Source organism: Annulohypoxylon truncatum, assembly GCF_022578515.1.
Source record: "Annulohypoxylon truncatum strain CBS 140777 unplaced genomic scaffold F4807scaffold_50, whole genome shotgun sequence".
Lineage (NCBI taxonomy): Eukaryota > Fungi > Ascomycota > Sordariomycetes > Xylariales > Hypoxylaceae > Annulohypoxylon > Annulohypoxylon truncatum.
In genome coordinates, this window is record NW_025953836.1 from 107,366 (window position 1) to 163,683 (window position 56,318).

The window sequence follows — 56,318 nt, forward strand, 5'->3', positions numbered from 1 at the left end:
TGGTAAAGGATCTCCCGTGTCTTAGCATGAGACCTTCAGCCGACATCCTAAGACTATGGCGTGGGGGTTTATCCTCCAATGATAGAGCTCGGTATCCGTTCAGGAGCTGAGAATATCAGAGCATTCTACGCTGTACATAGAAGATTTACCCATGACTGATATGCATACACTGGAGGATTCAACAACCCGAACTCTCTTCGATTGAGTTTAGCTGACCCCGCGGAGACCACATTCGCTACCACGGGTTGTACAAGAAACTAGTCCCGATTAGTTCCAATTTCACCTGATCGGGACGACGCGAATCTTCGAGGCGTTCTTGGCATCAGCCTCGCGAAATTCAAGGGGTCCAGCTAGGGTTTCAATCGCAGTGCTAGGATTATACCTCCGCCGACGTAAGGGTTGAGACGGTCCCTGTGTCAAGGAGCTCCCTCAGCCTTGTGTGCTATGGCGCCAGGGACATTTCCTTCTGTTTTATGTTTCCTTTTCTCCCCTCTATTATCTAGACGATCCTCGTTTATGATCGTCTGTCCGTTTCTTTCCCATTGTTCATTAGATTAGTACGGTGTTGCTGGTGTGGCCTAATTTCAGCGATTTTTATTTTTTTTTATTTTTCGTTCATTGACGCTGCTATTTGGCTGTTCATATTATTTCTCAAAAAGAGCGATAGTTCAAGATGTTTTCAAGCTTAACTACGAAACTGGCGATGAAGAAGGTCGGGTTGTCTAGCGATGCTCTCGATTTCTCTTCATCAAAACCTAGCAAACCCAGCGATGGTTCCTTGCCTGGTCTCGACGATCTGGAAGAGCCAAGTTCTGGGTGGCCAGCGTGGATGAGTACTAAGAAACTCCCGCTCACAGCACAGGCCTGGTTATCGCCCGTGCCTCCACCAGTTCCCATCGCCGAATGCCCTAAGCCCGGAGACCTGGCCCCTCTAGACCGAGATCGCCAGCTCACCTTTGGCGGCGGAAAGCCCGTTATAGTGCTCTTCCTGCGTTGCGTCGGATGTGCTTGTATGACTTGCCCCCACCGCCACAATACCACTGCATATCTTTTGTCGCTAACCACACTGAGTTCACAGTCGCACAAAAATCCTTCTTGGCCTTCCGAGACCTTGCAATCAAGAACCAAGGCAGACTCACCTGCATCGCGGTGTCACATTCCTCGCGCGAAGCGACGTGGAAATGGGTTGACATGCTGGGCGGCGCGTGGAACGTGGAAGTCGTCATCGACGAAGACCGCGCCATCTACGCCGCATGGGGGCTCGGCCTGTCGAACTTCTGGTACATGTTCAACCCCACGACGCAGGTACAGGGCTGGAAGGAGAAGGGTTGGCTCGGTATAAAAGTGGCGAACTCCCTCCAGCGGACGGGGACTCTGAAGCAGGACGGGACAACCAAGGATGCTACTAGTGCCGCTGCCGCGGGCGTGGGAGGCGCGCCAGGGGCAAGCGAGGGGCCGTCAACGGCGCTAGGGAATAAGTGGCAGCAGGCTGGCCTGTTTGCTGTAGATGGGAGAGGAACCGTAATATGGGCCGCGAAGGCTCTGCGCGCGGACGATTTGATGGATTTAAATGCCGCTGCCGCGTCGCTTGGTTTTTAATCACAAGCCTGGGTTAGACGCGACGTAATGAGTGTATATGTCACGATATATGTTGGTTATGGACGAGATGGAAGGTGGAAGGCATGTTGAAGAAAGGGAGGCTTTCGGATTCTAGTCTACATGGAATGGATACCCCTGGCCAAACTTGGCCAATGACACGAAGAGACTTCTTTCTCATGAGCGATTGTTTTATGGTGTGTGTCCTTGACAAGAACTGATAGTATCTCAAGTTAGCCGTCTGAATTGATCGTCATTTTCACATAAACGAAACCAGTGAATTTACGAAGCTACGATGCTTCTGATGGGTTGGTATGAACTCTGAAGTATTTACCTCCGGTGTGACTTTTTCACTGGATCATATCTTGAAAGTCTGGAGTAACTTGAGCGTAGAACATTACGAGAAAAAGCCTCGATTTGCAACAATCCGAAATTAAATCGACAGCACGCTCTTCTCGACATGACACATGTATATATGTATTATATATCGACCAGTGAGCCAACAACACAGGAAGTGGTGCTTCATGCAATATGGAAATAAAAGCTAAGAGAGGCTTGATCAAAGCCCTTTATTCGTGTAAGTCAAAGTCAGTTACCGCTTAGCCACCTCCCAGACCCATATGGTTCGTATAATGATGACAACACATCCAGTCAATATGTTGTGATCTATTTATAGGTAAACTAGGTACCGTGTCATCCCGTAGGTCTGACTTCAGACTCGAATACCCTCCAATGCATAAGGACGTTTGGAGAATCCCTAATTGTATAAGTACCGAGATGTGTATGAGGTTCATTCGATTATTAGGCCATCTACCAGTTACACGAGCCAGGCATATAAGACATCTAATACTGTTAGGTAAAAACCAAATAAAAAGAGTCTCACCCATTTTAGTGACTTCCACAGGAAGTCCTTTATTGATTACATGCATCCAATATAACAGCCAATCATACTTGGAGGACGTAAGAGCCCCTTTCAAATGGAAGCTCTTCGCTCTTTCTCCTCTACGTTGGTATCCGTATGTACCTCCCTAGTCTTGAGGGAACATTCCTTACTACTCAGACCCTCTGATGACATTAGACTTATAGGCAAATCTGAACACAGTGATATTCCATCCATTCAAATCAGTGAGACTTTGGAGCTTCAGCGACTATGAAAGGATCCCGTAGCTCAAGTGATTAGAGCATCACACGAGAGTGTGCAGGTCGAGAGTTCGAGTCTCTTCGGAATCATCTTCACCCTCCTTTTTTTACCCCTTGCAGGTACCTATTTCACTTTTTTGATAACACCCCTTTCACTTGCAACCCCCGTATTACCTACGTCTCTTTCTCTAGCTACCTAGTAGATAGAAGATTTGAACAGAGATCGTGGTAATCGGTATTTTACATGATGCCATATATGACCTACGGGCGCTCTTCATCAATGATATCAGTCACCCCCTATTATAACCATCTCCCCTTCCCATAAACTACCTATCAAATATTACACTTTGCTTTGACTACGTCCCCCTTTTTTGCTCACCTGAATCCTATTCAAGACCAAACCAATCTCAGCCACATCTCCAATTGTTGCCTGTTAAAAGCAATTTACGCACCGAATGTTCAATGCGCACTGAACGCTGCCACATAACCCAAGGAATAACAGAGATAGCTATATTCTCAATAATAGTTAGCCAAGCTCGTTGGAACCCGTAGGAAAATTCAAATAAGGCGTTATCTCCAAGTTGGATGAGGCTCCCGGACTGAAGCTTTCAACTTGGTAGTCATGGTATGCAAATCACATCAGACTATTCTTAAGGACTTCCTCAACAAGCTTCATGGATAGCTACCTCTACTTACAGTTACGGCATATACTTGTCAGTATCGAGAAACAGACAACAATATCGAGTACAAGCGCCATTTCATCTTATACCATCTGTTCATCACATCTTCACCCGATGGTTTACTTCCTAAACATTCACCACACATACACACACTCACTCACTCACAAGATCACACTTGGGAGAACCCATCAGCATAAGCTCAGGGAGAAAACGAAGAAGTACAATGCCAAGATATTTGCCAGTTTCCTTTTGCTGCTGCCTTTGCTGATGCCGAATCGATGTGCCAAACTCCCTGATGCGGACGTGCGTGACTCAAACACAAACATTTCCCCCTCCCCTTCCAGCCTGATGCTTTACACCCCGTGTAATGAGAAGAAGAAGAAAAAGTAAAACCTGGGATAAAAAACGAGAAGCCCCCCTCCCTCCCCTCTACGCGCGCGAAACACAGCCTTCTTCCATTAACCGGGTCCTTTTTAATTTCAGAGAATGAAAAACACCGCCATGCCACCCTTCCCCAGAAAAACACCCCTTCAGTAATTGTGGATATCCCTTCTTTCGCAATAGGATGAGATCTGAGCTATACTTCCCCTCTAGCAGCAACGTCACCTCGACCACACCTTAGATGTAAGCAACCTCGCAAAGACGGTAAAAAGTTGAGGACAGGCTACCAGTCTTGGTCCGATAAACTTCACGCCAATATCAGCGGAGATGACCTGCAACTCTCCCCATTGGCTGAATTGGTCACGGATATTGTCGTACAAGAACCGTGAAGACCTCCTGATGCAGCATCGATCCAGTAAGAAGTTCGACTAGTGGTGAGCTGAAGTATCGAGTGAAGTATCGTATTTGCGGAATAGGTCGTAGAGGTCATCGAATGTGCCGATCCAGATTGTTGATAGGAGACCGATCTTTAAATGCTAGTTTTCGTAACGGAGTTGAAGGGAAAAGAAATCCGTGATGAGTGGGTCAAGGTACGCAACCTAGGATTAGAATAGGTGTAATGGGGAAGAGATTGCAACCGCAACCAAAAACGCAGATCACCCTATGCCCTTGTATCCCTGCCGTACCGTTCCGTTACCAGAAAATGGCCTATCCTCTTTTCGTATTTCTTTCCGCCCAAACCTTTGCAGGTATCAATAAGAGAATAAGACCTCTTATATATCATTCTTGCATAGGTGTCATGTGTATGGTCTCAAGTAGAAAGTGACGATGATGTGCCAGGGAATAGAGAAAGGGTCGAAAAAAGGTATCGTAGGTCGAGAAAGAAAAAACAGAAACGCAACGAACTCCGAACAGAAAAATGTTTTCCACCCCTATTTTGCCAAATCTTTGTTTCCATGTCGTCAAAGGCCTGAACACCCATTGCTCATGCTGGATATACGCATCCCTCGCCTAACCCAACCAACCTGAACACCGATTTTTGTGCTGATTTAATCATCATAAGATTTCTCTGCGCCTTTCCAGCATCGGCCTTCCCTTTCAAAGCATGCCCCTAATAGCTCAATCATCAAAGGGTAGGCTTCAATTCGGGCGTGATGAGCGTAGTCTTGGTTCCTAACCCCAAACGCTCGCCTGAACTCCCAAGTTTGACTTATTTCCCCAGACACCTGAACGGCTGCCCCATCCGTTGTATCCGTCCGCCGCGGCACTGGGCGGGTTAGAAGGAGCTCCGGTGGTCGAAACGCCCTGGCTCGCATCCTCGCCATTACCCGAAGCGGAAAAGCCGTGACTTAAAGGAGACGGGAGGGGGGTTGTCGAGCGCTTGTTGAGCGCTGGGTTGGGTGCCTGCGAGCTTGCCGATGGACGCGTGCCGATAGGGGCTACTGCACTTCCGCCTTGAATTGACTTGGAGGCACCTCCCACTCGAGGAGGAGAGCCACCAGTCGGAGACGAGTTGCTGGTGCGGCTAGCCTGCTGGCCAACAGCGCTGTCAAAAATACCAATGTTAGTCGGGGGGTTCGACTGGGGGCTGGCGTTGCTGTTAGCACGGGATAGGCCCTGAGTCTCGGCAGACTGCGAAGCGCCTTCAGGAACATTAGGCGCGTTTGGCCGCCCGAAATCGTAGGCCATGGGAGAAGGACCGCGGTGACCGGAAGTACTGGTTGGCAAACCAGAGACCCCGACTCCAGGTCGGCCGACGCTGGACTCGTCCGAATAATTACCGTCGCCGCCGAAAAGTGCGCTACGCTGGCGTGCAATCAAGTCGCGGCGTTCGTCTTCGGACATACTGCCGGGGCTCAGAGCGCGATCAGGCTTGCTGTTGTAAGACAGATCACCAAGTACATCTGTTGATATGGGAAGTTAGCGCCAATTTGCGAAATATGACGATGTAGTAATTCGGCGCATCGTAACAAATTGAAATAGTGTTTTACGGGAGGTCAAAGAGGCATAATAGAAATATCGCGTGCGAAGCCGGGGGAGAAACATAGAACATGTTGACTCCGCCGAGTGAAACTTTTTTTTCTTTTTTTGAATTGCGACACAAGTCTCGTGCTATACAGAAGAGGGAGGCCTACTTCGGTTATATTGCTGCTCTTGATGATAGTTGCGAAGATCACGCTCCCGTTGAGCCGCCATCCTCCGCTTGGCCTGCATCATCTGCTCCGCCTCGTTGGAGCCGCGCGAAGGCTGGTGTCGTTGCGCAGCATAGAAGTTCTGCAGGTTGGGACCAGGATGGCCGGCGCGCGGGTCGCCAAACTCCAAGGAATGCGGTCGCGGACCATGCCCAGATGCAACTCGACCATCTACATACCAATTAGCACCTGTCTTCGCAAAAACTCCTCCAAGTTTTTTTATTATTTGTTTTCCAAGCACCCTAATACGCCTTGCCCCTCTTCCTACCCATGGTTGGAGTGAACTCACGTCGACCCTGCTGACCGTACATCTTCCCGCTCTTGATCAAATTATCGATGGCTCGTTCGACCTCTATTAATCAACAATGTCAGCATTAGAACCTAGTAGCGTGCCCGATCGTTATGCGCAATAATCGTCTCGGCCAGTGCTGGTGATGTGGATGCTTTCAAAAGATTTGGCTGCGCAATTCATCTTGCAACTTCCATTTCTCAAAATGCTTCCCTGTCGCGGAATTACGTACCCTCAATTTGGTAGGAGAAGGCGATCGATTCGACCTGGGGCGGGTTCGTGGAGTTGGTGCCTGAGATATCAAGGTTAATTTATAACGTTCTTCGGAACTTTAGTCGTTGGATATTGCCTGTCTGTTCTTACCAGATCGCGCCGGGGGTGGCGGAGGGGTCTGATGATCCCAAGTTGACTGCGATGGACCCGTGCCGGGCCATTGCGAATCTCCGTAGTACTGCTGCGACATACTGTCTCGGCGAATATTACTCAGTCCAATGCCTAGATGTTTTCCGTTCCCTAGCTAATTTCTTCACGCCCGGATGAAAGTGTGAAGGCAACCGTGGATTCTATAGGAGATTTAGGGTCAGCTTCGTCATGACTAAGTCCGACAATGAATAGAACAAAAGGTGCGTGTAGCGACGGCGACTGCAACTGCGACAGTATCGAATAAGGCGATAATTGGCGTCTTGTTTAGGAAGCGTGGTCTCGGAAACTTGAAGGCATGTCTTCTATTCGGGTCTGGTACGTTTTCTAATATTGATATATCCAGGCATCTAAATAGGTAATTATTTGATACAGGCCGGATTGGATATAAGGTTGTTGTTGTCCCCAATACCTAGGTACCCGACTAGAAGAATATTAAGTTTCGACCGTAGTTGCTTTGTAGTCGTGTAGTCGCTGCCATTTCATGTTCCGAGCGCGTCGACGTTAAAGCTTCGCCCTAAAAGTTGCCCGCGCGAGAGGGGGCGGGAAATAAAAAGGGCGAGAACAAATAATGGTAAAATCAAGTGGATTTAAAAAAAAATGTCTCTGGTTTCGCGACTTACCGAAAATCTTCAGCCCAAGTATTTTAAGGCGACACCTGTTTTGTTCGATTTGGCGACGGAATGCTCGCCAAAGTTCTATGAAGGAGAAAATAGGAAAATTAGAAAAAGTGAAAAAAGAAAAGACTGCACCACACAATTGCGCAGTACACACGCGACGGGGGGGGAGACAAGACGTGGGTTAGAAAAGGGAGGCGGCAACGGTAACGGGAGATGGCTACCTTCAAGTAGGTAGTAGGTAATTAATAGGAGTAATAAGAGAAATTATCGGAGGGACAGGTTGTAAGTTGATCTACCAGACCGGGTCAGAATGGGGGAATGGGAATGGGGGGGTTTAGGTGTACGCAGTACATACCTGTTTTATGTACGGTATGTATTGTACACTTTGTAGTGTACAAATTACCTACCTCCCACCTACACACAATACTTAAATACAACTAGAAATACAACTGATACTAGGGGTACTCCGTCTATAAGAGGTAGTACTTGCCTAGTACGGCTATGCTACTTCCACGCCCCCTTATTTTTCGCTTGCCAAAAAGGTACCTTTTGAGTACGACAAGTAGGAAGTCTCAGTAGGGACAAGTAGTGTATCGCGCGACGGGAGGAGAAAAAATTTAATGGGAGAAGGTCTCTTTCTTAGTCCCGTTGGTGTGGTCCTTTTTGAGCTCCCTGCTCCTGGCAGACCTGGGTTGGTTGGACTGACGACGATGGTGAATTTTTTAATGGGGCACAGATTAGGTAGTATCTAACTGGCCGAATCGTGGTTGGCCTACAATTTTTTTTTCCTTCGAGACCTCTTTTTTTCTGATCTTGTAAGGTAATTGTCTGTTCCCTGTAGGGAAATTCTCTAACAAGGGCCTATCCTGATGAGGTAAGGTGGTAGGACAACATGAAGATACGTGTGGAGTACATAAGTAAAGGGACCTAGAGTTTCAAGGTATTGTACATGTGCTTACTTCCTAAGCTTAAGCTTTACCTGAATCAACGGGTACGGTTTGTCTATTAAGCTTCTATTTAACATTATGATCTAAGTTTGAACGGTTAAGTAATCGATTCAAATACCAAATAGAAGTAACAGCAATGCCGTTGCTTAGGTGGGCAGTCATTGACCAGAATATTTCATTTTAAAATATAAAGTTGATTCCAACGTTTCAATATAACACGATGTAATCATTATGTAAGTAGATAGAATGAAGCATCTATAAGTAATCACGACGTTATACGTATAATACTTACCTATTTACAGCTGTTCTAATCATTGTTATATTGTTATATCAAAGTAGCATTGTTTTGAACGTTGGAAGATATAATCTTACATTTGAGTTGCAAATTGTGATTGTCATAGGACTTCGAAAAGCTTCGGTGTATTTGCAGTTTCCTCAACCCCTGGATTGGTTGAGATCTGTTCAAATATAAGTGGTTTATGCGACTGGAACTATGGGTTAGTAGTTGATATGCGTTGGCAGATATGAAGCATTCAATGTTCTTGTCTATTACTAATTTGCCTAGATAAGTCATCAGAACCTTTCTAGTACGACGATGAGAAGATTGAACGAATACATATATTATTGCGTAGTACCTTGTGCTTAAAGACACCTACCTAGTCTTTTGCACTATTCAAACAAATGCTGGAACGGTCAAAGCTGAGAAGTAGCACCGTTACCGGCTTCCTTAGAATATGATTGCAATATACGTGGTGGAGGTACAGAGAGTTACAAGGTCATGCCTGTTAGTAATCAACGGGAACCAGGATCTATTATGGGTCCATAAGCACACAAGTTGGAAACATGGGTGGATAGGATAGATGGATGTCTTTAGCGACTTCCACCTTTTCCATTACAGCACGCTAGGTATGTAGGCAGTACTTACATATAGTGTATGTATGTACCTAGATACATGTATTGTCCCTTGCCAACGATTTTACACTCGTCACCTTGCAGATATTTTACATCAACCGAATCCACCATCATCCAATGTCCTCTCATGTGGCCATCGTACTAATAAGTAAGTAAGCTACCGATTTAGTATAACGCTCCGCATGTTGGATGTTGTCCTCCCGTCGCCACTTACTTCAGATATAATAAATCGCAGACCATCAGGAAGTGGCTCAAGGAGACAGAGATCGATAATCAACCCTACTAATTAACCCCAGCTGCCCAGGTATCTAGTAATAAACCCCCCAAGGCTCAAAAGGCTGAGAGCACAGATCACAAAGTCAAGGCCGGAGTTTATTGCCGTCTGAACCGTTGTCCACCTTCACCTGGCACACCATGTCGCTTCGTTTGATTACCACGACCCCCACCGGCGCCCACCAGTTCTCTCTAGTCCTCTCCACATAGGCAAAGGACGAGGCAGGGGTTTTGAATCTTGTCATCTTCTTATGGAAGCCTCCCGTCTTGTCTCGGGTCGCATCTTGGACCCTGCGACCCGTTGAAACTTGCGGCTCCAGGTGCGTTTCAAGCTTCAAATCACCGTCAGAGTCCTTACTACGCTCTATTAAACAGCACGAACCTCGTCTCGACTTGACCGCTTTACACACCATGCATGTCTTGTCTATTTCTTTTAGCCCATGGATAGCCGGGTATAACTAATACGTACTCGTATTATCAACACTATTAGTCGAAGATTCGTTCTCACAAGTCTCTTATCGCTAAATACCTCGCAACATCTGTGCATACCTACCTACGATTATTGAGGCTTTGGATTTCTATCACTTCAATTTTGATGCTCCTTCATCGTATCTCGCATACAATTGCTTGAGAAAGGCCCGGGGACAGCTCCGGCGTAAAAAGAATATTCGATTTCGCCCCCTACGCAATACGCTGTTGTTACACGTGGTAGAGGTCGTCACGTAACATTGTCCCGCCTTGGATGATGAGTCTCCGTATGGTGCAAGGGTGTCCACAAATACCCTCCTCGCGGAGCGGATTACCGCCAGTTTATACCGGCGTAGAAACGTCGCACAACCGTCAAAGCCCGCGAGCCTGCACATACACGTAAGAACCAATAGTCACAAGGACCGGCTTTGTTGGGATTGATACGTACAGAAGGTATCAACATACCTCGGATTCCTTGTTTGGCATCTCGGACTCGATAGTCTTTAAGTAAGTAACAGAACCCTCTTTATACGGCGAGCCGAGCTGGGCGAACCATGCTCCAATTTCCGTTCGGTTCAGCATTTCCGAGGCAAGGTAAATTTTCCCGAGTTCGAATCTTGCCCTACGGCGCCTCAAATCTCGCGCATGCGTATACCCCTTGCTCGAAACCCAGGTAGCCTCACGGATGAGATCAACATCCTGGCAAAAACAGTAAGCGACAATTTGCTTGAACTACGTACATACACTAGAAATGTACAATATATATCTGTACATATGATTCCATTTCACCAGTCCAGTTTCAAATTAGAAGGATGAGGCCTTTAAAGGACGGCTAGTTAGTCTTCTAGACAGATGTTGATGATATACCATCTTTGTCTCTCACCGTCGTCTAGTTATGAGACAAGACACGACAACACACCATCAACGCTTTTTCTGCGGTAGATATGGGGGGAGTAAGAGTGCTGATCCTAAAGGAGCCAACGGTCTACGTGGGCTTGGCATCTCGCAGGTTTCAAGCAGGGGTTCCTATGCACAATTGACAGTCCAGGTCAATTAATAGCAAGGGAATTGTCAAAATAACGTGAGATTTGATAATTCAATTAATTGTGTAAAGAAAATTCTATCTTCTTCATCCAAGAGATTATGGCCAAGACTAACTGCAAAATCTTCAATGGTCTCCATATCGTGTCTCAGAGGAGATCACGTGAAAGCCAGAGATTTGAAGGCATCAAGGCATCAAAACACACGGACCACCTGATAACACTAAAATTATGAAATTGTATCTGACAGGAATCCATCCACCATCTAACCTCACGTGGAGGAACAACGCCAAAATTTCCACCCAGAGATGTGGTTCATCAGTGTAACAGCTACCAGAGAAAACGCACAATGCATTCATTCAATACAGGAGAACCAAGCAGAGGATAGTTGTATTAGCTCGCCACGGCCGAATTCCGAGGGTATGGGTAGCCTAGGTTTTAGACTAAGCAGGCTTGCCATCAATATATCTACAGATATTCTAGAGTTTCCGTTCCCCCAACCTGTCTACGTACCTGTCTAGGTGCATTATCGAGACACCGTGGTCGCGGAGTCGTGCGGACTTGAATTGGAGCACCAGACTATCAAAGTCCCGCAGACAAATAGTACATCTTTCAACAATTCTGAAGGGCTCTGGTTTGTCCGCCTCCATCCCAGGTATCTTTATTTTCCCCGCTAAGCGCTCTTAGCGACGATTAAATTCAACGTTCGGGGGCTTTCCAGAAACTAGCTTGTTCAGTGGCTCCAAATACCCGAGGCTACCAAATTGTGGGATGGCCCGTCGATTTGGCCACTTGAATAGCATTCTCACTGTCATCGATTAATGAATGGCCTGATCGATTACAAGGTTCTTACACAGTACATTTCGAAAGTCAAGGTGACCAGCAAAGAGGGTCTCTTCGGCGAGCCGATCGAAAAGGCCTGACCGTCCTTTTTCTCCATGAGCTTCCTGAATTGGCAATCTGCTCCTTTCGGTTCAATGGCGCTCGCAATTCCTTGGACCTCCACAACCCCATACCGCTCATCCTAGTACCCCTGAGGATAGTCGACTTGGATCGCGATTCCAAATACCACTCTCCAAAACTGAAAATCCGATGTCCATGGCATCGCTGACACCGATGCCTATCACTTCCTAACTCTTCTTGAATTCAAAGACCCAGTAAATCGCTTCCCATGGACTCGGTCTACTATTAGATCTGCGGCGTGAGAGTTTATGTTGATAATTAAGGAGGATGAGTTAATCTAGTAGATTTGTAGTTTAATGTAAAGATCTTCTACTCACACGTCAGCAATTCGGACATTTCTTTTCTCCCTTGCAAGCCATTCCTAGGTATCCAGTCAGCTAGGTTCGGATTCGGCCGAGTAATATAAAATCTTCACGATATTTTTAACGCAGAATTTATAAATTCAAAGGATCCAATCCGTATCAGCTTCAGTGAGAAAACAGTATGCATATTGTTAAGGTTTTCTTCAGGATACCACGGCTATCTCTATTGCATTTCCACGGACTCGGTATTCTCTCATGCACTTCATCAAATGCATATGATCTGAGAATGGCCTAGGATGTCCCAAACGTTGCCTCATTCAATCTATAGCTCACACTTGCTTCCACCTACAATCATGATGACGCTATTATTGATTTATTTCCATGGTCAGAGACTTGCTCTCTAAATCCGAACAACACCATAGTTTAACATTACGCTGTGTGTAAGATTGTTATTACATGTACGTAGATCAGGTCGGCAGGCAGGTGATATAAAGGCCATCTAGCATTTTACCATGATCTCTGTTAACTTAAAGCTCTTGCATGCAGCTGCAAGCGCTTCTTACGTACGTTCATGTACAAAACTGACTAGTAGCCTGGACTAACTTCCTAAATTTTGTTGATAGCCTATCCAGTAATAGGGAGCGCTGAAGCTTTTCCGTTGATAGCAACGATGGACCCCCACCGCCCGATCTCTGGGAGATTTCCTCTTTGTCCTCTTGGTCATCATCCAGCAAACAGGGCTTCCCCGCCTTACTGTTCTCCTATAAGATGCAAATCATGCCCGTCACCCTTCTAGTGATGACATCGACAATCTCTACTAGATAGCAGTCAAATTTGGTAGAGGCAACAAAAGAATCATCCACGGTTTTCTGCTAGATGACGAAGCATCTTCATATCCTATTGGCCATGGAATATACGATGTCAGCAAGGCAGTCGTCAGATACCATATTCTTACCGTCGGGCCTCACAAAGATCAAATCAGTAGCTAGAGGGTTACATGTACGTGGAAATTGGCCCAGAACACATCCAGCCGAAGAAATTCTTAGATGTCTGGCGTCCCAGTGAGCCCGGACACCTATTCCGGACCAGCACTTCAGGCACATTAGGGTCACGATATGTTTTAACACCGGATGTTATTGGTAAGACCTCAGGCACGTGCTTCAACTTGCATCCAACGACTTGCGTAGGACTGGCTGCCAAGATCTTCTGGAAATGTCTCGGTGGATCCTTTCCTTCGATTGAATCGGTTACCAATTGATGCAGTCGATGGCATATACCAGTCCCTTTTTTTCCTTTTCCAGCTGATCCGACAGGCTATTCTGCATCTGCTTGAGGCTTACCTCTGGTCGATTTTTCATTTGCCGATAAATCCCTCCGCCGGATGAAAGCTTATCGTGCATATATGTAAGTGTCAGCTGCGGTTAGTCTGTAGAACGTCGTGTGGCAGCCTTGTTATATAACACCTGGAATATCACCACCCCTTAAACTACCTACCTACTTAGCCTTGGAATGATAGAACACTAAAATATAATCCGAAGTCACCGTAAAATCGGGTTACCTAAATTAGACGCGGCGTTACTTTCACATCTACATATATCAACTTTGATACTACCGCGGACCTTACATGCCCCTTTTCGAATATCATGTCATATCATCAAGATCTTTGAAGTCATCGACAATTCATAACAAAGCTTCATAAACTCAACATAAAACGACACGCATATTGATTTTATCAAAATGTCTTCACATAACTACCTATATATATGACCTTCATTGATTCAACTCAAGATTGTTACTTCCAAGATTTGCGGGTAACTAGGCACGCCCTGTTAATGATGGATACCTAGGTACACTTTCATCCTTTTCATCGAATAAGTATCATGAGCTTGCTCTCCTAGATAGTTACCCAAATAAGAACAACCGAGTCCTTTAGATACGGCGTTTTGAAATAGGAGGCAATATCAAACTTCTTACTAATTTGATTAATTAGCATGTCTGACTCCCGAGTCCTATTATGTCTCCTGCATATTGGTAGCAACAGGATGCCTCTGAGCCTACTCGTGGCAGTGCCAAATTCTATCCTAAGAGAATCTATTAATGCCACCTTTCAACGAGCAATATGTCGGAAACTTTCCCTTAGTAATCTTGAAGTGGTCTTCAATGCCAAAGGTCGGCTTGAACATAGGTAGCCATAGAGTCGACCCGATCCGCCATCCCTATTCTCGCGTTTATGGGATTCACCGAGGTAAGAAACGTTCTATGAAGCAAATAGTAGTTACAATGAAACCTAATGTCCCACCACCGATGAGTTGTTCCATGACGATATATGGCTATCAAGCCACCTTACTTCCATACAATATGCCCCACCTCGATTATCACATCTACTACCTAGTAACTACCTATGAAGAAGTACGGATGGCCATGAATGAAAACATATATATAGCTATGTACGTAATAATTTATCCTTGGAATGATCACTATACATATAGCGACATTAATGTTTTCACCTTCCAGATATCGAGTGTTAAAAGACATGGTAAGATGTAGACAATCTTTCCCGACAGATCGACAAGCATCTTATCCCCCACAAACGCCACTTCAAGCTAATGCGGCGTGTTTAAGCCCATCGAGCCTCGAAACTTGCACGTGGCGTCCTCGTGGATTTTCAGCTCGACTGGAAACTGGTCGGATAAATGTGTCTTTATTTTAAGCCATAAAGAAGTTGACGTATTGGAAAGAAGATACGGGGGCCGACCGATGACATTTTACGTTACGGAATCATATCGATATCGCCTTTCCCCTGGCAAACATAGACCTGGACGTCTTACAGTTAGTATCTTGTGAATGAAAGTGCTTACAAGTCTTCGAACTGTTTGATATATGGTCTACCGGAGTATACTAAAACTGAAAGGACATTTGATCATACCTACCTTTTATTAAACCATTAAATCATATTATAAGGTATGTAGTCAATGGTGCTAAGAAGCTTAATGGTATACTTGAAATACTACTTGAAACGAGATCGAAGGAAAGAAAAGTTCGATTTGGCGCTAAAAGGGTGAGAATCCAATTGGAGCTCCCGCGTGCAGGCACTAGAAACATGTGCTAATCGGTGGGGCCCGGCGATAATGGACGGCCCAGCCCAGGGCTAGCCTTGTTAGTTAGCTGAAAAGACCGCTGACTGGGATATTGTAGCCAATGAAAGGGCCGAATTCAAAGATTTTGCAAGAGTTTACGAAAGCAACCACGCCAGTGACACCCCACGAGTCCCCACCTTGGCAACCCTCTGACGGAGGTTACTTCCCAGATCTTGTCTAACCTACCACGCCGACCGACCACATCGGTCGACCTAGACGGGCCGGACAACTCTTTTCTTTCTCTTCTTGAATAATTTTTCGCCTTAACATCTGAACTATCTTAATCTTGTCTACGAAGGGACAGGGTACTTGAAAGGCATGTTAGATATGCGTTGAGAATCCGTATATCTTATGATCTTGTTCTTATGATCTCTTGCTCTATCTCAACCCCGCCTTTCCTCTATCCAAACCGCGTACATCCTCCCATGTACGCACCTGAATCACGGTAACACTAATTGCAGGCGACTTGAAGTCTTTGCGCTTGCAGTAGGGGAGGAAAGAAAGACTTATAAGGAAGATTTTGTTTTCACGCTTTTTGGATACCCAAACTCACCCAATAATACGAACGACTCTGAAGGAGAGTCGTAATTGGTTGGCGCATTTTTTATTTTAACAAGATACCCGTCTCGACTATCGCATTGTATGCGACTTTCGGGAATCGCAGACACCTACGTTCAGACAATTCGAGATTTCTTTGGACGGAATCATCAAAGTCAAGGATATAGCCAGGTTGAGCAATTCGAAATGGCAGACTACCAAAAACCTGGCCAGTTTGAGCCTACCACCACTGTTGTGGTAACGGGTGGCAGCAGCAACGAGGGGACTGCTAGCAATGATCACGTTACTAACGAAGCAGTCGTTCATGGATTGCAGCAGATCGAAGCCAAGAAGGTTCATTGGTATTCATATCTCACAACTGCTGATTTCTGGATCGTCCTCTTAATGGGCCAACTGCTCTCGCTTTGCATCACTGCCACGAACACGTTTACGACATTCCTAGCCAACTACGGCACATCCATCCCGGCTTTTCAGACCGTCTTTATGTACATTCTGTTGTCAATCATCTACCTTACCTATACTGTATTTACCTATGGACCTAAGAAGTACGGCAAGATCCTACTCGTAGACGGTTGGAAATACTTCATTCTCAGTTTCCTCGATGTTCAGGGCAACTATTTCACCGTGCTGGCCTACCGCTACACCAATATCCTTTCCGCGCAGCTAATTAACTTCTGGGCCATCGTGTGCGTCGTTATTATCTCGTTTCTCCTGCTACGTGTGCGGTACAAGATTTTCCAAATTCTTGGTATACTCATCTGCTGCGGTGGAATGGGCATCCTGCTCGCCAGTGACCACATCCAAGGCACCAACGGCGGCACCGGGGAGAACATGCTGAAAGGCGATCTCTTTGCACTTCTCGGCGCTACGTGCTACGGTCTTACCAACGTGTTCGAGGAGTGGTACGTCAGCAAACGTCCTATGTACGAGGTCCTGTCCTTCATGGGCCTGTTCGGTATGTGCATCAACGGCGTCCAGGCCGCCATCTTCGACCGCACAAGCTTCCAGCAGGCGACCTGGAATGGCGAGGTCATAGGTTACCTAGTCGGATACACGCTCGTGCTTGCCTTCTTCTACACCGTCGTGCCGTTTCTGCTGCGCATCGCGTCGGCTGCTTTCTACAATATCTCGCTACTCACGGCGAATTTCTGGGGGACCATCATCGGCATTCACGTCTTCGGCTACGCGATCCATTTCTTGTACCCGATCGCCTTCGTGCTGATCATCGTGGGCTTGGCGGTATACTTCCTGGCGGGAAGTATCCTCGGCGAGAGCAAGAAGCCGTGGCTCGGCGATAACCAAGAAGAAGGCGTCGCGGGCTTCGGTACGGCGAAATTGAAGGCGTTGAATATGGCGCGGAAGCAGGGGCTAGGTACTGATACGGGGAACAACACGGTTTAGGGAGGGTTGGGATTTATTATAGATACTGGGACGTTAAGGAATTCAAGGATAAGCATCTGGGATACTACGGCTGAGGGCGGGATTTCTTGCCTACGCCTTGCAACGCGGATATTGGAACTATGGAAATAGTTTCTTGAGATGAACTCTGATAAATATATTGGGTATTATTGATATCTACATTCTGAATAATGTATCGTGTGTTTGTACGACTTGCGTGGATTATATTTACTTATGTGAACCTTGGATTGTGAAGCCCTCTTTCCCCCGTTTCCAGTTTTTCATAACTTTTTCGAAATCATGTTGCTATTCGAGCATCTAAGTACCTACGTAGATATTAATCGCGTATTCATATATTCAAGTTATAGTTAAGGATGATTATTCCTTGATATAACCCGTTGTAAAATTATAGGAATTATCCCCTCATTTGGCGAATTTTATGTTGCAACACCTGATATAGGTAGTTATACAGACCAGGCGTATGAATTATCGTGCAAATTTCACGATCATGACCGCAAGGATTTCGTAGGGGTCGATAATTGATGAGACTGAGCAGATTTTTAAGCTGTAGGGGCTAATGTGAAGTTTTAGGGAGTTAGTGACTGGCATATTTCACGTAAATCATGTGGTTCAATATCGGTCAATCAAATCAATAAGGTGTATAAAGCTTACCTATTAAACTATTCTGGTATTCATTCCGCTCCGAAACTGTTTTCAACTTAATTAAGCCGAAGTCAACAGGATACCTTAGGGTTGGCAGTCATGCTATAAGTACCTCCTGTCACGATCTATCTATTCAAAATTGACTGAGTGTAAAACTGTACCCAGGGAAAACCTCGAGTAATAAAAGAGGACTAGGTTCGAGGACGATAGGCTATTATCAAGTTTTCCACGTAGCCCTTGGTCTTTTATCACAACACCATGTGTCCTTCACTGGTCCACAATAGCATAGAATGTTCTATAGCAACGCCTATAAACCGAACCGAACACGGATATCCGTTTGCACCTACCTACATATTCGGGTTCAAGACTGGGAATCGATGGGACATAATGAGGTTGTTCCTCAAAGGGTCCTCGTATTATGAAGACCGCAGTTAAAGAAACGATATCATTCCCGTACGAAGACAATTATCTGACATGTCGAGATTCCGCGCTACAGGATTGTACCTATGTTACCGACATATTTCATATTGTTCTCGTTGCCGCTGAGACATCGATATACGTAGTCACCGAGGTTGATATCCCTTCGTAGTGTGTTCGCGAATGCTTCAAAACAAACGAGCTATTTGCGAGTTGCAGAGACACTAGCACCTTCAAGGCTCAGTTTCGCATGGCTGGCGTCGGTTAAAACGTTGCATTGAACTGTTTTAGTGTTTACATAGCTTCGGATGGCTCCGAGCCAAATACCTGCATCCCTGTATGATGTTTCATACAGCAATCACATATCGGCCCAAGTTTAAATCAGAGGAAGGAAGGGACCTTAAGTCTTCAAGATATATACAACATTGGATTCGATAACGCGGAATTTTATCCCTTTCCATTGGGTACGGAGTGAGGAAATCATCGTCATATCCGATTCAAGCTTTTCTACCAGATTCAGCAGTCTGCGAACCAAAAGGGGCAACCGGTGTTACCGACAGACTTAACAACCCACCCAAATGATATGATTTGATACGAGCCCGGGTTATAATACAGGGTCCCTACACGTGTCGGCAGAGGGGATGGCCCAAAAGATTTCGTCTCATATCAAGCATTTATGCGGCTCGAAGATGTTGCTTCCACTTTATCGAGGCTGGAACACGCTCCCAAGTGCACTAAGTCCACTAAACAAACTGTCTGACTGCGCGCAGAATCTAAAGGGGGAAAATGATGACACATCAAGGAGCAAGGGACACCCTGCCAAGAGCCTAAACATGGGTAATCGACCCCCTGGTTAAGGTACTTTCCCCTGAATTTAGTGGGGCCGTTAGCCGTTCTTCCCCTTTGGGTCTCAACTCTCTCTCGTCAATTCCCATCTTCTAAATGATCGATCACCATTACAACCGTTACACACATCTCTGCGTGTCTCTTTACTATTCTTATTATTCATCCTCTGTCCGCCGTGCATAATGTCTATTTCCCATTGTCGTGATATATCAATGCCATTATACACTCTTTTCGACTTCTCACGATTAGCTTAATTCATGCCTAACTTCACCGTCGGGGACGAGAGAGACCTTGGGTATCATCAGTAATAACCCTCTCTGGCTTGGCATTTCGAATACTACCTCGACCACGCAACGCACGCACGCGAGCGTGATAGTTGCAGCACTTCCCAAAAGGAAAAACACCATCTCCAATTCTTTCCGCATACATACTTACATACTAGTATATGCGATTCCTGAATTTGTTTTGATTCCTTTTTGCATAGGAGCCAATTGCTTCCTAATTTATTTTATTTACCAAGACCTCAAGGATTGTACATGGCATCCTGACTGACAACGTCGATTATATCGTGACGTCTTGCTCCTTGTCCCTATTACGATCGACATGGACTGCTAGCATCCTCGTTTCAACCCCGCTGTTAGACGCGATCCTGTCGCCAGACCCGGTTCCCTTTCAGCGGTCCGAGCAAATCATTTCTGAATATTATTGAAAGTCGGATTTTTCTTTGTTTTTTTCTTCTTCTCGGTGTTCAATTCCGCTGTTGCCCCCAACTGCTAGAGCTTACGGCAACCATTACCGGAGGAGGAAAGTGGTTAATGTTTCTTTTCGAGGAGGATCAATATGGTCTCATTTTTCGGGTTTAAGATCGGTGGCGGCGACAAAAAGAAGTAAGCTGAACAATTAAAATTACGTGAAATTTTCGATTAACGGTGTCACAGGAAGCTAGCCAATGAAGCAGATGCTTCACCAACTCAGCTGCGCCGAAAACACGAACAAGATGCTGTGACGGGAAGACAGGATGGGAAGCGTGCGCCTGATGGGACCGTCTACTCAGTTTCTCGTCCCGACACGTCGCACACGTGCAAGATCACAGCTACGCGGCCAGGAGCTTCACCGTACGGATCTAAAGGCGGTGTTGCAGCGATGAGCATGTCCGAACTTACGGATTCGATTCACCCAAATCTCAGGCAATGGGTGTCGAATCCTAACCTGGGCTCAAGTCGGTTCAATGCCTCAACCTCAGATTTAGCAGCAGTTCCGCCGGTGCCTGTGCGGAATCCTTCTCGACCAGCTACTCCTGTGCAACAGAAACCAACGTGGATGAACCCCCTCGATATGCATTCTACTAGGGGCCCGACGTTGGCGGCGTTGTCTGCACCAAGATCGCCTTTGGATCAGTTCGGACTCAAACTGGATATTCCTAATGACCATGTTTCTATCCATGAAGGCGACGGATCTCCAAAGGCCCCAATGCCCCTACAGATAAAGAAGCCGAGCCACCAGACCGCTGAATCGCCGAAGATGTGTCAATCGCCAAGGAAGCCTCCATCTCCTCCCCAGTCCGTGAAAGACATGGATAGGCATAGCCCAATCCGTGGACCGGCTGTGTTTAAGGATGATATGTTCCGGCCCTCAAGCAGAGGTAGCCAAAGAAACGTGACCACCAATCTCAAGGAAGTACAAAATGCCTGGGATATGCCAACCTATGGACCAGCGTCCATCCCGTCGCCCGTATCAACACCGCGGGGTAGTGAGGAGACGCCCACGAACAACTCGATGCATATGTGGTGTGAACCGGTTATTCGGTCAGTCGCGGCTAGGCGAGATACCATGACCTCCATGACTCATCATAAAGTGAGTATGCAAATAAAGTTGGAAGATCTTGAGAAAGCGTTTATGGATGAGCCGGAAACGATGGAACCTGAAATGCCCGGATTTCAGACACGACAGCTTGCGCGACCCCCGCCGTTGAACCTCGACCCTCGACCGAGGACGCCAGACCGTGCCGGTACATATCCGCCTGCCCCGTATATGATGGACCATCGACCGTTTACGCCAACCGGCGAGAACTCACGCAGACCTACGAGGGATAGATCCGGACCGCCTCCGGGCGCTATTGGTGCTCATGGAAGACCTGGGAGGCCGAATACCAAGAATGTACGCCGACCCGCTGCGGATGAATACGTGATCCAACCTTCGTCCCAGCCCCAATCCCGTAGGGTATCCCAAGATAGCTCGCGTCCGACTTCCCCGGATAGCCCTCTGCTGCCCCAGTCTGGTCCTCTAGCTAGCCCACGTTTCCTGCCGATTGATGCCCAACTCGCGCCGCCGCCGCTCAAAGGAGCTCGTTCTAATCTGCATATCGCAACATTTGCTCTGGATGATAATGAGGCTGAGGACCAGCTCGTAGCTCCGTGTATGGGACACCGCAACGCCCCGACGCCCGACGCTTCCCAATGGCCCATGCCTTCTCCCACGGAATCTTCGTTCGATGGCGCGCTATCCTACCGAGGCGAGTCGCCCTTTGTTAGAGCTGACTCTCCGCTGGAAACTCCGCCACGTGTGCTGCCACAAGGCGTGGTCGCACGTTCTGAATCGCCGTTCGGGTTTCGGTCTTTCAATTTCAGCAGGCCTATGACGCCTACGCTTGAGCAGCCACCGCTACGACGGGACAACACGCCGTCATCGGGCAGGTTTCCGCGGAATCCACCGAAGCGGTCCGAAACCGTGCCCGTGTCGCCTGGATTTAGGGATTACGAAAACTCACCGTCGGGCGGACCGATACCACCTCGTGCGAACACGGTAACGGCGAATGTAGGCCACGGGCTCAGGAGTCCGGCGATCGTGGGAGATGACTTCGGCGGAGGATTCATCTAGGCGCCTTTGCATATCCATAAAGCCTGCATTTCCAAACTCTTGCGTTCTGTACAGCTACTAGCGGGACCGGCGGCAACATCGATTTTAGGGCATCACGGCAGCATTCGTTTTTTTCATCGTTTTCAAAAACCCCATTTCCCTTTGTCAGGACACCCCATATAGCATCGCATTTGCAGCTGAGATACCCACATACCCCCTCTTCGCTGTTTCGAGGCTTTTGAAAATTGGGCGTTTTGGATCGGGACTGTTTAGGTTTATTAGCATAGCATTGTCATGTACATCATGTACCACCATCATTGTCAGCATTTCTCGAGCATTGGCGGAATTATCTTTTCTTGCATATATCTAGCGTTTCAGCGTGTATTTTCGGAGGATGAATTTTCTTTTCTTTAGAACCGCGCCTTGGGCGCCTGGTTAGGGGAGGCAGGTTCCTATTTTCTGTTTTCTTTTTTATAACACTGAACGTCTCTGTGCTGTATTGTTTTACTGTATTGTATTTTGGAGGGATGGCATGGGAAAAAATAGTTCGCATATCTATTGAGGCAAGCTCGTTCTACGTTCACGTAGGGTTAGGTTTTTTAGTGTATATTGTTAATGAGCACTCGCACGCGTTCGAGTGCTGATTAGATTGGCTTGTCTTCTATTGCTCTGTGCTGTATAGGGAGTGAAGCGCGCATTACTGATTTGTATACCTGAAGGTATACTTCCAAGGGTACGTCGTTAAAAAATCGCCGGACTTCACCTTATATCCTCCGATAGGTACCTATAGGTACTAGGTAGGTAGGTATCCCATGTTTGCGGGATATTATCAGCCATCTTGACGTGCAATTATCTAATCCTAGTACAGCCAGCTATAGGCTCCCCTCAGAATAAACTAGCGGGTTTTTCTTCCTGGGGCATATACGTAAAAATAACCTACCCCCTTTACCGAGTATACTGGGAAAAACGTCACGCAAGAGCACTTAGTAAATATACCTACTACGCATACTCCTCAAGTCCAGAACTTGCCTATTCCCCTCACTCAAGCAAGCAAGCAAGTAACACTCCATTCTCATAGGAAAAAAAGCTCATGGGTATATATTCCTCTCTCAAGCGTACACGGAAAGCTATACGTACAATCGCCCTTACCCTAGGCTCCACTTCCTATATAGAGCCGCCTAGCCTAGCGTGTAACCGTAACCGTACAACCGCAATCTGAACCGAACTGAACCGCAAACTGCAAGATATCCATCCGCCCTTTCATCATCATCATTGTCGTCCCCTTTTTTCACTACCCCTGCTTATTGTACACGGGCGGATTCGTATGCAAAGACCAGACCAGACAAGACCAGACCATGTTCAAAGCGCCGGTTTATCACCTCCGCCCTGATCCTTCGCCTTGCCGTCACCCTCCGCCGTGACCGGTTTCTCCGTCGTAGGTTTCAGCGGTTCGAAGGTAAGCGCCTCTTCGTCATCCTTGCCCTCTCCCTCGCCCTTCTCAGCACCCTTCGATGAAACCGGTACGCTGTCATCCACGAGCTTTTCCGCATCAGCTTCCTTAGGTACTTCCTTAGATACACCCTCATGGCCCTGCGATCCGCGCGCGTGAACCTCTTCTTCTTCATCTTCTTCTTCCTGCTGCTCGGGGAGGTTAGCATCGGATCGGTCGCCGTCGGTGCCTGCGGATATGGCCAACTTATCCTCCACGTCTTCGACGAGCTGGTCCAGCTCGTCCTTGATCGCCTCCTCCTTCGCCGTCTTGGATAGCTGGCGGTCCGCCTCCTTGTCGCCTACGATCTTGCGCCAGAGCGCCTCCAGCTCGTCGCGCCAGCCCAGTTCGTCCGCCAGCTTGCGCACCCCGGAGTCGCAGTCGCCTAGGACTAGCACGTCGTCCGCGCGCGTGCCCAGGTCGCCCACGCGCTCGAGGTTGAAGAGTACGCGGGGCACGCGCTCGCGTGCGTTGCGCGGCAGGCCCGCGAACGGGTGCACGAGCAGGCTCGTTCCCATGACGAGCACGAGGTCCGCGGTGGCGGTGACGTTGATGTTGTTGTAGAACTTCTCGGGCAACTGCTCGCCGAAGAAGACGATGTCGGGCTTGACGAGCCCCTTACACACCTCGCGCACGCAGTGCGGGGCCTCGCCGCGCTTCACGAAGTCGTGCATCATGTGGTCCGGGAACTCGGTGCGGCAGTCGATGCATCGCTGGGTGGCGAAGCTGCCGTGGGCCTCCACGATCTTATCGGCAGGCACGCCGGCTGCGCGCTCCAGACAGTCGATGTTCTGCGTGAAGAGCATGCGGAGCAGACCCTTCTTGGCCAGCAGTGCGATGAACACGTGCGAGATGGTCGGGCTGAAATTACCTGGATAGAGCTCCTTGGCTAGTAGGTAGAAGGGGGCCGGGTTGCGACGGAAGAAGTCGATCTCAAAGACGGCTTCAGGGTGTGGGAGATTGAAGCGGGAGAGATTGTGGTACAGGCCCGTCTTGGGGGAGCGAAAATCGGGGACTGTGCCATGGTGAGTGATATGAAATATAGAGAAGAGTAGTAAAAGGATAATATGTATATCATCAAGCATATTTCGCATTGCAAAAAAAAAAAAAAAAAAAAGGAACTTACTTCCAGCTGCGGTAGAGATACCGGCGCCGGTCATGACCACGATTTTCTTCGCGCCACCCTTCTTGATAAGTTGCGCGACAGCATGCAGGCTGCGCTCGGACAGAGTGTCCGGGGGAGTGTCCGGGTCGATGAGGCTAGATTGTTCTTGACCCATCTTGCGTCTTGACCACGGGCGTGGGCTTCGTCCCTTCTGGTGACGAGGTTTCTTTTTACGACCTATATTGAATGGTTATGTGAGCATCGAATGAGACTTCTATATGATGCCGACTTCGATTTTGAAGAAGGAATCACGAAATCGAATCAATTCTACACGGAATTATATAGGATTGGTCGAAGAAAAGTTGAACGGTGGAAAAAGAACGAATTGTAAATTGTAAGAAAGTAAATGTGAGATGTAAGATGCAGGTTACATCACTTTTCATAATTATTAAAACGGCGTAACCCGACCTTAGCACGCTAATCTAGCGCAATCCGTACTTGTGGGTAGATTTTAGGTTCAAAAAGTCGCCTCGAAGCCGGAAGCCTGGAGACATCGTATGGAGGGGTTGGTGCGTTGGTGTTACCTCAGTAATCGTATGACGCCGCGGGGCATTCACTGTCCGGGGCGTAACTTCGATACATGCATATCTCGGACATCGTTGACACTTCGGCCTCTCATCCTTGGCGTGGGCAACTCATATGCTGAATCACCTCAGCACGAGTCGGGTACTACCACATGAATTACTGTCGTCACATGTTCCATGAATCCCATAACGTGAATATTCCATGGTCACTAGACACACATACGCGATACACACATGCATGTCGTACACCGGCTCAAGCTTGATGCGTTTCATGGAGAAGGTGGCTCAAATTATATACTCCTATAGGACTAACTCGGAATTCACCGAGTTAACTATTCCATGAACCTATCAATAAACCAGGTAGTATACAGAACGGTCCTCGTTGCTGGCATCGTGGTTTCCACTAAGTGGCTCGTCACCGCATTAGACACCGGCGCTGCCGCATTAGAGCCAATCCCGTTCTGCTGGGCCATGGAGTGCATGCTCTCTCTAATAGAGGCAAATTGCTAACACCTTGGCTTTCGTACCCTTCCTTGCCCCAGTGCTTATTTATGTTTTATCAAGTTTTTCGTAACGATACCCCTTTTGTTCGCACTTCGCACTTCGCACATAATTTCGTACAAATACAAGCGTGAGTCAAGTTTCGATCACTCCGCACATTATCTAGCCCATTCAACCGTTTCGAGTGCCATCATGACAAGCACCAGCGTCGAAGGAAGGATCCTAGAAGCGATTAGTATTAATTCAGACAGCGTAACGGATAATAAACAACTTACCAGATGACATAGCTCTGGAACAAGATCTTAGACATGACTCCTTCGTACACTTCGTTGATCTGACAGATTTGTGCCAATTGTAAAGCACTCGGCGCACCCGTGAGGAGAAAACAGACGATAACGAATATCGGATCGTCAAGGATGCTAACCGGGACATATTTGGCGAAAAGTGCTAGAACGGGGGCCATGATGAGGGTAGGGAGCAGCATACGACTGATGAGCGAGGCCACGAGAAGTTTCTTCCCGATTTGCTCCTCCTCCGGATCTCTAGTAGTGTGGTTTTGCGTGTTCCGGGCTAGGTTAGCACCTAACACCACGAGAATGAGAGGCACCGCGACACCACCGCTTTGCGATACGGCCCTGGTCACACTGTTGTTGACAAACGTTCCCTCCTGGAAGAAAAGTCGCTGTAGATCTGGCACCGAAGCTACAACGATAGCGCAAAGCATAGCCCATAGCGGCGGGTTCATGAACTCCCACAGGAAGTTATACACGCGTAACCATCCTCTCCACATCCCGGTCAAGGCAGTCTGAATTGGGCGAGGTAAACGCTGGAACGTACGCTTGAAGAATTCGATGACATGCTGTTCGGTGGATGCAGCGGCCCTCTTAATACCAAGCTTTGCGCGAACGTAATAACCTTGGACTCCGCTCGGAATATCCGGATCGTTTATATCGTGCATACGGGGGAATGCCATGATATCGCCGGGCCCGGCCGTTACATACTGTCCGCTGACGCCGTTGGCACCGTTGCCTTGCTTCTTCCCAAAGCGTCTCCGTGTACTTGCATCGTCGTCCGAGTCGTCGGGCGATGCTATCGACGTGCCAGCTACCGACGTGCCAGCTACTGGAGTTCTACCGGCCGGTTCGTATGCATCTGATTCGTCCGAGCTTGCCGAGTCGTTTTCCGCCGTGACATTTCCATCTAAACCTGGTATCAAGGCCTCTTGGGAGAGATTATCCCGATACCTTCCTTCCTCGATTGTTTCATTCTGGTACTCCTCGTATCGACTCTTAGGCGCCAACAAGACGTGATATCCCCAGCTCCACCTAACCAATTGTCCAAGCTGCTGGAAGATTAAGAGGTACAAGATGCCGCGTGCGGCCACTTCGTCATCATTATCGCCCGGTATCCTATCCCAATGGAGTCCCTTCAAAGTTTGCGATAGTGAGATAACCAATGAGATAGGTAACGAGTTGGAGTTTCCAAACACACCCATCGCCGTTACGAAGTTTGCCGGACGTTTGCCAAACCGGAATGCCTTGGATACACCGACGGATACCACATACGACACGGCGGTCTGTATGACGAATATGAAAGGTATCACTGCAAGATCGATCAACTTGTCGGCATTAAGTTGCGACGCCAATTTCGTGAAGACTAGTTGCCCGTTAGCGGAGAACGTGGTAGAATAGGCATAATCATAAGAATATACGTACTTAGGCATGGCGTAAACAGCATAACATTTAGATTCGCCAAGAACTTCTGCTTGTCGGCATCGAAATGTCCTAGCCTTGCGATGATATATCCAGGTAAGCTAACACAGACGACTTCCAGTACGGCCTCGAAGACCAATAATATTAAGTGGTCAATGGAAGGATGCGAATCGTGAGGCTTCTTAAGTATGGAGAACGCTGTCGGTTCGGGCGCCCAGTCCATTCCAGGATTATTGGCCCGAAAGGAAGTTGGATTTGTCGACGTCCAATCCATATTTTCCAACATATTCGATGAATAAGATGGTATATATCCTGGTTGTTGACTCTTACAGTTGACGGATGCTAGCGGTAGAATTGCTCGATCGTATGACCGAAAGAATTCCTTGATTAGTCTAAAGGCACAATAGCACGATAGGCACGGTATTATCTTCGTTTGATTTCGTCAAGAAATCCCAGCGTTATTCAGACCAGCTGCAGAGTCGTCAAAGTAAGACCGGGAGGACCGAAGAGAGGTCGTCGGAAATACGAAGGGAGAATGGATATGGATATGGCGCGGTGCGTAATCCCTCAATCCCTTAAGAAACGAAAATGTAAAAGTGGAAAAGGGAGAAGGGAAGGGGAAGAGTAAAAGAATAAACAAAAGTGGAAAAAAACAAAAGTAAAAAGTCTTTTTAAGAATTAATGCCACGGGCTACACGGGAGACTTGTTGCCCAGCCGTGCCCAGAGGTAAGGATTAAGGATTGAGAAAATAGTTAGGAAAGATTGGAAAGAATAGACGGGATAGACGGAGTGATCAGTTGAGAAGTGCATCAAAGGATGAGCCTCTTTGCGCTCTGGACGCACCGGGTAATTCTGCTTTTGGATTCCGCCCTGCGACCCTGGAGATCTCTAGCCATTTCTAGATTCTGGATCGCGAATTTTGGTGTGGCTAGCGCAGCAGTTGAGGCGAGAACCTGCAGGTCCGCTACAGGTGGATACCTATTTAGGTTCATCCTCCAAACCTATTGGCCGATTAATGCCGCTAAAACGAATCTTCAGGCTTCCTTTGTCGCATACGGTCGCAACAGGTGCGAGCGCCAAGTGGGGGCGAAAGATAACCCCGTAGTCCGATCAATGATGCTCAATTAGTGCACATTGTGCAGTAGTGTACGTACCACGTACCGCCATGTCGGAGACCTCAATCGTTCAGGTTTAATTCGTTTCAATCAGAACAACATTAAAATTGCTACACTATGACGCCTCCATTTCGGTATTTGCTGGATTACATACTTCGTACAAAACCCAGCATCCATGGATTGGCATTAATCTTATCAATCTACACGATAATACGTATTTGGCAACTCTGACGGACATCTTGACTTCTTGAGAGACGTACATATGCAGATGTACTGCTTGACCTTTGTCACGTACATCTACATACATATGTACGCACGTTCGCCCGTATGTATGTATATATGATATGTTTTCTGTTATAATGATGTGATTAACTCGCAACTATCCAGGGCAGCTAGGGTAATGCGAATGCATAGCTGCGGAATAATCCCTCTACGGTTTCTCACGATACCACTCAACTCGCTCAAGCCGTCAACGTGCGCGGATAAAAACTCTTGGCTCATTACACTTACTCAGTTTAATTCGTGCTAAAGTCGCATCTGCTCCACCGAGACAATTCTTGAACTTTGCAGACTCCATGCAAAGAACCTGACGATGTTTGTTTGTTCGATAATACGCATGCTTGGCTATAACTTGCCGTTTCGACATTCCCTCTCGGAATATAATTGCAGATCTAATTTAATAGTCATACCTCTCTCACAACTTCGCAAGATTAACTGAACAATCAATCGATAGGCTATATGAGCCGAGCCGTGACATAAAGCTGCGGTGTTATCGAGTCGATGCTTCGAGCCGTGAGAGCTGACGAGGCCATGCAAATTACGCGATGCAGCCAAGGTCGAATGACATCGGGCAAAGGCCTGCCTAAGTACGTGGACTTGTCCGGTACTACTGGAGTCAACCAAGCAATTGCCCGAGCAGACCGAAGGCTCCGCAGGCAGGATTTATATAACGTCCTCACCGATAGGTTGAGCCTAAGGTAAAAACAGCACGACTTCCAAGGTTGTCCCGAATAATTGGATATCTCTGAGTTGTAGGCAGAAAGATAAAAGGTGATTCCAATTGGGTTGAAAAAAAAGTGATGACGATGTCGCAACGGTGGCGATGACGTTATTTGATCTTATCAGTTGCCTATCGAATGGGCATACGTAACATCTGTGGCTTGACGGAGGGCGCTAAGAACCCAACCTGCTTCCAAGCTTTATTCTGAGCCACTCAACTGCCATTCTTACCACTTTGTAAGCGTCTGGGCGCTGGTGTGGTTCAACAATTCAAACAACTCAAATATTTGGCAAGGAGCTTCCAAGGGGCGATGGTGAGACACGTTGGCACGAAGTACAAACTTGGTTGAGTTCTCTATGCTTCCTTTTATCGTGAGAGAAGTATGGGGAAATCTTTGTACCTTGCTTATGGAACAGACGGAGTGGCTCTCTCTGCCTTGGAATTCCAGAGTATATTCCATGCAGTCTATCTATGGTACGACTTTGACAGCATCATTTGCGGGGTGGTGAAGCATTTAAGGGGAAAGATCACCGATTGTTGTCAGTGTTGGCATTGGGTTATGTGGTGTGTGATGTATTGCAGCATACCAAAATCATCACCCAGGTGCATATTCAAGTCGGCTCGTGATAATTGTGATGTTCCCCCACTTCAGGGTCTGGCTGTATGGCAGCAAATTCTCCAACCATATGGAGTCATACAGCCATAACAGCCCATTGTTGACCTCATCGAAGCTTCACGTTCTTTTCAAGTTTTCCTTACCTACATACATAGTAGCCACATGTGCATCTAGAGCGATCATCCTCTTATTGTTGACTATATGATTCTTTTCAGCGGGCCCCATATAAGTGACGCAAATATTTCTCCTTCAAATGTTCGTCACTGAGTAGCAGGTGTCTACATACATACCACCTACCTACCCAGTCAGCTAGTAAGATATAATTGACATATCTAAATAACTTGAAACTACTAGGGATGTTATGATCGGTCTTCCAAATTGCTGGAAATGATCTAGCGTGGGTAGTATAGGTAGTATGACAATATGGGCGGTACGGATTGTCAAATTTACTAAGCAGGAATAAGGAAAGAGAAAGATCGAGTTGACAAGAATTCGATCTTTGATGATCTGCAATTATTGTTTCGTACTAATTATCAGAACCTATCAGAACCTATCAGAACCCGTTGATTGGGCCAGCACAAAAAAAAAGCTTTAAGCTAGGACCACGTGAGATTCCCAAATTGCCTGTACCTTCTGTACCGTACACCCAGAGGCTCAGCAAGTCTCAGCATTTTGAGAGAAGGTGGAAGGGATAGAAACGCGGGGCACATCCCACCCAACCCAGTCAAAGTCAGTCATAGTCAGTCAACCCATCCAGGCCATCGTAGCTGCCACCCAATTCATTGAATCTATCCACTAAAATCTACGGATACTACCACCACTACCACCATTGACGTCCCCCAATTTGTTCCCCCCAAATCATTAAATCATTCCTCTCCAACAAAAGTTACCAAAAGCGATTCTAGCAATCCAAGGTCGATCGCACCCCGTTCACGTTACTAGACTGAGCTCCAAAAACTTCTGAAACTTTCGAAAGGCCCAAGGAAGAGGAGACACGTCTAAAAAGAGGTTCCACATCTTAACAATCGTCAGTTTCTTCTCTCCTTGGTAATTACACAGTGGTGCCGCTTACATCCGCTGTCACATTCGTCCCCAACGAAACCTTGGAACTTCAATACGACTATACTACCATTCTTCCCATACTACATACATCCGTACCACATATTACATACTACTCCTCGTTCTCTAACGTACTATCGACCTGTATCGACCTGCCGAGAAACTGCCAGCTGAATGAATATCACAATTGGGCAGCTCAAGCTAGTGTCTCGAATTTGACAAGGTTCGTGCAGCCCTACATTGGTTACCTCATAAGGTTGTCTGGACCGTCTGGGTTGTCAGGCAAGATCCTAGCGGCTTGTTCGCGATAGATGGAACCCAAGGAACCCAATAACACCTCAAAGTACTCAAAGTACCTGAAAAGAGTCAAGCTCGGGCTCCGACTCCTCCGTTAAGAACCATAAATCGCTAATCAAATAAAATCACCATCCTGTAGACTGTAGACGACTCAGAACCTCCCGTGCCGACGAATCGGTACTGCGCTTTTTGCCACTTTTCCACCTGCAAGAAAAATTTCCATCTCTCCTTCGCAAGGACATCCCGATATTCTTTACTGGCCACCAAGTCGCCGAGGCAATACTCCATAAATCAACGGTTTAACTTTATCGCTTGTTGTATTATTCCTTTCCCGCCAACCACCAACCTGCCCTGTCTAGTCCAAATTACTACAATCCATACCATCATATCGATCTCTATTCATCCAACGAAGGAAACAAAGCCTCGATACTAGCTACTGGTCGGTGATGATAGTAGAAGCGCATTCCTAGAACTCTCCTTTTTATACGCCAGAACCTCTACCATGGCTGGCGAACACCACGACCCGGACTCGGTGCCTGCGACACCAGATGAGCTGATAGATAGGGATGTCCTAGGTACCCCCGTATCGCCCGGTTCCGTCGATTCCTCGGAAGCCACGACACCGATCGATACGCCAGGCGAAAGCCCTTCCGAACAGCCTAGAAGAATGCCATCCTTACGTTCCGTGTCTGATCCGCAAAACCCGGGTCACCCAATGACTGCCTCATCTACACATATTGGAGTCTTGTCTAATGCTAGACGTCCTCCTGCTACAGGTGCACATATGTCTAGCGGCCGTCTTCCTGAAGACATTAACGCCAAGATGCGAGCCTTCCACCTCTCCCGTCAAGGAAGCTCTGCCCTAGCTTCACCACAAGGTACTCCACCTTCAGGGCCTTCAGCAAGTGGTTCGGTCATGGGTGGTTTGCCTAGGCATCTTCAGATGCCCGGAGCCCCCCAGAGGCCTGGTGCTCCTTCATTTCCCAAATCGGCCCCCTCAGTACCCTCATTGCCTCCTGGAGTTGGTGGTTTGGCAAACAAGCGACGGTTTGGGCTGAAACTTGGGGACATGGGCGGAGGAGCTCCGCCTCCTATGCCCGGATCTGGCGTTTCTGGTGGAAGTCCCCAAATGTTACCCACCCAGAACGGGAATGCTCATAATATGTCACAAATGAAGCAGTTCGAGGAGTACATCGATTCTGAAAAAGGGTACCTGACATTTAGAGGCAAGGCGATCATCACAAACAAGGGAGTGGATTTCTCGGATGGGTCCGTCTTCAGGATATCGCTCGACGAGGTGGAGAAGCTAGATGAACTAGGTAAAGGTAACTATGGCACCGTCTATAAGGTGAGACATACGAAGCCACGATTCCCACGTTTCGGTCCGGGTCTTTCCGGATTCAAAGCGGCATCTTTAGCGAATCTGCCGACGGTTCCGCAAGACCAGGTGGATGCCGAAACCAAGACTGGCTCTAACACTGGGACGGTCATGGCTATGAAAGAAATTCGCCTGGAACTAGACGAAGCAAAATTGACAACAATCTTGAAGGAATTGGTAATCTTGCACGAATGCGCATCTCCGTACATTATCGAGTTCTACGGAGCTTTCTTCCAAGAGAGTGCGGTGTATATGTGTCTTGAATACATGGATGGTGGCTCGATCGACAAGCTCTATTCCGGGGGTATTCCGGAGGAAGTGCTCCGCAAGATCACGTATTGTACCGTGATGGGCCTTAAGGAATTGAAGGACAAACACAATATCATTCATCGCGACGTCAAGCCCACTAATATTCTTATAAATACTCGAGGCCAGGTCAAGATTTGCGATTTTGGCGTGAGCGGCAATCTTGTAGCAAGTATTGCCAAGACCAACATCGGATGCCAGAGTTACATGGCCCCTGAACGAATTTCGGGTGGAGCTTTCATGCAGGCTGGCGCAGGAGATGGCACTTACAGCGTCCAGAGTGATATATGGAGCTTGGGTCTGACAATCATCGAGTGCGGTATGGGAAAATACCCCTATCCTCCAGAGGTGTCCTCGACAATATTCAGTCAACTCAGCGTAAGTGGATGGCACGGTTCATTCCCTACTCTTAATCAGGTTGACTAATCATTATATATAGGCTATCGTCGAAGGAGATCCGCCCGATTTACCGGATAAGTACTCCGAAGCTGCACGCACATTCGTGCATGGGTGCCTCAACAAGGTACCTAAATTACGGCCAACGTATCAAGCCCTGCTAGCTTCAGAATGGCTTAAGAACCTAACGAAGCCGGAGACTATCACGGAGGAAGACGAGGAGGCCGCAGAGAACGAAGCCAGCGCGGAAGCGGTTGCTGGCGCGGCTGGGAAGTTGGATCTCAGTCACTCAAGCACGGAAGACCTGGAGGTTTCGACATGGGTAAAGGACGTCCTCGAGAAGAAGGAAAATGGGCAGTACGGAGAGACGGAAGGACAGCCAGCGCTCCACCATGCCCCTTTGGATGCCGTGAGCCCGCTGGCTAGCCCGCGAATTGGAAAATAGAAATGGGAGGAACCTTTCCGATAATACTCTTTAGACAAGGACTACCAAAGAGAGGGAAAATTTCTACAACTTGGTGGAGCAGGTTCTCCACGATCCTCTCTCACTACTACCACTTCGAGAACATAGCATTGCTTGGCGCACACATACTTCATTCGACACATAGCAGGCCAGGAGGGTGGCAGCACTTTGTCTCAACATTTCACAATTTTCCTTCCATTTGCGCAAAATGGGGTGCTTCTAATCGGGATTTATTAAAACGGCATTCGGGCGATTAGGAGGCGTCCCTGTACACGTATTCGGGATAAGGACGGATGGCGGACGGGAGAGACGAAAATACGGAGGAAATCCGCGTGTGACAATACTAAAATGTCAAGAGGACTCTTCGTTTTCATCATCGACAAATCGACCATTGTACCATTGTTTTTTGGTTTTTTTTTTCTTCTAGCATCGCTCGGATGGAAAGAGGGAAGGTGGCTTTCGTCTTATATATGAATGAAGGAGAAGTTCGACGGGGAGGATGTGGTGACTTTGAAGAACCGAAATGGGTCGGAAGAGAGATAAGATGGGAATTCACATTCCACTCGGAGTTTCGGGAGAGACAAGGGACATCATAGGAATAGGAACGGGATGGGGAATGTATGGAAGTAGGGAGTGTAAGGGGATTCGCTCAGTTTGGCAGGGTCAGATTGTCGAAAGAGATTCTGTTGTTGCGGCTTGGTGGAAGAAAGAATGACGACGAGAATGAAGATTAAGACTGGAAGTGGGTGAACGAGGAGAGGAGCTAAGAGTAATGCATATTTAAAGCTGAGCAGACGAGCGAATGATGGGGACAGCTGCATGGATGACAAGACTGAAGAAGTAGTAGTTGAATTGAACTGAAGTCATACCTTGCTGTCGGGAATGAGTATATTAATAAGCCGGGCTAAGTCAGGTTAAGCTTCGAAAGTCGTGCGTATGTGATGTAGTGATACGATACGATACGATGATGCGGTAGAATAGACGTAAAGGCGCAATGGTATACTACGATATAGGGTGTCGTACCTACGTGTCTAAAGGGGCTAGATGACATAAGTGATCTAGCACACCGAGAAGCTAAATGGGATGAAAAGCTTTAATTCGAGGTTCAGAGAGAGAAGCGCCGTCCTGATTAAAGATAGGTGTATTACCTACCTAGGTAGACATATATTGACCGTCATATTTTCTGGAAGGTCGATGATCCTGGATCATATAAGGCACGTCTGTCCGCAGCTCCCCAACTTTCAGCTCTGTAGTTCACTAGGTACCTACCCACTCAGGAGGAAATGACCATATTTATACACATCACATCAAGTCACAATTCTAGGCACTTCATCAAGCAGAAAAGCAAAGCCCTCTCAAATGCGGATAGCATCTCTTCGTATATTGCTCCATCGCAAGAACCCAAAAGATGCCCAGGTCCAGGCCCATACTAACTGATCTACCATAACGATCGAGTAGGCCGTAGTATAGCTAGCTGGTTGTAGATTACAAAGTTTGGTATCACAAAAGTTTCCATTATTATAGTTAGTTATCCACAATCCAACATGTCACGTCCACACTTCTCTTCTCTTCTCTTCTCATCATGTCTCCTTGCATTTCTCCTCCTCATTTGGGCTTGCGGTAGGGCATTAAGTATCCGCCGTTCGTGAATTAATATCGTCATTATCCATTACTCCGAGCAAGCATAGCTATAAGCATTAGCATAGACTAAGGACCACGCAGATCCCTCGGCCTGCCGTTTTTTCGTATCGTCGATCTTTTTAAAGTTGGAAAAAAATCGCAATCTCGTATTCCTTCTCGTACTCGCGACGGGACCAGCTGCTATTTTCCGCAGTTCTCTCCTCACTCGCAATTCTCGTGATGAGGCCGAGCTCAAGAGTAGTCGTCCTTCACCCGTCGACCGTTCATATCGTAACTTCGTCGACTCCGCACGCTCCTCTGGCGTCCCCATCGGCGGCCACCACTATAAGTACCATCGCCTCCACCTCGGATGCCGACGCAGAACAGTATCGTGGCGATGAGCAGCGCGGTCCAACTACCCCAGCTGAATCCAAATGCGTACCGGCCTAGACTCGCGTCGCGGCCGTCGGCCATAAACGCATTGCGCAACTTGACGAAGACGGCCGTCATCATGGAGACGGCGATAGTGTGGAAGAACAGGGCGGTCAGCGCAACGATTCCTGCGATGGCGGAGCCCAGACGTCCACAGCATGCGACGAAACCGGCGAAAAAGGCCAGGACCGAGAACACAAGCGCGATCAGGTAGAAGACCCAGCCGAACCGCCACATGTAGTAGAAATAGAAGCTAGTAGTGTGGCCGCCGTGGGATCCGACGACCGAGGCCGGCGCACTAGACGGGTCGCCCGACCAAGCCCATCCCAAAGGTGCAGCGGGCGTCGCGCGGCCGCAATCCGTGTTGCCGTCGCCGCAGATGTAGAAGTACGCCCACTGCGTGACTGACCGCGCTCCGGTGATGCCGGATGTGTCGGCTCTGAGGAAGAACGTGTCCTTCAGGGGCGACGTGTTTGTCACCGCGGAGAGGATCACGAAGAACAGCATGACCAGAGAGCCGGCGAGGAAGATGAGGGAGAGGGGCGCGAGGTAGGTGTTAGGCCGCGCCATTTTTGCGGGGGTTTTTTTCGGTGGCCGGTCAGGACCAGAGCCTTGTGCGAGGTTGCGCAGAGCTGGGGCTGGGGGACCTTGGTTTTATTCCAGATATATTCTCGGGAGTCGGGAAAGTTTGATCGTCTGAAACGTCCGAAAGGAAACCCAGCTGTCGAAAAATTTAGAAATTCGGACAGCGGGAAACTTTTTGGCTTTGAAGGGATGGAATCTGTTTTTGGCGGGCGATTGGCTTTTTTTCGACAGGGGAAACCGTGCAATAAATCGTAGCTAGGGATGCGAACTCCGGCAACACACTTTTTTTAACAGGAGGCTGTTTTGTTCCCAAACGCTAGGGCCAAGACAACAGTCTCTTAGATTAAGATGTCTTAGATACGAATCCGGATGGCGGGATCAAAGCCGGGTCGGGTTGATGTTAGGCTACCAAATTCTTATCAACCAGCCGTACAGTATAAAAATGGACAAAGAGGTTGAGTGAAATATGGATTAGATAAGTGAGCTATGTATTATTCTCAAAAATGAGGTTTCGATCCGGATGTGTATAGGAAGAAATTAGAAGATGGAGAAGGAATTAGTCGTACCTAGGTTTTCAATATAATGGAAGGGAAAAAAGTGAAGCCCTTCTTTAGAGTTTGCTGTTCATTATCGAAAGACGTCGTCAAAAGTGGGCACGAGCATGCGCCTGGTGGGGCAGAATGACGACACTGACGAAGCTATTGGAATAGCTCGTTACCAGAACAGGACTAGACCTGCCAATTAGCCTGAATAGTGCCGCATAGTACCGTACCTAGGTAGTTTCTAGGTGGTTTCCTTCTCATAAACTGGCTGCTTCCGAAGACTTCTTTCCCAAGGAAAACCTTTCGCAGCTTCCTATTATTTCAGGTTCGATACGACGTAGAATTAATTCAGGGTTAAATCCATTGGAGGTTCGGAACTAAGTGCATTAGTGTGTTGCTGGACATACTATTACTATTTGCATTACTATGCGCGCCTACCAACGCTTACCAACGCCAACTTGCACCTACTGCACCTACATAGAATTTAATCACAAAAGCCACACTATCCATACGTCATCCGCATAGCGTCTTCAAAGAAAGAGAAAAACATAATGTCGTGATGCCATTTAGTGATCACCATGATGCCAAGTCTTCGTCACCTTTATGAGGCTTAGCCGGTAGCGACAATGTTGAGAAATGTAACCCGCGATATCCGAAGTTTTTGATTTGGTAGTAAAGTTCGAAGTTGGATGTTTTCTCGCATGTTCGAGCTTACGTAAGTGATCAACTACGTATCAGACTTTTATTGGTCTGAGACATCAGGGCAAAAGGCGTCGAGACAGGCGATCGATAATTCGCTGTTCGTTTTAATAAGTTTCAGCTGAGCCCTAAAAAAGCCACACTGCACGCCTATATCTAGGCGGGTATATATGTCAGACCATATCCCCTGGCTGACCGTGCCGTTCCTGGCCTCCCCCCTGCGTGATCTTGCCGGATCGTTGCATAAGTTACACGGATGCGCCTAAGGGTTCGGAGACTAATACCGTCCGATTCTACAGAATATGTTCTTATTTGAAAACTGCTGGGTTGTTTATCTACTAGGATAGTTGGATCGTGCTGTGCTCAATCATACAGTAATAGACCTCTCCTGCACTCCCTTACGCTCTCTCAACATCAAATAAATAAAATATTATAATACACAGGAAATCCAAAGGGACGGGATATCGGTGTTTAAGTAGGCGCTTGCGCATTCTCATATTAGCTGTATGTTTGATTAATGTCTTTTATTTGGCTTGCCGCCAAGTCATCCACTTAGCTTTCTTTTTCTAATTATGGTTTGAAATAATACTAGATATTACAGTAGGACTAGGACATGAAACATGATAGTTGCAATTTTGTCAGCACTGCGAGTAGTGGCGTTGACTAGGTAGCTATCTTGAAGTGAAAATGCTAGCAGATGTCCTGTTTCTAGTAGTAGCTGAATGAGTGGCTGCATTCCACATACCCGCCTAAAGCTTGGAGCCATGAGAGCTTACTCATAGAACTGCTATGGTTTGGGAACTAGGAAATCTTTATAATATGTAGAGGCATTAAGCAACATGATATTCATACTGCTCATACTGGTGAAAGAAGTTACTTTCCTCATATAGTCCGTGGGCTGTGTGAAGCTTGAAGCTCTATTAAAAGGTAAGTTAAGATAGTGAAACGTAAACTTTTCTTATGATTTATCCTGGGCTATGTAGATTGTACTCGAAACTGTAAACACTAATATAATATAACCTCATTTCCATGGGATCGATGTATAGTTCCTTAGGCAACTGGATATGCCTGGGGCTTGAACTCAAATCCCTCTATATAACACCACTGCAATGTTAGTTAGAATTTAGAAATGAATATAGTTGGAACTATTATAATGTTAAGTGCCTTGCGCTTAATAGCTTCCACAAGAGTTGCTTAGGTACTTTGAATAGGATACCTATATTAACACTACAATTTCTGCTATAAGTTCATTTGTAAGAATAACATCGTCCGTCCAAGCTACGTGATCTCTAGATTCACTAAAACAAATCACTTCGTACACAATTCTATTCCTTCCCCCCCCTCTATCTCAGCAAGTCGAACGCGATGGCAATTAATGCCGAGGAAGAAAACATGGTTCTCCCCGACACATTTTTGATGTGCAGCATTCTGATGATCGCCATACTTGTATGCTGTATCATGATTTCGATCCCATTGGAAGCCCCAGTTGTGGCCGAAGAAGACGAACAAGCTAGCCTTCTGGCACGAAGCTCAGACTACGCTGCCGACGACGAACGGAGCCTCTAACAGTTCGGAAATCTTGAGCCGCAGGTCTCTGAATTAGTACATTGGAGAACCAGCGGAGTGATCCTTAGATGTGCTGGCGCCGTTTGTTTATTTATAGGATACCTATGTTCTCTGTTCTTTACGCATTGTCTTTGAGGATTCGCTATTACCTGCCTACCTACCTATGGAATGTCGATGAATCAGCTGGTAAGTCAAATGAAAAGGCTCTTGATGTATCATATAACGACTGACAATCCAGAAGCCACCAAAACACGAGCTTGTGAGAATGAATTACGCACTTCGAAATACGGATAATAATTATCAAGTCACGATATGGTCTTGATAAGGGGGAGTTCGAGAAAATCTCTAGAAACTAGGGGTTATTAAGTCAGGACTTCCGTGAGCCATGAAGAATCTGAAAAGGAGTTCAGGGTCCGGGTAAAGTGGAAGTTCTTGGATGTTAATAAATCATTGTGTATGCCAATCAGTATCTGCTGTTTTGCATGAATAATTGCTTGGCTTGGTGCCTTTCTTGTAACTGGAGTCTAGGCTTTGAGCTATAGGCGTGCCAGGGGCTGATAGCAAGAGGTAAGAAAGCTACGTCCTGTCCAGCCCCGAGGGATTTTAGAAGAAGGTCAGGCCTTTATAGCCATTCAATTTCTATACAGGTGAGCCTGTAACGAGTTACCTACTACTATCACCCGCTTTGCGATGAAGTCTTGAACTACGGGCTACACCCCTATTAGGATGATACCAATCTCATCTATGATATTACCACCTATTCTTACGTCTCACTTCTTCATACTTGTAACATTTACATATGTTCCCAGCGTATTTGATTGAACCAAATGGATTTGAGCCCGTAGATATCCATATACTTCCTTGTGGGCCACATGATAAGTGAGGCCGTCGCTTGCCATTATCATGTGGAAAGCTTCGTGATGGTTAGTATAATGATGCAATCAAAAAATATTATTCACTACCCAACTATACTATGAATTACCCATGTTCTTACGATAATCCCCAAGGATAATTCAAGTAACCCTCAGTTAAGGAGATAATCGAGTCGAGCTATAGGAATGCTTATACACGTTGAACTTGTATCACGAAAACGTTCCACTAGAACCCCTAATAAATTGTAGTATCGTATGTTCCCGAGAAGAATAAGTAAACATGAATCCAAAGTGAAAGCCGTTGCCTCTTGACGTATACTAGGTAGGTAGGTACGTAGGTATGTATGTAAAAAATGCACTTTTTATCGCGATATATTACTAGATTCGAAGAACCGCACCTGATATAGCTGATATTAATCAGAAGAGCATCGGTAACTATTACATACTTAAGATGGTCTGCAAGCCCGGTAGGTCCGTCTCACATAACTGTCCTGCAATTGCTACGGGTGCATAGCGTGGGTTGAGTTGGAAAGTTGTATTCAAGTCTTGTATATTAGCATCGTTTCACAATCCCGTCGTTATGAATGTTAGGGTATACAAAGCGAAATGAACAGTACTGGTGGAAAATCTGCTCTGTTGATTAAAGTATCACATGGTCTATAAAGTAGTTGCCGACTTATTTCAAATGGCCGGGTTCCCGAATCTGGTCTAATCAATGTGATCTCACGTCGCTGCTGAGTACCCTTAGCAGCGTTGTGGAAGTATAGTGGAATCATTTTCGGGCATATAACTTTCCCATTTGGCCTTACTTTGGAGTAAAATAATCACATGAGGTACAGGTTTTTCTGCCTACATACCACGGCAGGAGTTGCCCTAGCACGCTCCATGGGACCGCACGGGAATAGCGGGTGAGTCGCTGACGAACCTTCGGAGGGCCCGTTTATGTCAGAGCTAACGAGTACGATGAAGAAATGCGGATGTGCCGTTGCCGCAGAATATGCACCTCTTGGGGAATAAGCTAGCTAGTAATATCGGTAGTTTGACGGAGAATGAGTAGATCGACGGAGCAGAGATGGGTGTGACGAGAGACCCGCCTTTCGATCTTAGCTTGATATTCCAAGTAACGACAGATTCGTAACCCGGAAACGTTGATCTATCAGTTGTCGCGTCTGACAAGCTAGCCGCGTAAGTATGATTGGTGGGATACGCCCGCTTGTTACTTGTGGTTTTTGAGAAGGCTGTCAACAAACCCGTTCAATAGCCGTAGCTGCGTTTAAGTTCCGATAGGAGGTAAAAATTGAATGACGGCGTCGGCTATTTGCTCGTTAGACGAACGGTTGATTTGTAAACCAAGGCATTTCCGGGCCGCCGGCCGTCTATTCCTTAGGCGCATACTCTTTCCCATACATAATATGTACCTTCCTACCGTCGCGGCCGGGGCGTTGGCTTGTAATTATCAGACAAGTGTATGGTACGCCGTTACACGTATGCTCGGCTCCGCTTTGCCCTCGTCCATGGTTCTGTCGTGTCTGGTCCCAACGGAGCCGCACGAGATTAGTGCTGCTGCACATTACGAAGTGAGAGCGTTCTGCGAGTTCTGCGAGGTGCGAAGTGATAGACCGACATTGAATAGGCATACTCCCCCTGCCGTCGTTCTCCACTCTCCACTCTCCGCCCTACTCCGAGCAGATCAATAGCTGCCAATCAACCTTGGCGCCCAGTGTACAGGTCCTGCATTCGGCAATGAGAGGTCAGAAACGTGCGGCTTCTGACAGCTTTGTACCACGGAAGTAGCTACAACTCGCGGCGACGTACACGACGTACACGACGTAAATCTGGGGCTAGAAGCGTGGGAACACCAGGTAAATTGGACGAGATATGTACGGTCATGTAAGGTAAGTGGTATTGTATCTTGCGGCTGATGTGAGCCAAAAAGGAGGTGACCAGGAGATGACCATCGATGGTCATGTGTTCGGCCCATCATGCGGTGAGAGAGGCAGATATGGTTGCAACGCACAAGTGCTTACATGTATCTCGAAAGTATCCGAAGGAGAACGCCCAAGTCTTCTATCGCCAAGGGTGACACCGAATCAAAAGATGTCGCTTGGCAGCGGCATTAGTTGGTCCATTCTCTCTTCTTACCCTGTTCTACCTTGGCTGATTTCTTGGTGTGGTATGGAATCTAGAATGCGAGAGACCATGATCTTGGAAGTTCTAAACGTTCGATTCTCGCCTGTATCGCAGAAGCTAGCCCGGTAGTCTCGAATAGCGTGGGATGAAAGCTGTCGCCTTACAGTGCCTTACAGGCCTTGGAAGGAAAAGGAAGAATAAACTTTCTCGAAAATTGTCCAGATCATCATAAAAAAGTGACAACTCACAAAAGACGGTTGTGATGGAAACAAGGATCACCCTATAATCCCTGCTGGATCGTCCCGTGCCTCCTTGATGTTAGGTCCAACCATGTGGCCCGAGCTTAAGCTTGGTTATTCCCACCGAAACCCAATGTCCGTAGCCAGCAAGCTCCAAGCATTGAGGGGAGCTCGGGCCAACCTCGAAGTCAATGGACAGGATGAAATACAGGCCTGGACCCTGTCGTTTTGGCGGGGATGCTTTAGAGCTGGGGCTAGCTGAGAGCTATCCGTAACGGGTCAAGATCAGTAATTTCTTACCTAATCAAGTAAGATCATCCACTAACAGCCTCAAATTTTTTTTTCGTACCTTCGAACGCCATCACCGTCAACGCCTTGATTCGGTTCGAACACGCATTTGGTCGTCGCGATTCAATAAACCCAGGCTCGAACCAAGCAGCCAAGTCAATTACCCATTAGTAATGTAACAATTGAAAACAAATCCCTAGCTTTATCGCCGACCCTACGTACGATATACGAGAGCGCGGAAAAAAAAAAAAGACCAAACACTGAAAAAGTTTTCGAATTATCCAATGTCGCTCCGCCACATTAACATCCCCTCCATGCCCTGGGGCCATCCGCCCAGGTGCCCGACGTACCGCATGGCGACGCGCATCCAGACGAAGCTGCAAGAGGACCTGCTGGCGTGGAAAGCGGCGGGGTCCACTACCACCACGTCCACGTCCACGTCCACCCCTTCCTCCTCCTCCTCCCCCGCCCCGCCGCCTCCCCCAGCCCTGATCACCTTCACGCCCTCGCCCACCTTCACGCTGGGTCGGCGGCAGGACTACCCGTCCGCGCCGGAGCGCCAGCGCATGCAGGAGCGGCTGACCGTCTCCACGTACCGGCCCGCGCCGCGGAGCAGCTGGGGCTTCATCAAGCCGGACATCGTGCAGACGCCGCGCGGGGGACTGACGACGTACCACGGCCCGGGGCAGGTGCTCTTCTGGCCCGTGATCGACCTGCGGTCGCCGCTGCACAAGCACTTCACCGTGCGCGAGTACGCGTCGCTGCTCGAGCAGACGACGATCGCGGCGCTGCGGCGCGCCTACGACGTCGAAGGGTTCACCGACCCGGCGAGCCCGGGCGTGTGGGCGCGCAAGGTGCGCACCGTCATGGGGCCGCTGGGCGAGGACGTCGAGGTCCAGGGCCCGCAGGAGAAGCTCGCGTCGCTGGGCGTGCACCTGCGCCGCCACGTGACGGGGCTCGGCATCGCCGTCAACTTCCGCATGAACCTCGACTCGAACCCGAAGGTGAACCCGTGGCTGCGCATCGAGCCGTGCGGGCACGACGGTACCGCCGTCACCACCGTCGCCAAGCACGTGGGCGACATCCCGCTCTCCTCCGCCGTCGACTTGCTCATCCCGACCTGGGCCGACGAGTTCGCGAAGCGGCTGGGCGTGGCTAACGCCGTGGACCCAGATGCCGGGCCCCTCATCAAGGAGGACGGTTGGACGCGGTGGATTCTGGAGTTGGATCTGGCCAGAAATCCGGGCTTCGAGATAGCGCGTAAGAGGAGGTCCTCGTGATTGGGCGCGAATCACGTGTTCCCAGGCCTTCGAGAAAGAGAAACACGAGGGTTGTCTCGTGTGAATTTACGTTTCGATGCGAGGACTCGTTCGAACGGGTTCCACGAGGCCAGAGCCGGGTGGACGAACCGCACGGCCACCACTTGGGAGGCTACCCGCTGCCAATTCACACGCTGGAGTATGTGTATAGGTACCGTCATGATACCCGCACTCCTAGTTTCTGAAAGGCCGGTTTATACATATAACATACATGCGTACTTGTCTACCAACCCGGTTACTCCTGTATATACGCGTCCAATCTGAACCTCTCCCCTCAGAACACCAAAACAAACCCCCCAACCTCCAACCTTCCCAATTCTTTGGATAAAACCGCGACGAGACGGGTTTCGGCGACCGCCACTCCCGCGCTCAACAAAGCTGGGCTGGCCAAACCGGATATGTCCCAGGGGGCGGCAGGCCGTTAGGTTTCGAAGGAATTGGCATATCAGGGGTGTATATGCAGCCTTCCGCCGCCGATCTCGGCGACCTTTCCCACCGACCTGGAAATTGTAATGATAGATACCTAAAGTAGGCCACTGGCTAAGGCAAGGGTGTAGGTATGTACGTATGTCGATGAACGTACGTGCGCAAGTACATACCATCCCGTACATATCGTACATATCCCGTACATTACATATGTATACCTAGATAGGTAGTAAAATGGCACAACAAAAGTAGATAGAATAGAGGGCGGGCGGCAGACTACAGCTTTTCTAATTACGACGCGACGTGGCTAGCCGTTGTGGGCTTTGCCTTAGCTGCATACGAACCTTGGAAATAATTATGGCGACCTATCTATCCCACTTGCCTAAATACCTACGACTTATTTCCAATACCGTGTACTGATGATGTAAAATATAGAAAGCGAAAAGTGGAAAGTAGCAAGGCGAGACCTATCGAGGCAGATGAATTGATGAATCGTCGTCATCGGCATCTCGTATACCCATTGCAACTCTCGAGATGTGGCATTGTCGAGAACTTTGTTCATCGTTAGTAGTAGCATTTTCACTGTACCTACGGGTATTTAAGCCACGGAAACCATCATGGTTATCACATCTCAGAAAACCAGTTCAGATCAGATGGAGATATCGTATTAATTTCGGCTCGAACTTTATCAACTTAATTTTTGCGTTTAGCCTCTGCCGATTCTCAGAAGAGGGCAGCAGGATCTCTCGTGCACTAGTAGTTCTGCTGCCCTCTTGTTTCCCATATTAAAATACCAAATTCATAGGCGTTCCTCTTTCTCTCTTATTAGGATGCTAGATTGCTGGATCAAAACCTTTCGTCTTCATTATTTCGTCTCCGTGGTATATAATATTAATATACCTAGGGGTCAGTAAAAAACCGACTTCGTATCTCTCAGTCTTCATTACCAAGTAACGCCGTGGGTGGAATAGACGGGAATAGCTGCCAAACCCCAAACGGAAGAATGCTCGTGGAATCAGGAGGAAAGCAACACCTCTAACCCCTGTTCTCCTTTTTGATGACTGCGCCGCAATGCTCGCTACTCCGTTTCCGGCCACCCCCTTTTCCGTGTGGTATTTCTTCTTCCGCCTCGGGCCTGTACATTTCCGGTTGGAAGTTCATATTGTTATAATGGGCGACATTGAAATGGCTGTTCTTAAAAGTATTGGTTGTGAAAGCGGGTTCGTGGAAACTCGTCTCTACTAGATCAGGGAAGTTGTATTTGCTGAAGCGAAGAGGGTGCACCGTCATCGGTGTCGTGGGTTGTTGCTGTGGTGGACTTGGTTGAGGAGGCGGAGCCCTGGTTGCCAGCCCGTCCGGAAATGGCTGCGGCATCCATGGCGATTGCGGGGAGGGGGCATAAGGGTCCGTCAAAGGAGACGGAGCCGCTGCGGGAGACGCTAGTGGAGATATCTCGGCGGGCGCGCCAAAACCGGGTATCATGGCCAGCGCGCTCATATCCACCGCGAAATCTGGGAGCGAAGGCATAGTGTTCTCGATCTCATGGTGATGCGTGAAGGATGTTGCCCTGTTAATCGACAAGGTAGTTGGTGCGGGTGGCATAGGAGGGGCAGTCTGGATCACGGAATCGCGATACAAGATATCGTAGTGGCCAGGACGGTATAGTAAATAGATCATGGGCCCTAGCGTGGCTGGGTCTTGTCCGTTGGCTTCTTCGGGCATCCTATGTACGTTAACCTCCACGCCGTCGCTTCTATCTAGATAGGCGATCTCGAGAACGATACCGGCGGGCTTGAGTAAAAATTCGTGAAGCAGCACTACACCTATGTGATCGATTTCCCTGTCGATGGGCATAATGGTATCTTGATTGTAGTTCTCGATGGTACCGGGTATCCAGGGTTCGTAGTTAGCAGCATGGCCTTTCAACCACGAAGACGCAATTAAGCGCATGTGGTAGACGATAGACTGCGACGACTCGGGGTTGTTGAACTTGTCCATCACCAAATCCATAGGATCTTGACCGGTAGACATAGCAGTGGCTATAGCTTGCAATAAGGACCAAGTCTCGCCCACCATATCTTCGAATAGCCACGAACTGTGGCCACCGACATGCTCGATGTAATGGTTGAAGCTGTTTATCCGGGATTGCTCTCCCGAGACCTCATTTGCGTCGCCACGTCGTACCAGACTCTCGAAATAACCGAAGGCGATTGCTGCGACGACACCATAGAATGTTAACTTAGTCCTCTACAGATCAGACAACTAGGTTGGATAGGCGAATACGCCAATCGGGACGGGAGTGAAGGATTGAGGGTTCAGGGTTGAAGATCGTTCTACATATTTCGTGCAAGTCGTGGTCTTCATGGCGGTTGATCGTCGATCGATCAAATCAATCTGATCGATGAGAATCGTAGATAAGGCACACGAGAACCAGACCTGAAGACCCCCATACCCCGGCTTAACTCGACATGGCTTGCGCATGAACCGCATTATCTGTGCGGGGTATGCGTGCGTACGTACGTGATGCAGAAGGATCATCAGGTGTTGGGATGGGCAGGTGGTAGGATGGATGAAGTGATAAGAATCCGGTTATAACTCACCTCGCCAACCGCAATTACCGTCGCCCTGGATCGGGCGGTAGTGGGAATACGTCTGGGGTAGGGCCTACGATGTCATGAGGAAGTCAATTGGCCGGACTCGATTTCTAGGAAGTTCGGGTTCGAATCGAATTGACTAACCAAGGTTTTGGCGACGTATATGGGGTCTGCTTTAGCATATTCCTCAGTGATCTCCGTGCTCGGTCTTCTCTCGCCGACTAAAGGACCCTATTTCGCAGTTGAGGTATGAGCAATCTCGACGGTGTTCAGGCACGCATTTCGTCATTTTCGTTTGGGCAGGGTGGGGGCGAAGGCGAAACGGGAAATGAGAGGTAGCTATGCACATGGCTCCAAGGTTGTACGTGCGGATAAGAGGTGATATGAAGGGGATGCGTGATGATTAAGACAAATTTACAGTAACACAAAATGCAACTACTTACCTCTAATTGAGGCTTGAATTCGCGGGCTGCAGCCTCCTGCTGGGCAAGGTCGGTTTGGAGTTGCGGTTCCATCTTGATATTGCGACGAGTTTGGTGGTGATTGTGGGGTATTTGGGAATTGCTGTGGTTGTAAGGAAGATGATGGCTTGGGTTGTTGGCTGGAGTGGATATTAGAGAATTAGGATTGTGGAATATATGCGAGGCGAAGACGTCGGCGGTCGTCGTTGGTCTGCCACTCCCTGGGACTGCGCCTACACCTGCACCACCAAGGCTGCCACCACTACCGCCGGACTGCCCTGTCCCGAATTGTACCAACGGAGTAGGCTGGAAGGCGTATTCGGGAACTTCTGCGTTGGCTATGTGAACTCCATAAGAAGTATAAGAGGGAGAGTACGGAGTTGGTTGAGGCTGGAACATTCCTGTGCCTGGGCTTGACGAGCCAGAGCTTGACCCCAACCTTGGGAGCTTCGGGTCATTAAAGCTCTACGTGACCGTAACAGGTGGATGATCTTTGATGAGGTTCAGGATAGGTATCCCAGGTATAAGTTTTCTAGATTGCCTAGAGCTCATACGGGTAGATTTGTGGAGGAACCGGTAGAACGGGTCTGTAATAAGGTAGATTGTGTATGATTTGTAAATTGTAAATTGTAGATTACTTCTAAGGCTGCAAGCGGCGTTGCAGGTTCGCGGTTTGCTTCAGTCTCTCGCCCTCGTGCGTGAATTATTAGGGCTTCTCTTCGAGGCTGTAACCAGCAGCGACAGGTGAAGAGAAACAATGAAGTATTCCCGACGGGCGATGGAGGTAAAAGATAAGAGAGGGTAAAATGCGAATAAGGAGAGTAAGTGGGAGGCAGGGAGAGGAAAAGGGAAAAGGAAGAGAGGAGGAAGGAGGAAGAAGAGAGAGAGAAAGCAAGAGGGGATCCAGACAGTTGGTAATGGGCGGGCTTTTGTCTAAAAGGAAGATTGAGCACCGAGAATCAGAAGCGCGGGTTACACCAGCAAGCGGCAGTAGCTACTGTCCCCCTGTAGATTCCTCCAGGGTTTTCCAGGGCTATGTATTGCCTGTGTAGCGAACCTTCTTATGTAGGTACCTCATCTGTGTATACATCTAGGGTATGTCTAGTTGCAGAAATAGCAGGAAAATAGCTAAAAAGACGTTAGGGAAGAGGGGGAAATTCGGTTTCTTGGAGACTTATGGATAATTCCCTTTTGATCCCCGATTCCCAAAAACGGCTCTAGGTCAATGGCGACGATAGCCCTGTCGCTCACCTTAAATGTGATAATTGACTGATCTCTTGTCTGAGCGTTCCATTTCTATGGGGATACACTTTAAGTCTCAATAGGAACTTGCCGTCTACCTCTAAAGATACGGTACCCCACCTAAACTACGTGTAAGTGCTTTAGAAGGATTGTACATTACCCATTACATACATACCTACCTACCTGGTTGCATGTACACTCTTTTTCTTTACTCCGTTCTCTTGGAGTTCTTCTAAAACCCATTTATGAAACTTCTTCTCATAGGACATAACAGCGCCGCTAGACACCGGTCTTGTGTAATTACTGGCCTATCCAATCTATTCGCAATATGTAATATGACAAAGTCCACGACTTACACGTGCAGGAGCACATAGACCCTGGAGGGGTTACCTGGAGCATACTCGAACATACTTGCTTAGGTACATTCAATTGATTCAAATGCCCCTGTAAATTAACGTAAGGTCTGTGCTTTTGGCGCTACCGAAGCTGCTAGGGTTGGAAGCCAGACCTGACGTCGGCTAGCGATCAGTGGGAAGTAACAACGGTACCGAGTGGCACTACAGGCTCGACTGTCAGGACGATTTAACGGAAACTACCTAGGATGACGGATCACGGCTCCAACCTTTTTTACATATATCGAACGTTCATTGGATTTTCCCTACTGCCAACCTTTTCCGACGTCAGCCAGCTCAGCTATTATTATTACTATTATTACTATTATTACATACATCGTTGTATAAGTATGTTGTCAACTTTTATTTCCTCGCCGTTAGGACGGTATAAATTATTTTCTACTATTCAATATTTTGTAGGCGTTGTTCGTATCGTACAAGTTAAAGGTACGTACGAAATACATCCATGGATGGCTAAAGTCTCGGTCAGAATACAGTATAAGTTTAAATATACTCGAGATCCTATCACCTTTTATACCCGAGACATGTCTGGCCAGACATTACCTAAAACATACAACGGTCTAACCCTTTTATTGCTACGTACGAAAAAAAAACAGCGGAAAAGAGACGATCAGGGCCAAGAACATGTCAACCAAAACTACTAGGTATAGTCGACTAGTGAATGTCATGCCATGGGCGCTGACTCTTATCTGCCCAAATATCATGATCACTGCTAGGTACTATCCTCAGTCAGCGCATCGTATGAGCTGCAAGAGCCAACTAACAACAAACTCATGACGAGAAATGTGCCCACTAATAATAGTTGGCTTAAATTATAGTAATCCCGACCTCGGGTCCCAACTATCAAACCTTGGTCTCATGCCCGGCTTCGACTTATCAGCTCTAAGCATCCTTCTAACCTACGCTATTACCATATATTCTATTACGACAATGCGTATGATACAATGGAGGATCCAAGGTACTGCGGCTGTACTACGGTCTGCTTACCTAGGTATGGATGTATGATTTAGATGTTAAGGCCGAATCCTTTCACCCAGATCTTTTCTTACCCCAGACTGGTGCTTACGATGGATGCGGCGCCAGGCTGTGATGGGTTAGATGGGTAAGGTATACCAACAGCCAAGACACGCTACGTACCCAGGAAATTCAAGGCTATGGGCAGCAAGGATCTGAGACCGATTACCGTTCATCGCGCAAGATCGTGAACTTCACACGGCATCAATCTTGTGAGCTCGGTAGCGTCCTGTCTAGTCTTCATTCGTCTTTAGCTTCTCGAATAATCCTTCGATCTATTTTGGCAACAAAACCGGCACAACGGCGCAGATGATAAGCTAAATAGCTAGCTCGGCTCAGCCGATTCAACAGTCAAAGCCGACCCCCACGACAAAAAGAAATATTCAGTAATATTCAACGGCTGGCTGACGCGTTACAGAATTTCCCATCTGAGTAGAAGCAGGATCGTAAAAAGCAAGTTGAAGCAGCAAGCTGACACGCAAGCGAAGCCAAGTAGAGCAAAACATGGAAGCAAAGCAAAACGAACCCCGTGGCAGCGGGGCACGTCATTCGGTGGCGACTACTGAGATACAGTGCCTGCCAGATACCTGGGCTTGCCTGAATAACAGGGTGATACCCTACGTGGATGCGGTCGGTTCACGAACCTAACTAGCGTATGACTTAATGTGCATGCTACGAAATATGCTATGCTGTTGGTTGCACGAGGCGGACAAGCACAATGGCCATCGTAGCACAGCATCACAAGCGAGCAGAGTATCATCGACGTTGTCTTCAATGATACCAAACTAGATTGACATGTCCACCAATCCGCGCGGATTTCCGCGTGACAAGCTTTTTCGAGAAGAAACAGAAATCGTCATCAATGTCAGCCTCATCTTAATATGCAGTTTGTAAGTGCGTGTGGACGGTATACCGAAAATAGCCAACAGCTAACTAGGATTAAGTAGGGGTTCCATAGAGAACTAACCAGTGAGAATAGTGATCAACATCCCACACTATGGAATATTCAAACGACGGCCACGGTAAATATCAAATATGTATAATGAAAGACCGAATATGATCAAGGACCGTTTCCTTCTTCTTCTTAATAGGATCCCGTTAATCAAACCTAAGGCTGAAAAAAGACGGTGTGAGATCGATTCGTCTTCATATGTTGTTCTTTAAGAAGGACACACGCGGGATCGCCCTAAACTCGACAAAGGTAGGCTGAGATTGACGACAGGTGCAGCTAGGGTATACGGAACCCTGAATACATGAGAACGGTATTTCCTAGGGGATCTATCTCCGCTATCCATTTCATAGGTCATGTCTAGTTTTAAACTATCCATCGGACAAAGGATCGCGGGTGAACTCCAACGACCCGCGCCAAGCTCCATTACTATTGCATTCTGGTCTAACCCCGCCTTTCTTCCCGCCACCATGATACAGTACTGGGTCAATCTAAGACTTACATGGGAATAGACAACCACCGATATGTACGCCAAGGGGACTATCAGAGCCAGAGGGACACAAATTCCTCGGTATACCGGTAATCTACAATAGGTATCATACCCCCAAGTGAGAGTGGCTTATACGCCTATAACACCTCCTACAAACTATTCAATGCGGGATGACAATGGCTGCTCTGGGTAGAGAAGTTCTGGAAAACCACCTAGCTGCGGAAGACGTCGGCAATTAGTCTTCCGGTCAGGGTTGTATATCAGGCATCGGGATTTCTTCCAGAGCATCTTACTCGCATACATATATGCAGCTCATTTATCCCAACTCCAACTAATGCTTGAAAAATGTGAATTCGCACCTCACCGACAAGCTATTGACCACATCCATAGCATCGACTAAGTTCAAACCCAACGACTCATAATAAGCCGACAGCGGTGAACACGAGGTCCTTCAATGGCCACCTCGGAATGGACCAGCAATTTTTTAGCTGGACTATAATCAACCGCTTGCGTTGAGGTTACCCACCCTCGGACAATAGTGGCACACTTTAAAGTACCGTGATATGTGACTTCTGGAATAAGATTACGGCCACTGCTCCTGTGATTCGCTGGATGTTATCCCATCCAAACATCACGGCTACGACGCTTCGGCTTCCACCCAAAGCCATCGGGGACTAGCTGCAGTCGGCAGCAACCCTGGTGTATTCGGAACTCTCGGATCAGCAACAGGTATCGCATTACCACGTGCATCAATGGATATCAAGGACCGGCAAGTGAACTGCGGACTTGGAGGTAGAAGATGGAAACTCCCTCTTCCTTCTCTCATCATCACATCCGATAAAGTTACTCTGCCATACCTACAGCATACAGGAACAAAATGCTTGAGTAACTCTCATCCATGTGTTGATCGCAGCCAGAGCTCTATTGTGGGGGCCGAGAAACGTCCCCGGATTTGCCGTGAGATCTGCACAAAATCGAGGAGATCGACACTCGGTCTTCACCATTCATAGAATTGGAACAGCCCGACAGCCAGGTAGCTAGGGGTGTTTATTGGCTATGGGTTACCTCGATGAACTAATCTACGCCTCTATATCTGGGTTGTTGAAACACATGGATTTTAGCTCATGCTCTGCAATGCGCGTACGTGCATAGCTACGTGAGCTCCTACAACGATTCGCACTTGAGGTTGAGTTGAGATCGCACAACCCCAACGGCGCCTGTCATTCTGCTCTGCTGTGCGCTCTGTCACGTACTACCTGCCGAGTACCACGAGGCACTTGCACCATCGGACTATACAGCTGGCTATCGAGGTGTATGGAGACCACGCAAGCGCTCTCATACAAAATCATACCCGGCGTTAAGCTAAATCTTCATGTAGCCCGAGACCAAAATTACGTATAATCAATGACGACGAGTTTCTCCCCGAGATTATTCGAGTCAACGTGTAGAAAAGACACCTAGAGCGCGGAGCATCCCAATGCCAGATTTATCTAGCAAATGACGAATTCACGATGTGTCGTATAATCCCATAATACTTAATTCTTTCATGCAACAAACTTGGAGCATATTTCGACAAGCAGCACTGATAATTCAGAAGGAGAACAGAAATCCTATAGGTAGGCCGCAGCTTGGCCAACGGCAGGGTGCAGAAAATCGCGATATGTGTTACGCCAAGCCGGTGAAATACCTAGTGCAGAACGTCCACGACACAAACCAACAGCTGGCAAAAAAAGTTGAAGCAACATTCAAGGCCGGGTAGGCCTGTCTTACCTCCCGCAAATGGACACGAGAGGACAGGTCGCATCCAAACCAGAATATCACAGCTCTCAGCAGTATCACAGCATCACGACGCCGACACGGCGACGCCCCGTTGCGACCTGTCACGTAGGTCAAGATGAGTGAGGAGATGGATCTCCCGATAGTTCCCTTTCATCTATAATTCACATTATGCCGGTTCCCACTCGGCATACCTCATTCGTCAGACTGGATCGCCTTGCAGCAATCCCGCAGCGACGAGCACGCCTGGAATCTTCCCATATCACAATGCCGAGCCAATCTCAATCTCCCAGCGGCGTCCTTCTCTCCAGTGACGTTCTCCCCTAGCACCTCACCGTTGCTATTCGGGCGCGCAAACAAGGAAAAAAGCCTTTCTCTCTCGCCCCAAGGGTTTTTGTGACTCGGCGACAACTTACCGTCAAACCTATCACCCCCCCAGCACTGCGGGAGAAAGTATTCATCCAGCCAGCAAAATTCCCGAAGCAATTCCCCTACCCCTGAGGTTGTTAGCGCGAGAGACGTTGCACTCGCTTCCGGGCCGTTTTACCCACCGCAGCCGTTTCGACAGCCGCGTTAGCTGATCTTCTGGGTCGCCGACCGGGGAAAGATTTGCGGTTCCAGACGAAACCCCGAAAGCTTAGCTGCTTTGCTTCCCCCTTCTTTCTTCCTCGCCCCTTGCCAAACCCAACAGGCCACAACCACTTCTTCTTCCATCTGCGGCTTCCGTGCATAGCTCCTGCGGTACGGTTCTTCCTCGCCTTCGGTATGGAAATATATGATATACATGTATGCAGCGAGCATTTGGTGGCTCTCGGGCCAATCAGTGTGGCGGGACGGACCGCCGATCGGGAAGATAGTAGGGGAAAATAGGTCGCAAGCCATTTTCCAAGACACGCATCGCGTGCATCTAGCCACCGGTGGACGCCATCATCCATTGCCCGCTCACCAGTCACAGTCACGTCTGGGGTACGTACGTCTCTACGCGCGACGCCCTATGTGATTTTCCCATCTATACCCAAGATCATACAATGCCCTCTTCCCACGCACCAACGCTTTCGCCAACCAGAGCTCGAGGTAGGTACCAGGTAGGCAGGGAGGTTGCTGTGCCCTTTCATATATTTCTGCCGCGGGTGTCCACTACCACGCTCTCTGCCCCCTCGTTCGTTCCTTTTTCCTTGTCTCGACCCCGATCCCGCCCGCGGGGTGCGTCTTTGGGATGCGACGGTGACTTCCAGAGGCCGCGACCCCGCTGCCTACATAGCTATACCTCTCAACGACCACGTACCTACCTAGGCAACTACATGCTTTCGCAGCTTAGCTAGCCGGCTACCATAGGAATGGCCCGTCTCATCTCTACTTCCCGCTCCCACGGATGTTACCTGGTACCTATCGCCGCATCGCCAGGTTACAAATATGCCACTTTACTCCCCTATATTACCAGCCCATTCATCCCTCAGGAGGGTAGCAACTTGGGGATCTCTGCTACTCCTCCTCCCACGGTAAGTGGCGTGTTGAGAGGTTTCCTGCAGTCGCTAGCTCCCGGCGCCGTTTCCTATTTGCGGGCTTGTCCTCCTCGACCAGTTTTTTTTTTCCTGCGTTGCGTTACACGGCACGCTGCCTGCTTGGGGAGGGAAAGGCAAGCAGGCAAGCAAGCAAGCGGCAGGCAAGCGGCGGGCATTAGGTAAAGTAGACTTTAGCCTTTTTCTTTTTTGTGTCTGTGTCGAGTAGCCTAGATGCTGTCAGCCGCAAGACGCGGCCGCGGTCCGGTTTTTTTTTCTTTTAAGCTGGTTACCTTGCCTTCCTACCTACCGGTCTACATTGCTTAGGTAGCCTACCTACGTAATGCCATGGCACGGTGCTTTGATTGCTTGCCTTCCTGCGTGTTGTGAGCGAGTTTTAAGGAGGTAGGGGAGGAGACATCGAGAAGAATACAAGTAGGTAGGTACCGGAGGGAGGTGGTATGAATGTCAAACTTGACGCTACGGCGACGGCCTTTTTTTCGCTGGAACGAAGAAAAGTTTGCGAGTCGCGGCCCGTACGAGCTATTCTGGCCCAGGGACGGGGGAAGGGTGCGGATAGAAGTGGTCTGTCATACCAACCTAAGTGTTCGTGCAATGAGGTATTGATGTATGTATGTATACATTCATCTTACGTATAGGTAGGTAACGACGTTCAGCGTTACGGGACTAGGTAACCCGTCCCTCTCCCTGAGTGTGACTTTCCACCTGTTTTATCTACCTAAGTACCTGCATAACCTAGGAGGTACGTGCCCCGTTGTTTATCTGTCTGTAGGAGGCATCTATCAGCAAGCCAGTCAGCCAGTCAGCAAGCTAACCATCCAAGCCAAAAAAGGCTGAGATACGCTTATCTAGGTACCCACCGATCCTGACAATTATATCGACCGTTACCGCCACCGAAAAGCATCAAAAGGGGGGGGGGGGGGGGGGGGGGGGGTATGGGGGTGGGAGTGGGCACCAGACCCACGGGAGACCCCCCCGCCGCGGCGGGGGGGGGCGGGGGGGGGTGAAACCGATAGGTGGA

At 48.0% G+C, this 56,318-nt stretch overlaps 11 protein-coding genes and 1 non-coding gene across 12 annotated transcripts; 6 read left to right on the forward strand and 6 right to left on the reverse strand.

The window, feature by feature from the left end:
* The first annotated feature begins 340 nt into the window (after window positions 1-340).
* On the forward strand, window positions 341-1,869 carry F4807DRAFT_314886 (uncharacterized protein). Its single transcript, XM_047995112.1, has 2 exons — window positions 341-1,010; window positions 1,079-1,869. The coding sequence occupies exons 1-2, from the start codon at window positions 674-676 to the stop codon at window positions 1,597-1,599; spliced, it is 858 nt and encodes a 285-aa protein (XP_047849394.1). The 5' UTR covers window positions 341-673; the 3' UTR covers window positions 1,600-1,869.
* Window positions 1,870-2,753: 884 nt separating this feature from the next.
* F4807DRAFT_t148 lies at window positions 2,754-2,826 on the forward strand. The gene has a single exon. It is a non-coding gene; the product is annotated as a tRNA-Leu (tRNA).
* A 2,144-nt stretch (window positions 2,827-4,970) lies between these two features.
* On the reverse strand, window positions 4,971-6,741 carry F4807DRAFT_454356 (uncharacterized protein; the record flags this gene model as incomplete). Its single annotated transcript, XM_048000569.1, has 5 exons — window positions 4,971-5,701; window positions 5,933-6,160; window positions 6,279-6,341; window positions 6,511-6,570; window positions 6,642-6,741. 5 exons carry the CDS (start codon window positions 6,739-6,741, stop codon window positions 4,971-4,973), a joined length of 1,182 nt encoding a protein of 393 aa, XP_047849395.1.
* A 9,137-nt stretch (window positions 6,742-15,878) lies between these two features.
* Window positions 15,879-17,800, forward strand: F4807DRAFT_445420 (DUF914-domain-containing protein). The gene has a single exon (XM_047999731.1). The coding sequence runs from the start codon at window positions 16,003-16,005 to the stop codon at window positions 17,317-17,319; it is 1,317 nt and encodes a 438-aa protein (XP_047849396.1). The 5' UTR covers window positions 15,879-16,002; the 3' UTR covers window positions 17,320-17,800.
* A 1,566-nt stretch (window positions 17,801-19,366) lies between these two features.
* On the forward strand, window positions 19,367-22,819 carry F4807DRAFT_445423 (uncharacterized protein). Its single transcript, XM_047999732.1, has 2 exons — window positions 19,367-20,129; window positions 20,181-22,819. Exons 1-2 carry the CDS (start codon window positions 20,083-20,085, stop codon window positions 22,117-22,119), a joined length of 1,986 nt encoding a protein of 661 aa, XP_047849397.1. The 5' UTR covers window positions 19,367-20,082; the 3' UTR covers window positions 22,120-22,819.
* A 151-nt stretch (window positions 22,820-22,970) lies between these two features.
* F4807DRAFT_445426 (NAD-dependent deacetylase sirtuin-2) lies at window positions 22,971-25,187 on the reverse strand. Its single transcript, XM_047999733.1, has 2 exons — window positions 24,714-25,187; window positions 22,971-24,602 (listed from the first exon to the last, which is right to left on the reverse strand). Exons 1-2 carry the CDS (start codon window positions 24,865-24,867, stop codon window positions 23,458-23,460), a joined length of 1,299 nt encoding a protein of 432 aa, XP_047849398.1. The 5' UTR covers window positions 24,868-25,187; the 3' UTR covers window positions 22,971-23,457.
* Window positions 25,188-25,543: 356 nt separating this feature from the next.
* On the reverse strand, window positions 25,544-28,363 carry F4807DRAFT_445427 (auxin efflux carrier). Its single transcript, XM_047999734.1, has 2 exons — window positions 27,493-28,363; window positions 25,544-27,433 (listed from the first exon to the last, which is right to left on the reverse strand). The coding sequence occupies exons 1-2, from the start codon at window positions 27,773-27,775 to the stop codon at window positions 26,049-26,051; spliced, it is 1,668 nt and encodes a 555-aa protein (XP_047849399.1). The 5' UTR covers window positions 27,776-28,363; the 3' UTR covers window positions 25,544-26,048.
* Window positions 28,364-31,972: 3,609 nt separating this feature from the next.
* On the forward strand, window positions 31,973-34,406 carry F4807DRAFT_315139 (kinase-like protein). Its single transcript, XM_047995113.1, has 2 exons — window positions 31,973-33,639; window positions 33,701-34,406. The coding sequence occupies exons 1-2, from the start codon at window positions 32,080-32,082 to the stop codon at window positions 34,100-34,102; spliced, it is 1,962 nt and encodes a 653-aa protein (XP_047849400.1). The 5' UTR covers window positions 31,973-32,079; the 3' UTR covers window positions 34,103-34,406.
* A 1,074-nt stretch (window positions 34,407-35,480) lies between these two features.
* F4807DRAFT_445433 (SUR7/PalI family-domain-containing protein) lies at window positions 35,481-37,378 on the reverse strand. Its single transcript, XM_047999735.1, has one exon. The coding sequence runs from the start codon at window positions 36,740-36,742 to the stop codon at window positions 35,993-35,995; it is 750 nt and encodes a 249-aa protein (XP_047849401.1). The 5' UTR covers window positions 36,743-37,378; the 3' UTR covers window positions 35,481-35,992.
* A 5,844-nt stretch (window positions 37,379-43,222) lies between these two features.
* On the forward strand, window positions 43,223-44,490 carry F4807DRAFT_315301 (uncharacterized protein). Its single transcript, XM_047995114.1, has one exon. It carries the CDS (start codon window positions 43,378-43,380, stop codon window positions 44,371-44,373), a length of 996 nt encoding a protein of 331 aa, XP_047849402.1. The 5' UTR covers window positions 43,223-43,377; the 3' UTR covers window positions 44,374-44,490.
* Window positions 44,491-45,444: 954 nt separating this feature from the next.
* F4807DRAFT_445441 (cysteine proteinase) lies at window positions 45,445-49,017 on the reverse strand. Its single transcript, XM_047999736.1, has 4 exons — window positions 47,876-49,017; window positions 47,577-47,663; window positions 47,439-47,502; window positions 45,445-47,051 (listed from the first exon to the last, which is right to left on the reverse strand). The coding sequence occupies exons 1-4, from the start codon at window positions 48,290-48,292 to the stop codon at window positions 45,874-45,876; spliced, it is 1,746 nt and encodes a 581-aa protein (XP_047849403.1). The 5' UTR covers window positions 48,293-49,017; the 3' UTR covers window positions 45,445-45,873.
* A 4,849-nt stretch (window positions 49,018-53,866) lies between these two features.
* F4807DRAFT_315539 (uncharacterized protein) lies at window positions 53,867-54,913 on the reverse strand. The gene is made up of 2 exons (XM_047995115.1): window positions 54,325-54,913; window positions 53,867-54,274 (listed from the first exon to the last, which is right to left on the reverse strand). The coding sequence occupies exons 1-2, from the start codon at window positions 54,710-54,712 to the stop codon at window positions 53,973-53,975; spliced, it is 690 nt and encodes a 229-aa protein (XP_047849404.1). The 5' UTR covers window positions 54,713-54,913; the 3' UTR covers window positions 53,867-53,972.
* Window positions 54,914-56,318: the final 1,405 nt, after the last annotated feature.

Coding starts and splice junctions, on each gene's coding strand:
- F4807DRAFT_314886 (XM_047995112.1), top strand. CDS start 674: ATGTTTTCAAGCTTAACTACGAAACTGGCGATGAAGAAGGTCGGGTTG. Junction 1,011..1,078: donor GCGTTGCGTCGGATGTGCTT/GTATGACTTGCC, acceptor CTGAGTTCACAG/TCGCACAAAAATCCTTCTTG.
- F4807DRAFT_315139 (XM_047995113.1), top strand. CDS start 32,080: ATGGCTGGCGAACACCACGACCCGGACTCGGTGCCTGCGACACCAGAT. Junction 33,640..33,700: donor CAATATTCAGTCAACTCAGC/GTAAGTGGATGG, acceptor CATTATATATAG/GCTATCGTCGAAGGAGATCC.
- F4807DRAFT_445423 (XM_047999732.1), top strand. CDS start 20,083: ATGGTCTCATTTTTCGGGTTTAAGATCGGTGGCGGCGACAAAAAGAA. Junction 20,130..20,180: donor GGTGGCGGCGACAAAAAGAA/GTAAGCTGAACA, acceptor ACGGTGTCACAG/GAAGCTAGCCAATGAAGCAG.
- F4807DRAFT_445427 (XM_047999734.1), bottom strand. CDS start 27,775: ATGTTGGAAAATATGGATTGGACGTCGACAAATCCAACTTCCTTTCGG. Junction 27,434..27,492: donor GCTGTTTACGCCATGCCTAA/GTACGTATATTC, acceptor ACGGGCAACTAG/TCTTCACGAAATTGGCGTCG.
- F4807DRAFT_445433 (XM_047999735.1), bottom strand. CDS start 36,742: ATGGCGCGGCCTAACACCTACCTCGCGCCCCTCTCCCTCATCTTCCTC.
- F4807DRAFT_315301 (XM_047995114.1), top strand. CDS start 43,378: ATGTCGCTCCGCCACATTAACATCCCCTCCATGCCCTGGGGCCATCCG.
- F4807DRAFT_445426 (XM_047999733.1), bottom strand. CDS start 24,867: ATGGGTCAAGAACAATCTAGCCTCATCGACCCGGACACTCCCCCGGAC. Junction 24,603..24,713: donor TATCTCTACCGCAGCTGGAA/GTAAGTTCCTTT, acceptor ACCATGGCACAG/TCCCCGATTTTCGCTCCCCC.
- F4807DRAFT_315539 (XM_047995115.1), bottom strand. CDS start 54,712: ATGGATGATGGCGTCCACCGGTGGCTAGATGCACGCGATGCGTGTCTT. Junction 54,275..54,324: donor TGTCGAAACGGCTGCGGTGG/GTAAAACGGCCC, acceptor TAACAACCTCAG/GGGTAGGGGAATTGCTTCGG.
- F4807DRAFT_445441 (XM_047999736.1), bottom strand. CDS start 48,292: ATGTTCCAGCCTCAACCAACTCCGTACTCTCCCTCTTATACTTCTTAT. Junction 47,664..47,875: donor AATTCAAGCCTCAATTAGAG/GTAAGTAGTTGC, acceptor ACTGCGAAATAG/GGTCCTTTAGTCGGCGAGAG. Junction 47,503..47,576: donor TATACGTCGCCAAAACCTTG/GTTAGTCAATTC, acceptor ATGACATCGTAG/GCCCTACCCCAGACGTATTC.
- F4807DRAFT_445420 (XM_047999731.1), top strand. CDS start 16,003: ATGCGACTTTCGGGAATCGCAGACACCTACGTTCAGACAATTCGAGAT.